This window comes from Triplophysa rosa, linkage group LG25, assembly GCF_024868665.1.
Source record: "Triplophysa rosa linkage group LG25, Trosa_1v2, whole genome shotgun sequence".
Taxonomy (NCBI): domain Eukaryota; kingdom Metazoa; phylum Chordata; class Actinopteri; order Cypriniformes; family Nemacheilidae; genus Triplophysa; species Triplophysa rosa.
This window is the reverse complement of record NC_079914.1, coordinates 7648996-7721084: the sequence shown is the minus strand read 5'-3', so window position 1 is coordinate 7721084 and position 72089 is coordinate 7648996. Positions and strand designations below refer to the sequence as shown.

The 72089-nt window shown below is 40.1% G+C and overlaps 2 protein-coding genes across 5 annotated transcripts in view; both read left to right on the top strand.

Annotated features, from left to right (window-relative positions):
- lhx9 (LIM homeobox 9) overlaps window positions 1-7317 on the top strand; it is an 11518-nt gene extending 4201 nt beyond the window's left edge. For 2 of the 4 annotated variants that reach the window (XM_057326455.1, XM_057326454.1), the window contains 3 exons: window positions 235-590; window positions 2767-2969; window positions 3490-5913. In XM_057326455.1, coding sequence (XP_057182438.1) covers window positions 235-590; window positions 2767-2969; window positions 3490-3744 — 814 coding nt within the window. In that variant the 3' untranslated portion in view covers window positions 3745-5913. The other 2 variants (XM_057326457.1, XM_057326456.1) reach the window with 2 other exon arrangements.
- A 6436-nt stretch (window positions 7318-13753) lies between these two features.
- Window positions 13754-68787, top strand: nek7 (NIMA-related kinase 7). Its single transcript, XM_057326025.1, has 10 exons — window positions 13754-13868; window positions 28612-28693; window positions 33472-33609; window positions 35320-35382; window positions 38916-39026; window positions 47150-47258; window positions 48853-48960; window positions 54669-54763; window positions 63947-64060; window positions 66569-68787. Exons 2-10 carry the CDS (start codon window positions 28640-28642, stop codon window positions 66677-66679), a joined length of 903 nt encoding a protein of 300 aa, XP_057182008.1. The 5' UTR covers window positions 13754-13868; window positions 28612-28639; the 3' UTR covers window positions 66680-68787.
- The last annotated feature ends 3302 nt before the right edge of the window (window positions 68788-72089 follow it).

Here is a 72089-nt window from a genome sequence, read left to right as displayed (position 1 = left end):
CAATTTTCATTTATCCTCTAGCATTAATTCCAAAATAATAATTTCGTTTGTCTGTCTATGTTGAAATGTTTGGAAATGTCCTGACACTTTGGTTTCATTTAGGCTATTTTATAAATTCATATTTAAATGTATACGCATTGCATAGGCCTATGTTTTTTCATTATTAGATCGTTTTTGAAGTGTTACCAATGCATATTTTGTTATTTTGATTTTAAATGTCATTTCATGTTTCAGAAGGTTCTCCGTGCAGAGATGTGCCCGCTGCCACCTTGGAATCTCCGCCTCAGAAATGGTGATGCGCGCCAAGGACTCCGTGTATCATCTGAGCTGCTTCACCTGCACCACATGCAACAAAACACTGACCACGGGTGACCATTTCGGCATGAAAGAAAACTTGGTTTACTGCCGGGTTCACTTCGAGACCCTTATTCAGGGAGAGTATCACCCTCAATTAAACTACGCTGAATTAGCGGCCAAAGGCGGGGGCGTCGCGTTGCCTTACTTCAACGGCACCAGCACGGTGCAAAAAGGAAGGCCGCGGAAGAGGAAGAGTCAGGCGATGGGAATAGATATCGGCAGTTACAACTCAGGTGAGATGTTTATTAATAGCCGTTCAGTTGCCTAATCGAAAATAGGCCTATTATTGATGGTCGACAATTATAAAAAAAAGACCTCTAATTTATTCTGGTCACATTTATATTGTACAGTGTTTTGTTTAATTACACGCAGGATTTCTGACTAATTCTAATACTTATACAATTTGTGGAGCAAGTTTCAATGTTTTTATTAGTAGCCTACTATACAATTATATTAATTGTACATTGTTCTATAATTACATTGAGATATTATAATACTATTCCAGGTAACATTGTAATGACACTAGGTGAAAAGTGTTTATTTATATATGCGTGTATTTTTGTAAATCTAATTTTATTTAGGCTATTTCAACAGCAGTAGGCCTACAGCAGTGAAAATATATCCCGCTTTTATCTCGCCCCTGATTGGATATGATTAATTATAGGTCTGGCTCATTAGTGCGTCATCATCAAACATCTAATTTGAAATTCTCAAAGGAGTGAACCCGTGACCCAACCCCACGTGCAGGAATCATAGCAATTGAAGATCATTCGCCTACAGGCCTTCTATACCCGTATATTGTAAATCGGGTCGGCATGATTAACATTATATTCGAATTTTCTGAATTCAGAAACAAAATGTCATAATAATACATCCCCGCTGCGCCTGTTTTGTTGTGGCTGTTACAATTACTGTCTGCGTGGAGAAAAAAATTGGCTTTGTGTGCCAAGTATCTGCCGTTCTTCATGAATGGAGAGAAATAAGGCCTGTTAATTGTTCTCAGTTAATTGAATGTGACGTCGGAATCTCTGTCTCTCCACCAGCTCTGATTCAGCCACAGGAAGGTCAATGCTGTTCTCAGGACACTGAGTAAACACTTTTTCAAAGCAGTTATTTATAACAACGTTTTAATAAGTATTAAAGAAACGCAAATCAATCCGACTTGAAACTCGTTAATACGTGTTGTGAACATTAGCCTGAACATTATCTGTTTGTCTCAAAAAAATCTTTATAGTTTTCAAGTTAATACGACTTCTCTTTAAATTACTTTTAGGGACATGGTAATTATTTAAAATTGATTGGATTATTTTAGAATATCTTATTTTGTAAATTGATTGGATTATTTAGGAATTATTATTTTTATTATTATTAGGCTATTATTATTAACTATTATGACAACTGATAATATATTTTATGTCTCTATTTCTAAGGGTTCTTTGTTTGTTTTATAATTTGTGCCCTTATTTTCTTTTAATTAATTCACATTTATTAAATTATTACTTTAATAAGATTATTTAAGATTTAAACTATTTTAAAGCTTATTTTTTATAAATATTTTTTGCGTTCAAAACATTATATCTTATCTGGCGCACAAAATTCAGTATAAAACCCACGTCAGTCACAATGCAGCAGTATACTTGTTGCATATTTGCAGATAGAGACCTCTGGTGGCAAAAAGTAATTTGGGTCGTTAACTCAACATGCACGAGGACGTTATTCAAAGCTCTCAGCTATGAAATGTAAAATTATTATTATTATTTGGGATTTATATTATTACTACTGCATGTAAATACAAATTAAAAATGTTTGAAGAGATGAGCATCAGTGTAATTAACACTTTTAAATTATGTAACATTTTTCAGCTGTTCTTTGCACACATTAATATTTAATTTCCAGGTATTAATGGTTGTATTTTCAAACTCCATAAATTATCGAGCGCAGTAAATTACGCTGATACGAAATTAGAAACGCGACAATAATACGACGGTTTTCATCGTGCGTGCCAGCATTTCTAAATTCGGATAAATGTTGTAGGCGTTCAAGTTGTAAATTATTTGGCAAACGTTGAAAAGGATGTTTAATTTGGACGAATTCATAAATACCATTATCCAGGAATTAGATTACAGCCGAAGTGTTTTAAATATACGTTGTGGTAAATTTTAATGTAAATACACGTTGCGCATGTTTAAGACAGGCTAAGAACTACAGCTCGCTTGCATCAAGCACCTTTGAAATTTAGAAAACGCAATTTTGTTGTGTATTTTTATAATCTAATACTTTGCAATTAAACATAATTGACTTCACAAAACTCGACACGGCCTCTATTTGAGCAAACATCAGACACATTTGTTCGGTTTTTTCGTTAATATTTTCCCTCATCTTTGTTTCTGCTCTCTTCCCTATACTCAGGTTGTAACGAGAACGATGCAGATCATTTGGATCGTGATCAGCAGTCCTACCCTCCATCCCAGAAAACGAAGCGCATGCGCACGTCCTTCAAACACCACCAGCTCCGCACCATGAAGTCCTACTTTGCCATAAACCACAACCCCGACGCAAAGGACTTAAAACAACTCGCCCAAAAGACGGGTCTGACCAAGAGAGTTCTTCAGGTAAGAGTCACCCAATCTCTGAGCCAATTAGATTCCATCCCACATTCACACCCATCATCTCATCCTTGAGTTGTTGTTTTTCTGTTGTCATCCATCCTTATTTCAGGGACATTTTTAGTTGTGTCATGTCATGTAGTTTCACATGTTGTCAAGCAATAGCTAGGAAATCTAGAAAACGTGTTTGATTCTAAGTAACTGAGTAGTTTCTATTCCAAATGGAGGATTAATTCAAGGGGCAGTACTGATACACTGAGAGGTCCATTGAGGAACCTTTAAAGAGCCAATTTCTGACCTAAATTGGATTCTGTCCATTTGTTTTTTGGTAGACTCCGTATATGCAAAAGATCGTCTTAGCGAAAGTTGAGGCCTACTGTAGTTCCCTCCTTTCACTGTGGCATTGTTCAGTAGAGATACGTTTTGTGATGTCAAATTTTATTCACTTGTGTAAGTACAGGGAAAAATATGAGATTAATTCGAAGCAGAACACAAAAAGAGTAAAGACCCTGGGATTGGTTTGCAGGTTTGGTTCCAAAATGCACGGGCCAAATTCAGAAGGAACGTTTTGCGGCAGGAGAATGGGGGTGTTGATAAGGCTGATGGCACATCACTTCCACCGCCCTCTTCCGACAGCGGTGCTCTGACCCCACCGAGCACGGCCACCACACTAACTGACCTGACCAATCCCTCTATCACCGTAGTAACATCAGTGACCTCTAGTTTGGACAGCCACGAATCCGGGAGTCCCCCACAAACTACCTTGACAAACCTTTTCTAACACGGATTTGTTTTTGTTTCCTTTGTCCCCTTTTATTTTGAGATTTTTTTCTTGTCCACTTTTTGGAGACCATACAAAGACCTTTGGAAAGTAAACGAAAATGAGAGACCTACTAAATGTGTAGCATTTGCAACCGCGTGGCAGCTGAGTTTGTTAGTACTTGTTAATTACTTGTTTTTGTGTTAAATCTGCACAGTCATGTCATTTGACACGGTGAGCGCTTATACGGTTGACATTCAGAGATTTTAGGAAATTAGTTCTTTTTATTTTATTTGAAAAAACGATTACATTATAATGTGAGTTTAAGTTTTGCATAAGACATTAAAAACCCACATTTACTTAAAAAAAGGTTTACACTTTACAATAAGGTTGTGTAAGATTAATGCATTAGCTAACATGAACGAACAATGAGCAATATAGTTTTTCAGCATTTATTAATTTCTTTAGTTTGTGCCACCACAGCTCTTTTGTGCATCAACTAATATTAACAGATACAACATTTGATTCTAAAAAGTATCAGTAAATGCTGAAATGAACTAGATTAATTAATGCGGCAGAAGTTTGTTCATTGTTAATTCAACTAATATTAACAAATACAACCTTATTATAAAATGTTACCAAAAATGTATCTGCACACAATGTGTCAGCATACGTGGTATGTTTACTGCATTTCCGCATATTTGGTATGGAAATAAAAAATATATTTCTAAGAATTTGCTGACATAATATAAATAAAAAGTATTTATTTGTATTTCAAAAGATATTTTGAATTGGACTCATTCTGTAGCTCTTTTCTGTCACTGATGCTGGACTGCAATGAAAAATCAAACTGTACATCTGTACTTCATCTGTACAGTGATAATGCCAGCGCCCCATTTTGGCACGACGTGGTGCAATATCAGTCCTCCAGGTCATATTTTCGAGGTGGCCTAATGAATTGTTTCTGAAGTAGCAAATTTTAACCCCGTCAGTCTGTTTGGCCTCAACTAGTGGGCCAACTGTTTTGAATTAAGAGATCCAGTAAATAAATACTCAGTGACAATATGGTGCCCAGTAGGAAACATTATGAGCGAGTCCCTCATGCTGAATGTAGGTTCCAGCGTGACTTGTGAATGCTAAACAGGAAGCTCCTACTGCTTTTATGAATTCAGAAAATTCAGGATTGATAAAAGCCCGGTGCAAGTTAATCAGAGGAGAAACACTCCATAAGTCACCTTTTCTTTTCCTCCCCTTTAATATCAAAGCACATGATTTTATTTGAGTTTTTTTAAACAGACCCTTGCCACTGAACAGACCAAAAAATATTTATTGTGGGTTGTTGGAGGCGCGGGGCAGTTTAAGAACATTTCCTTGTGTGATGAGAAGATTTGTTCTGTTGTAGAACAAAGCGGTACACTAGATCTACTTCATCAAGTAGATGCTTAACTCAGTTCTACTATGTGCCTTATGCGATAACTTGGAAGAGAGTTTGTGATATTCAGGAGATACATGTTTGTTTGTTAAATGATTTACATCCTTGGAACGCCTCACTAGTTTTGTACTGTTCTGTTTTCCATCTGATTTTGGAAGATCTTTTTAATAGTGTGTTCTGTTACGAGGGGGCAGCGATGTCATAGAAAGCAGTTGTGCACTCTTTCTGATATAGTTGGTAAATCCGAGAATCATATATACTGATCTTCGTGTTAATAGTACAGTACGTGTTCTACCAAGATTGTCCATGTTTCCTTGTTTCTTGAAAAATTATGGTGTATAGAAACTATTTCCCCTTAAATATTTATGGACCAAACAGTTGTTATATCTTATTAAATTTGTGTGAATAAAAATACTTTGCTTTACAAGAGTTTTATTTGTCATTACACAAATCATTTTCATGTTGTTATTCAAAGCTAAAAAAATTCTGCTCGCACCCAAAACACCCAAGATCGCCCTAAATCAAAACCCTTGCACGTTTTGCTTTCATTTTGACATCGATCTGAAACTAATGTTTGTTGTTACAAAGTAATGCCCCATGGATTTGAACCAAAGCCCTGTAGACAATTAGTGAATAATGAGGATTGCTTTTTAATGCATGAACATTCATAAAGTAATACAAATCAAAGGAATGATAGAAAGCATAAAATAAACCTTTCAAAGCAAGGTTACTCTGTAGTTTAATATATTGTTACTTTATGATTTTTTTTCAGGGAGAACAAATCTTGGGGCATTACAGCCATACTTCACGACGTTTGAAAATTCCCTAAAGTATTTAAAGAAGGGGGAAAACATTGATCGGAATTCTTCACCATTGAAGACAAAGACAATATTAGGATAAGATATTAGAGTGATAAAAATCTACCAAAAAAATTTTAATCCAAATTTTTTTCTTTTTTTAATGCTGTCCTGAATGTTCAACACCATCTTTGTGAGAGAATCCACAACAAATGGGATATTTTTTTCCATGTGGCCGGTCAAAACAGGTCGACAATGGCAAGAAAAAAAGCAGAAAACACTAAGAGAAATAAAGTAGTACAGTATTGTTGATGTACATATAAGAGCAATCTTGCTCCAGGAGGCGACTGGAGGAGATGGGAGTCTGAAAACCCTGCACCCACCCACAAACGCATGCATGTCTACACACATACACACTGAAAACTACCTTGTAATTCTGCTTGCTGTAAAACATTCCTGTGCCACAAATGTTACTCACCATAAACACACAGCCTTCCTTAAACTTGGCAGCAAAATGTCCAGCTAAGAGAAACTGAAAAGGAAGACCATTAAACACCACATGGCTGTGCTATAAAATGAAAATAAGTAAAAAAAAGAAAAAAAAGAGGAGTCACCTTTTTTGCATGCATTTCACATTGCCTATTTCAAATGGGTATTATTTTATATTGATGTTTTATTTGTTGTCTATTGTATACTAAAACGTACAAAGGAATTTTCCTTTTAAAGCCAAAATCCTAAGATTAAAAACAAAAGAAATAGTGGTGAAAGCATGCTTCATTTGACAATAAAAGCTGATTGTCTTAAAAACAATACTGGGTTTAGGATGTGTTGCTTATTGTGGTGTACAATAAACTGTAAGCTCGATCAAATATTTTTCAAACAGTATTGTTTAATTTGACTGTTTAACTTATTCTGACAATATTTGGAAAACTCTAAGAGTGTCCAATAAGAGTACACTTTTTAAACGATCGCTGTATTATATGCTCATGTCTGTGTTAAGGGTGCTAAACAGAGGTTGGACAAGCATGGGGGCCCAGTAAACAGAAGAGTGTTGAATTCCAGCTGTGCTTGAGATGTCAGTGTAGCTCTGAGCTGCATCACTGATCTTCTGCTTGTAGGATCTAGATGTGGTGCAAGACCACAAAACATTCTTTCAGTCCACAGACCATCCCCACACACACTGGGAATGGTCTTGATAATGCCTAAGCTAAGCTTCATATGATAATGTCTAAGGGTTCTGGTTTTATATGACTGATTAGATAAACCTAATGTTTTAACAGTCAGATCAAAGTAAGAGTAAGCCAGCAGCACATACTGTTCGGGTGACAGAGACCAAATATGTATGTTTTATAGCGCTGTCATCACATCCAGAATAAAACTTTGTGTTTACATAATATATCTGTGTCTGTGTACTGTGCATATTCATTTTGTATTTATAAACACTTACACATACATGCATATATTTAATAAAAAATAGAAAACATAAATCAATATTTTTGTATAATTTAAATTATTGGTAAATATAAATTAATACATATAAATATTTCCTATATATATATATATATATATATATATACAGGTATGTGTATGTTTGTGTTTATAAATTCAAAGGTAATATGCACAGTACAAAGACATTTATTATGTAAACACAAACTTTTATTTTGAATGCGATTAATCGTGATTAGTCATTCGACAGCTCTAAGTTTTGTATGGCTACTTCCTTTATTAAACCGATAAACATGTTCTTTGAAAACAAACCTTAGCAAGGCAATTTAAAATTGACATGTGATCAGCATCAGGCTACTTAGTGCTACATTTTCTGTATTTTAATTGTAGCTCCAGCAACGCCAAGGTCCCAGGTTTGATCCCCAGGAAAACACACAATCTTATAAAATGTGTACATAACATAGCATGTTTGCTTGAAAAAAAGCACAATGGCATAGAAGAACCATTGTTGATTCCAATAACACTCAAATGTTCTCATACCATTATTTCTTATGATGATATATTCTGGATACTTTTTCCACTACAAAGAACATTTAGTAAAGTTCTTTGGTTGTTTTTGGAAATGTTGTTCTTGGAACCACTTAGCCTAAAATGGCTATGTTATGGCATCATTTTTCGAGTGTTACTATGAATAAAAGTATCTGCTACTTTTCAAATAAACGAAAAATAAAATACAATATATGAGGAGGTATATGCAGTAATCAGTCATTTTTTGGGAGAACTCAGCAGACAAGCTCGAGAGCCTCTTTACACCCACGACTAAAGGGAGTCCTTCAAAAAATGAGGACCTGGTGAGATATCAAAAGGAGGCAATGATTAGTCACACTGGAGGATTTATTCATCAGCACATGAAGGAGTGGACGGTCACCGTAACCAGAAGCAAACAGAACGCTATCCTCCCCTGCAGACTGCGATTATACGGAAATCACGCATACATGAGGAGCCACACAGCTCCACACAGGAAGGAGGTTTGTGATTGTTAAAGCATCATGTGATACAGTATCATAACTGGGCATGCTGTGTTCCTGACACACTGTCAGCTGACTGGTGATTCACGCATTACAATGAGTGTTATGAATTACAAAAAGTACAAAAAAATAAAAAGTCTACCTGACATGAATTATGATGGTAATACAATCTGCATTCTTGTCCAAAACGTTATGTGATTCGACACTAACACCTATACATACCGAGTATGTATATACATTACTCAGAAAAGATCTCAATACTGTCGCAAACGTCCAATATGCACATTTTAAGTCAGCCAATATGAACATCTCATCAAATTCTCCAGACCATAATATCTGATATATTGTTTTCTTGCATGTATTTTAAATACTTCTATAATCTCACTCAGGGGCGCATGGGATTTTTTAACTGGGGGGACCAATCTGTAATCAAATGATTTCAATTCAGTTAGTTATTTTGCGTAATTTGGGCTTTAACTAGTGCTCAAGTAGTTACTTTGCGTAATTTGGGCTAATGGTTTGCACTAAAAAGCCATTGGAGGATTTTTATTTGAAATCATGGATAAACAACAATGAACAAAGGCCTACCTATCAACACTAGCAATGCATGATCAAACTGTTATTTGTCTAGTATGCCAATCACCCACCAAAACTTCATGCCTACTGCAAAATAGGTTTTATTTAAACATAAATCAGTAAATTTACCTCAGTCAATTTATACAGTACATTGGGTTCGATGATAATGATAAATCATAATTGTTTGATTTATCCAACCATTCTTTTTGTGTTAATTCGCTATTTGCCTCTGTCCACTCACCTAATTGCATGTTCTCCATGTTTTGCTGTGTTTGCTAAGTGCAAAAGACTAGCTATACATATAAATAACAAAACGAATCTGCCACATCTGGGAAAAGTCAACAGGCATACGACACTTACATTGTTTGGTTTTTGAAAAAACGAGGTGATTGTTTTTTGTCTCTTCATTGCCTTTATGTGGCTGTTATGCAGTCCATTTTTTATCACTATGGTTACTGCTACTACAGGCACAATTGAGGCAGCTAACAGCTCCTCATAGGACCCGGGGGCGGCGTCAGGAGTCGTAGCAGGCTAGCAGCAGCAAACAGAGAGCTCAGACAGCCTGTCCACCACTACTTAGGCTAATGTACATAGCGGAAACCCTGATTAATCCTCAGTTTTAACGCCTTTCGTAGGACAGTTAGGGGGATGGATCTGGTCACTATGAATCTGAAGGGGTCATGGCTCCCCCGTCCCTAGTGGCATCTGCGCGCCTGATCTCACTATGACAACAACTGACACATCTATGTCTATTTTGTTTGTCATAAACAAACTTAAGAGAATCTTGACAATTTTCTAAAACTAAAACCTCCTTTAAGACTCCTGAGTTCTAAAGGAGAAACCTCTGAGCAATAAAACGCTCCTCTGGGGAATTCTCAAACGTGTCTCTTGTGGACGTGTGTGCCTCAGAACACACAGTGTTGTGTAAACAGCAGAAGTGTGTGTCATGTGGACTCATGTGCTTTTGTGACTGACACACAAGAATGAGCCTGAGAGGGAGACGCACACATACACACACACACACACACACGCACACACACACACACACACGCACACACACCGACAGGTACATTGCATATACACTGCTGAGGCAAGAAAGCAGAAGCCCAGTGTCATATGATGTGTACAGTCAACCTGACATACTTGTGTATGTATGTGTGTGTGTGTGTGTGTTCTCAGACAGTAGCAGTTCCACACCAGCACCCTTTCCCCTGGGAAAGTATGCATATCACTCCCCACTTCTATGTCAGAAATACATGTTCATGTACCGTCTGCACCCAACACACGCACACGCGCACACGCGCACACACGCACACGCGCACGCGCACACACGCACACGCGCACACACACACACACGCACACACACACACACACACACACGCACACACACACACACACACACACACACACTCTGACCCTGAGGGCCTTGCAGCAGCAGCTGCAGATTAAACGTCAGAGGTTTTGTGAAAGTAAAGGTCAGAGGTCAATGACTTACATGCAGGTCGAGTGCGTGGGTGGATACACAGGCCTATTGCTCGCCAGTGAAAGCACACATACAAATTCACACATTCATACAGGTGTACAGGCTCTCTCTCTCTATATATACAGGTATACCGTATATATACTTTTAATAGTGCATAAAAGTAACAGCAAGCAAACTTTGACTTTTTTTTCCTAAACTAATAATTTAAACTAATAAGCACTCGAGGAATGCTTCGCTACACTTGGCATTGTGCTTCTTTGTACAACGGTTTGTTTTTTATCACTTTTTTTATTTAACACTACACAATATGAAGCTCAAATTACCCATAATGCAGATTTTCTAAGTACTGCTAGTGACACAGGTGGGATAACTTGAATCTTTAACCACAATCTTTCAACATCAATCATTCATCATCAACAATCTTTCTTCAGCAGAACACAAAAGAAGATATTTTGAAGAATGTTGGTAACCAAATAATATTAGATCCTATTGACTTCCATTGTATGGGCACAAAACCACTGATGACATTTCTTAAAATATCTTCTTTTGAGGTCCACAGAAGAAAAATCATGCTTTAATCGATATGAGGGTGAATAAATGATTTATCAGTTTTGGTTAAACTATTCCTTTAATGATAGTCTCAGTATTATTGTTTTTGCTTTTAAATATTCACATAAATAATAATGAATATTAAGATAAATAATTTGTTCTGAGACTATAAGCAATGCATAATAAACAATAAATGTGCATTCTTAAAAATGTCAAAGATGCGAGAACAGCCTGAATTCCACGACTGCAGACACACAAGCAAACAAAACAGACCCAGACAAAAGCACACGTCTGTGTTTCCATACAGGTGAGTTGATTCTTTTTATATTGACAGCTGCAATGATAAATGAAATCAAGATTTTTTTCAATACAATACGAATAAAAAAAAACTTTGTTTCAAGGCAAAGAAAAACACGACCCCAAAAAAGCCAAGCTAATCTACATTCCAAAAACATACAAAATCAAACGAGGCAAAACAATTTTCTAAAAAAAGTTCAAATTACAGAACCGCCATCATTCTACTTTTGGAACAATCGACTCATTGGATTATTACGCAGATTCCGAGACAACAGATTCGAGTGTCGAAGCTTCAACGCATGCAGTCATAACAGCTGCTTCTTATCCATCTATCTAATTATTCCCTTAGAAACCAGAAATTGGAAGATACTAAAGACAGTGCATATCTGTCACGGAGCACCATTGATCTTATCGAGAGCAAAATGTGGGTGTTGAGGGAGCCCAATATAACCCATGCCATTAAATTCCAGCTTGCCGTTATTCACCAACAGAATTGACAGATTTTCCGCAGACGTTTCTTTTAATCTTCAACGCTTGTTCAAGAAAAGGGGAAAACACACAGTGTGTGCTTTACCTTTCTTATATGGTATTTGTGAGGTGGTTAGCAGAGCTGCTATTGATGTGTCAAGACAAAAAAGGTAAAACAGCACGCAACACTTGTTGATTATCAACTGTCAAAACGCAGAAGGGAACATTTTTACTTATACGGAACAAAAATACTCCCCTCAAACGTCCTGATTGAATGTATTACTACTGTATGGGGTTTCAGCTGAACTCAACCTGAAGTACACAATGTAAAAGACAATTCTTTACATGGATAAATTCACTCAAGATTGGTTCCTGCAAAGGTGATAGATTTTTAGCCGGGGAACATGCACCGCAGGTGGTAACAAGGTAGGTGCCACAGAACACTTGGAAGGATTTTCATTTTGTTTTGTAGAACCACAAAACTATAAAAAAATGTACCAGATTATAATAATAACTATTTGTGATTAATCTCATGGCGTTTTTGTTACTTAAAGAATAAAACACATTCATTTATAATTATTATTTTGTTTCTGTCTAAATCGTGTTTAGTTAAAAATCTTTAAACTGGACTCAGATAATAGAGGCCTATGGACTGTAGCATTTAGACAAGGGACCAGAAAATGGGGAAATTCGAACCCATACCTTGTGGTATGCTCTTAAATATGAGCATATAAACAATATAATTTAAACAAAAAATATACAAATGGAAATATCTTTAAATATTTGTGTGGTTCTTGTGTGGGGTATTGTTTTTTTCAATGGGGAGAACGAAAAAGGGCAGTCTGTTGTACAGGTAATCTTTTGCAGCTATTTATTATTTTTTTAAATTGACATTAAAGTACATGTTCCTAAATTCCAGAAGTTACATTACATTCCAGGGGAACAGAAATCAGGTGAGGTTAAGAACAGCAGAATGGATCATCTCTGGTTACAAGACAGAAGTGAAGTGTCTCTTGCTTAAGGCTAAAATACAATACAAGACTTTTGCTCAGATTTTGCCCGCAGATGTTCAGTCTGGACTTGTTGCAGAAAGTCTGTGCCAGAGGTTGCAGATTTGATCAGTTAGTGTGTTTCTATCTGAAACTTTCAAAAAGTCTGCAAGTGTATGTTGTCTATATAAAAAAAATCTGTTCAGATTTTAAAAGTCTTGTAGTGTATTCCAGCCATTAACAGAAACTTACAAAACAGAACAGAACAGAACAAACAGAATAGATGCCCACAGAATAGAACAGAACAGAACAGGAAATCAGAAATAGATGTTGAAATTGCAGAACAGAAGAGTAAAATTTACTGAATAGAATAGAACTACAGCATATAAATGCACATTCAGAATAAAATAGAAATTTACAGCATAAACACAGTCAAATTGACAGAATAAACAGAAATTTACAGAATAGATTAAAGGTAGCCTAATATTAAATTGAACATAACATAAAACAGAATAAAATTCACATCAAATCTGTAGAGCAGAATAAAAACGTACAGAATATAACAGAAACTTAAAGAATAACATAGAAAATAAACTTTCAAAATTGAAACTCAACACTTCATAAAACAGTAAACAGTTCAATATTAAACAATTCAATAGAAACGTACAGAACGGAAAAGAAATGAGTGTGCGTTTAACAGAAGGAAGTACAATGTACAGAATAGAACAGATTAGTCTTTCTTTCAGTATTTACTCTTTTCCCTTTGAACGCTTGTCCCGTGTTAAGTATCCCACCCCTTGAGCTCCCTGGGGTGTGTGTGTGTGTGTGTGTGTGTGCGTGCGTGTAACTTACACAGGTCAGGAATGGCGTTTTAAGGAGCGCGCTCACGCACACACTCAAAGGAACACAAACACACTCCGTATCCGCGCGCAGACAACTCGTGTGTGTTGCAACGTCGGACAGGAGCTCAAGCTCGACCTTGAAGTGACAGATTGAGACGCCTTCATCCTCATCATCGTTCTCATCCTCATCTGCGCGAGCTCCAGTTCAGCGCGCGTGAAGCTCGGCTGGCACTTCCTGGTAAGAGTTCATACTCATTCCCATCCAGTCAACTTCAAAACAGCGTACTATCTCACTTTACTGTTTTATTGACATTAAACAAGTGCATTTTTAGTCAGTGGGACACTTTGTGTGCGATAAAAGTATGTATAAAGAGCATTATAACAGAGTAAATATCTCAGGCGACTGAGGAAAGTTGACAGAAGTTTTGGGCTAGTTAATGGAGTTAGCGCGCTAAGCTAACGCAGCTTTTGCGTCAATTCATCGAATTTAAACCCCACAATTATCAGAATTGTGAATAAACATGATTTATGCCATCAGAAATAAACCTACCCAGTCGTGAAAACGGCGTTTCTCAGTCGTTTTCAAGAATGTCGGTTGTGTTTTTAGCAGTCACGCCACGTTTAAAGCACAAGTTGAGCTAAAGCTAAAGACTGTCAGTCTGATTGACACATGCCGCAGAAATGTGAGGACGATTTCACACCGAATTACACCGACAGTGGCCAAATAGCTTTTTCCATCTGCAATATTGGTTTTCTACAGAAATGCCGCAAATACACTGTTTATCGCACAATAGAGCATGTCTTTATAAGTTTGGCAAAACTTTCCTTCTAAGCATTGGCATATGACAGTTACACGTTTATACACGTTTAATAATGTATAATATGTTTTATACACGCCTGTTCGTAATTTTTTTTTAATTGACAACAGTAAAGTTTACTTTACAACACGCATACACAGACCTTTTTATGTTCTATCGTGTCTTGATTGATTTATTTGGTGTTGTAATTTCAAGCAATGCATAACTCTGATTTGTGAATACCAGTGACACGTACTGTGACGTGGTGCACTGTAGTTAATACAGGGTTTGTCTGGTTCACACTGGACAATGAATCAGCACGAACATGAAAATACTGTTTGTAAAATTATCTTGCATAGTTACCTTATAAATTAAGTGTAACCTTGTAATAAATCTATAATAAGGAAAAATATGGAGTAAACATTAGACTTTTATGACATTATGATTGAACCACTTTTCTGTAATTAACTTGAATTATATGTATATGTTGGCATTAAATTGGTCATTTTGCACTCTAGATATACCATTAAAACCCATACTAGATGACTACTTTTTTATTGCAAAGTGCACATTTAGGCCTATTCTAGTCTATTGGATCAGGAGCAATCCGATGTTTTCAAGTGAGCTTGATCAATATTAAAATGGCTGATTTGAAAAAATCAAACCAGTTTTCCTAAGAAACGTTTTAAAGGGTTAAAATTGAGATTACTTTAGTACTGTATGTATATTCTATGAAACGGCTTTCAACATATAATTTCAGTTATGCGTACAGTCATACAAATGCATATTTGGTCTTATGATATAGAACGGTTTTGTTGGCATGCTATTGCTAGCATGTGCTTAAGGCAGAGCTGGCGAGTTCAAGTTCTGCCCTCAGCACGTCCGAAAGCAAATGTGCTTCCTGCAATTTGTCATTACTCTCTTTTCACTCTCTCCTTGTTTAGATATTTTAGATTTCCCCGGGAAGCGAACCCGGTTTCATGGCATAATTACGCGATGCATATGCCACTGCAAACATGGTAATAGAGACGCTGACAGCTTGCATTTGTCATAAAAAATGAGAAAATCTCAGTCAATATGTGCTTTGATCCAACAGCAAAAAAAATCTGTCGTGCTGGATGCTTTCGGCATTTGCTGCGTCCTCTCGCAAATGACTCTTTATATTTCTCACACAGGATGACATGGAGAGCAGGGAAGAGGCTCTGTGTTTTGAAAGCCTGTCTCTCTTAATACGCAATACTCCATGTGTTGCAAATAGCTGGCCACGCCAGCATGGCATACTAACACTCATCAGCTTCAGCCGAGTTTCTCCGGCCCAAGGGCTGTCGAGGTCTGTGGCTGGAGTGAGCCGTAACACCCCCTCATTTCTGGATCTTCCACGACAGGACCTCAGTCAGGGAAACAAACAGCCGGAGAGAGCTGTAGCAGGAAGCTGTTGTGTGTTTTTTTCAGAAGTCATGCCAAGTAGGAACTTTAAGACCTTTGCCAGTTGCCTTTGAGGAGCAGTGAATAAAAAAAACCCTTAACACATGTCTTAAGCTAGGCCTGGAAGCTAGTGGGGTGTTTGAATTCCTCTGGAGGGTCTAGAGAAGTGGGCCGGATCCAGGGCTTCATCGCGAGCAGGCATTGGTGGGAGGCCAAGGAGGTGGCGACCGAGGGCTAGTGCCACCATACTGTGAAAGCCGGGCGAGTGGCTAGCTTCGTTGACAGTTTAACAGTGAATATTTTACAGCGCAGCATACTGCATGCTGTAAACAGGGGTGAGCTACATAAAGGCTGTTTATCGTGCTTGGGAAGCCTTGGGAAAAAAAACGACTCTTTTAAGCCGCGCATTAGAGTAAAGCAGATGGCTTGGGCCAGTGTGGCTAGGAAAAAAGCTGGAGATGAAAGCAGGCCAGTTTCTTTGAACAAGGAGTCTGTCACGTTAGTATCTCTGGGTCTCCGGGTCAAAGCGTGTGCTGAGCTGCTAAAAGTCATGGGTTTTTTGCAGACGTTGGCCAAATATATCCCAGGGAATCTCATTAATATTGATGTTTTGATGTCGCAAGCATTTGTAGTGGTTGATAACAGGCCAAATGTGTTTTTTGCATGTACTTGGTTTTACAAGATCATCAGACTGTTTTTAACAGCGTCATTTGTCGTGGCCATCGGTTGTCTTTAACCGCAGGTGCAACAGAAGTAGGCCTGTGGGAACATGGGTAAAAATACAAAAACATATCCGCTGCCTTAGTGAAATTGGAAAGACACGAATGTGAGTAACTACAGTTTTTATTTTATACTCAAAGAGAGTCAGTTGAGATGACTTTGAGGACGTCTGGCATTTTGGCAGGAACAGCACCCTATTTAAGCAGCCAGTTTTCATCTGGATCTTGATTTAACATTTGCAGTTATTTAAAGTTCTTTGCCAACCTGATAAGTAAACAGCATGTGATGTTGATGCTGGCTAAAAGTAACTTTAAAATGCTAGTATTCACTCATAACTGTCAATATATTTTTCCGTTTAGAAAAGTTGAGGTCCTTTTCGATTGATCTGCAGATGTTCCTCCGATAAGCTTTTTATTATTGTTTGCCTTTTGCTAAAGTTTTGTATAATGCTTTCCATTGGAGGCAAGGAGTCGTGTGCAGATTTATGATACTAAGTTAAACCTGGTATCCTGGGAGCCTTTTTATATTTGAAAAAGAGAAATGCAAAAGGCAGTTGCTATCAGGAAGAGACAAAAATCTACATTTTTGTATGACAACTCGAGGGCACATATTTAAAATTTAAAGGACTTGCATACTCATAAAAACACAACATAGGCAATCAAGGCCAGAAATGTAATCACAAATTCTTGGTTAGCGTGTTGCCGGCTTGCGGTCCTGTTATACATATTTAACGTATGTTCTTGTGTTACTGTGGTGGAAACAAACCTCATGACTCAACTGCTGATACCGGAGTTACTTTCAAATGTCAATAAATCAAAAGTTATCGTTTAGGTAGGTATTAAGATGTCAAATGTAGCTCACTTTAATTTACTTGCTCAACAAGAATTCTCTTCACACCACAGTGTTTAACCAGTTAGATTCTATAATAAGAGAAGACATGCTTGCATTGCATCATAATTTGCGCAATTGTACCTGAAAATAAGCTTGTGTTTTTAAAAGTATTTCGCGATCACATACTTGACAAAATCGTTCACGTACAGAGCAAAGCTACATTTCTCCAGAACTTCTCGCTCATGAAAATGACAGATCCTCTGCGGCCTATTAAAGATTCACCAAAGAGCTTCTCTTTGAGTTCTGCTCTGTGTTCTGAAGAAGAGGAGGTGATGGTGTTAGAAGATGGTTTGAGCTTTACAAATTTATCTCATGAAAGAGGTGAAGGGGATTTGATGGAGCGCTGTAGCAGGGGTTTGGAGTAGGGAAATTCCTAATGACCGAGTGTAGGAGGCCGAACCTCTCGTCGCTCTTTTCACCATCATGATGGCAGTGGCTTGAGCGCTACTCGACCCGTTATCTGCAATTCTTTGACAGAACTGCTCTGCGTTTGCACCTACTTGAGAGCCAAATGATTATGAAATGTTCTACGTAAACAAATAATTAGCATTACTGCATTATTGGGTTTTGTTTACGAATTGCACTCATAGTTTCAAGTACACCTTTTATTATTAAAAGTAATTTAATTTAGGATTTCTACACCATCTTTAACTAGCTTTGCTACATTTTATCAGGTTATTTAAAGCTGCAGTCAGTAACATTTGCCTCTGTTTGAAACATAAATTTGCAGGTTACTTCTTAGTTGTAAGTCATACTTTGCTTTATGCAGTTTGAAGTCAAATTATGTCAAACTGACGTCTTCCACATATTAGTCATTATTGTAAGCTTACAGCTACAAATCTGCGTAAGGTAAAGAAACTGTTTTGTGCAATGTTTTTATGTACTTTGTTAATGCCTAATTTTGTCATTTTTAAGATTTTTTTTACATATTTTAGCTTTATAAATGCAAGAATACCAAATAAAAGTCATAACAGTCAACATCAGACGCGTCCACTGTACAGAGCTCTTATTAAAAAAAGATCTAGTTTAGAATTATCTAGCTTTGTTTTACATCAGTCTAGTCGTTGTTGTTTTGGAAACTTCATGTGATAAGGACATCGACATCAGAGCTTCCTGGTTCGACACAAGTAGTTGGCCAACGTACATGGTTTCTTGGTAATTTCGGTGCAGGACAATCCATCTTAAAGTGTACTTTAGTAGTAAATAAAACACTAGTAAAAATTATTTTGGGAGGACGTAGTAGTAAAAGAACCATTTATTTCTTTGAAATTAAACTGAGGTGTTGCAACACTTGCGTGACTAAGGGACTGAAACGGTTAACTGGTGCGTATCATCGAATCTCACAGAAAAGCACTTAATGCTTCTTAGCTAGGATTGAATTGTGATGTTGACGAACTGTCAAAGGCCGCAGAGGAAAGTGTGTTGTGATATTCCTCCGATTATTGCATCATGAATATTCCAGAGAAATGAAGCATGATCAACATCTGTTGTTTTGGTCCTGAATGATACGGAGCGTAACGGTAATAATAAATCGTGCGTTTAGTTATTGGTGGAACTTTCGGTCGCTTCAGATGCTGAAAGGAGGAGCCGGGAGGGATATTCAGGAGTGTAGGCTTCTGTTAGCGTGATTGTAGCCGGTGGGCTTGACCTCTGGCTGTGGCAAATGAAAAGAATTTAGCCCTGTGGTGGAAGTTGTCACATCCCATTGTGGTCGGAGGTTAGCTGGAGAACTGCGGTTAGTGACATGGCTTAGTCCTCATTAGACTGCATGAGATGGGGTTGGCGGTGGTCTGCAAGGGTCACGGGGAGAAAACCAGGGGTCTCCCCAGGATGCAAAACAAGTTTCATGCTAGGAAACGTTGTTTATTATCTTTGTGGTGATGTTTCTTAAATTTTGAGTGAAGACGGAGAGGTGAAATATTGTGTTTATGTGAAATTTTTTTTACCGAAGTTTCTGTTTTTTTGACACAGTTTTATATTTACAAGATACTGTCAAATGGGTGCCTGCAGGTGCGTGCGATCTAGCCGAGATCTATCAGATTAAAGTCTTTCATGCTGCGCTTTCTTTGGAAGTCAATTAGGAAGTAACATTGATTCACTTGACAACTCATTGACTCTAAGAAAACTATGCGTCTCTCAGTTTGTATCATTTAATTACAGGCAGACCTATTATATGACAGGTTTTTGTAATCGTAATATAATTTTTGGGGGTGAGGTTTGTCTGTGGGCTCTTTAACAACCTGCTCGACCAGAAATAAGGACGTCTCCCAAAAAACAATATGATCACTGAGTCATAATTATTGTTTAAGGATCATAAACGAGGATCATTGTCAATTATAAAGTATATCATATTTCTGCATTTAGAAGTGCTATAAATGTTCCTCTTGCACAAGTATGTATTCACAATGTGTTTGTGTCACTGAATGGTAATCTGGTGTATTCATTCATAATCCACTCTCATTTTAGGATTATGGCGTTACAGTCACTCAATATAGAATAGAACCCATAGAACTTGCCATGACAACCTGCGGTTGCACAATCTCATGCACATTAACCTACGGCTTTTGACGACAGCTTTTGACAGTTCATCAGCTCACAAAATATCGCTAAGAGACACAAGACATTTAGTCACTTTAGCAAATTCTAGATTAAACATGGCGAATTCCATGTAAGGGGACCTGCGGTGTATGTAGATAAAAATAGTTCATTCTAAGATAATGAAAACATAACGCTTCATTATGTAAGGTCTTTATACACCTCTGATCACATAGTTAGGTATATTATATTGCATTTCTGCCAACAAAGCCTTTAAATTTACAGTGCGTTTTAAAACCACAATTTTGCCCAATTTCCTGAGGAAAAACCAGTCCTGTTTAAATCTGGCTTTACCCCTATCTATACAGATAAAACCAAACAAAATTACCTCTCGCTAACTAGGCATAAATGTTTTCAATGCTTTGGCTAAAATGTTTATTCCGCATCCCGTGTTATTCAAATCGCTCATTTCGGCGCAGACAAACAGGCTAGTCAAGTTACCTCTAATGGATTATTTGCATCACTTTAGGACTCCCTTTACCTCGCTCAAGCTCTGCACATCAAACGGCATGGGGGAGATGCGCACCCCTGTAGGGTAATTAACTGTACCATCTCAGACCCTCGTCTATAAAGCACCTGCAGGCTTGACGGCACGCTCACAAAAGCCAGAGCCCAGAACTGATTCATCAAACCGGCCCTCGAGATGAGACAGACAATGGGCAACTGGGTGAGGTGGTCCGGGTCTATTGCTGCCCTGCCAGTTTCCCCGAGCCACGTCCTTTTGACTCAAGGGTACGTAAAGTGGACCATTACACCTGCACGCACTCGAACCTCCTACGCCATGCTAAATGTTTGTGAGAGATGCGCACACACGGATAGCATAGAGGGGTCATGGGATGCAAGAGCATCGCAAAAGCACAGGTTCAAGCTCCTCTGAGACTTGCCGTGTAAGAGTCAGGAATTAAGGGGAAAGGCCTGTGCACTACTTTGTGTGTGGGTATAAATCACAGCCGGCCCTCACATGCAGAGGATGTTTGTGCTGTGCTATTTACTTCCGCTGAGAAATAATCATTACCCTATAAAATGTGAAAGTGAAAAATGTAAAGGAGGCCTATAAATAGGCACCGAACAGGATTATGGATGGCCGGTGCAAACTCCCTCAAGACCGTGCGACTTTGTTCCCCTCTGGTTCTCTATGAAAATGCAGTCGTTCCACACAGAAGAACAGCTTTTAGATGAAGCAGCGGTTGCAGTGTTTTTGTGCAATTGCAGAATATTATACTGCATTAATTTCTTTACATTCCAGTTAAGTTTATTGAGATTAATGGAATTCTTTGTAATATTTGATCAGAAAACCATGTATTTGCTATAATTTGTGGATGTTAAGTATCATTTTACATTTCTTTAAAGGACTTTTCTTGGTTAAAGGAATAATAAAATACATTTGATTAATTTATAATTTATTCACCCTCATGTCATTCAAAACCTGTATATGACTCTTTCTTCTGTGTAACACAAAATAAGATATTTTGAGAAATGTCTCTGTAGTTTTGTGTCCATACAATGTAAGTCAATGAGGTCCAGTGTGGTTTGGTTACCAACATTCTTCAAAATATCATCTTTTGTGTTCTGCAGAAGAAATAAAGTCATACAGATTTGTAATGACATGAGAATGAGTAAATGATTAAAGTAACTTTTTGGGTGAACTATTCCTTTATGATCTGCTTTGTCACGATAGAGAGTTGTTCTAATAATTCATGTTTGTACAATTAACATCAAACAAATTCATACAAATTTTGTAAAATACCTTGTAAAGTTCCTTTGAGATCAGGCTTATATATTAGCTTTGCCATGTTGTTACATACCTAACAGTTAGTCAAACAGTGGATTAAACAGATATATCTGATGAATCACAAAACATAACAGCAGCATCATTAAATAGCTACACAATATATTTAACCGTGCCCTGAATCATTGAACATTTTTGAAGATTCAGTTTTTGATGGTGACTTAGGTGTTTCTTTTCCACAGTGATTAAAATAAACGTGCAAATGTCTGTCCTTTTTAATTCCTCACTGTTCCATCATTAAAGCTGTCCCTCACAATGATCAGATGGCTCAAGCTTTTCTGTCGCAATAAAAAAAAAGGCAAGGTTTCTTCATTTCTTATAATCATGGCCACTTCTTTTACAGTATTCAGAAGCTCAAAGCAGCCTTTGATGTGCGATTCACACCACGCTCCGCTGTTGGCCTTCTTCCTCACCCTTCATCCGTGCTCGGATTCGCCTGCATCTGATTCCGGTCCGTGTGAACACCTGTGAGCAAAGGCTAATTTAAGTCCAGAGCCAGTTACCATCTTCACGCCTTGATCCACTTTAAAGAAGCTCCCTTTCTTGTTATAGCTTTACTTTTTCCCATAAATAAATAAAGAAGTCAGGAAACGGGGACTTAAAGCAGCCTGCCACCACGCACCCACATTCTGTAAAAAAAACCTGTTGTGCTAGCTAGGCCAGGGGTCTTCAACAAGGGGTCCGAGATGGAACTGCAAGGCTAATTACGGTTTACTCACAGGCAACTTTTTGTTAAAAATGTAAAGCATGGGTACATAAATATTACAACCAATGTTCTCTTTAAGCTGTGCACGTGCGCGGCAGCGCGGACTCATTGAAGCGCCCGCGCATTGCAATTTTAACCTGCGTGCGTGCAGACAAAAACATCCATTCAGGCAACGGAAGCAAGCAATGAAGAAACGTTACATCTGCATCATAAAAACCGGTAGGGCTAGAACCAGTGCATTCTCTGTCTCCCTTCCGATAAAAGTACACATGAAAGGAGTTGCGTGCAAATAAAGTGCATTCTCATATGTTTCTGAACTTCTGTTCAAAATTTGTTAAAGCCGTAAAGCGCTAATTTGACAGCCAAACGACACCACACCGCTTCTGGATTGTAAACACTGACAGAACTATTGTACGTGTTTAAAATGAATGAAACGCGCACCGTGTGGTGCACGTCAAATAAGTTACCCCGAAAATAACGCGGACTCATGTTGCTCTCATTAGTCTGATATGATGCTCAGCAGAAAAATAACTAGTGTTAATTTTCATGTAACAGCCGCAACAATGCTAATCAACGAGAAAGACAACGGAGCTCAGAATTATAAAATAGCGGTGTGTTCTGCAACACACAGAGAAGCGAAAGGAAAAAAGAATGACACTTAATAAAACGGCCTGATTTTACAACAGAATGCATAAAATCTGCACTACTTTCTTTCGCATCCAGAGACAACCCCTACCTCCACTAGAATAGTCTTTGTGCCATTAACCAGGGTCAGTCATCTCATTGAAGCCTTAATAAAAACTAAGGTTCAAATAAATGTTTAATTGTCCATCTCACAGTAAAATGAAAATGTTTGATGCTGCAAATCCCTTAAAATAACCAAGCAATCTATATTAAAAACAAAAATAATACACAGGAAAGTATTTAGCCTATGTGCAACAATAACAAAATAGTGCTAATGTGATGTCTTAACATATATTGCTGTGACAATAGGGTTGTTTCTATTTAAATAGCTCCGTTTACACATTTAGTATAAGGGGGTCCCTGCTCCATGCATCTCTCATCTAAGGGGTAATTGCACCGAAAAACGTTGAAGACCCCTGAGCTAGGCCACTGGTGGTGCTGGCCGATATTTTCCGGGTTATAAAATCATTGTGGTAATATTATTGTGTTTATTGTGACGATTTTAAAGCATTTTTTTGTTCGGCTTTTAGGTTAACTTAAGACCAAGATTAGATTGGTGTATCGTTCACAATCTTGATTTTTTACTAGATGTTTGCTGTTTGTTTTTGGAATTAAATATTGTAAATTTCGCTGCAGTCCTTCTGAAACCGCGTATCTCCATATTTTGTGATTTCTATTTTTTGTGAAATAAAACAAATTAAAAAACAGAATTAAAAACACATTTTTGCCATTGTCATCTAAAGAATTGAAAAGAACAGGAAATGACGAAACGATAAAGATCAGGAAATGTTGCAAGCCAGATCTTAACCTAAATTGGCCAATTGCTACATTTTTTAGAGCAGTCACTCTTAGCGGCGTTTATACTACTGCGTTTTAAATTAAAAACGCATACCTTTTGCTATAGTTACGTCTGACGTTAACAATGATCCGGCGTTTTCAACCCCCTAAAACGGATACTTTTGGAAACAGACCCCGTTTTAGTTTGAAAACTCTGGGGTCGCGTGTCTGTGTAAATGGACGAAAACGCAGACTTTAGTATACGTAGGCGTGATTGCCCACATTCGCTTACTGATTGGGTCATCAGTATCATTGCGTTTGCTTCACTGATTCGATAAGCCTCTGTTGTCTGAGCCATTACGCAACCTGAAGGCGACAATGACCAGCCTCGCAAGGACCGCGTAAACAACAGGCATGTTTAACTTCAAGTTGCACTGCATACACGGATCGACACGGTGACATTACAGCAACGCGAGAGAGAATCGAGAGCAGTATGCTTTTAGATGGCTCACTCAGTACTGCGATGTCATCCGTCGATCGGTCTGCGTGGCGCCGGATGAAATCAAACAAGCCTAATAACATGGATTAACTCATCTAACGTTATCCACGCGAAGACGTCCTTGCTTTTCTTTGCCATCATGTTAATTTTGAACATGTCGGTCTGGGACTATAACCAACTGTCATCTGACTATAACCAACTTATGTATACCCATACAACGGTTTACATTTATGTGCGCATGCCCAGCGTGTCTGAATGGTCATGTGACATGCGTTTTCGGTAGTGTAGTGTAAACGCAGATTTGTTTAAAAACGCACAGGGAAACGGCAGTATAAACGAGGATCGTTTTTGTTTTAAAACAGAGTTTAAGAAACATTAGAGCAAGTTAAGAAAAAGCACAAACTTTACGTAGATAAAACGTAGACTAACAACTGTGGCTGTTTATTAGTCAGCTCCCAGGCCTCTATTTCAAGTAGGTTGCCGACTGTCATCATCGCACGTAATGGCCCTTTTGTCATGCAAAGCTATGTATAGCCGCTTTAGTTGTTGTCGCGGCCCCTTTTCAGTTTGTTAATTTTATAAGGCACGCAGCTGGAGAGCCACGTGTTACTCGCGGCCGCTGTAAATAGCCGGTGGAAAAAGCGCAGATGAATGTTTCTCTAGACAGTTGGGTGTTGATGATGGAGAAGGAGTGTGTTTTGCGTGCGTGTTTGTGTGTGTGTATATACACATCTCTGTGTTTAGTCTGGAAAGGGTGCGGCTCTACCCCTCTTGTTTAGGTGCCTGTGTACTGATGTCAAGTGGCATCTTTAATCGATTCTGTTAATGAGGGTGTTGGTAAAGGGCTGGATGCAAAAGCTGTGGAACGTGCCGGTGCCCTCTGGTCATTTTGACACTATATAGGTCAATCAAAAGAGCCACACTGCCAGAATTAATCTGAAGTTTTTTTCAAAGTGAAAGTGGAAATGAGACCAATGAGGGCAACCTGTGCTATACTGCTACTGGTAAATGCCAGCTAGACTACCAGAGACTGTACTGCCAAGCTCTGTTTAGTGTAGATTATACCCATACGACAAAGTCCATAGTTTGCATGAAATCTAAATTCTTTTATATGTGCTTATGCGTGTAACTTGAATTATTCTGTAATATAAGTAAAGTAATACCTTGCTCCGACTTTAAAATGACTTTTCATGTCGACTGATGTCATCATGCTCCCATTTTTAACACCTTTTCTACACCAGACGCAAGCGACGTGATGTGATGCGACACTACACAATGCGATGCAAAGCGACAAACCTATTAGGAACAATGCCTTTGTCGCGTCCATAGACTGTATAAAACATGGACGTAGTGTTTGAGACGTCACCCGTAGGTTTCTGAGGAGCCTTTTTAAAGCCTAAAGTGGGCGGGTCCAGCCATCGCCATCTCAGCAGAGCGTCACCATAATCAAAAAGGGCAAAGAGGCGGGACGAGTGACCACGCCCTTAATTATGCAGAATTTTAAGGCTTATTATAATCTAAATGGATGAGTTGTAAAACAATTCACCCCCCTCACAGTTGTCATGAAGGGAAAAATTAGCTATATAGACCAAAATCCTTTTTTGTACCAGGCTGTAAACATATTTTTTCTGCTGTAAAGTTCGGCATTTTAACATGTGGCTCAATGAGATTCTGCTCTCATTTGGAGCCAGTCAATAGCGCCCAGTCAATGAATTGCAGTTTACGTCACTTCCGTGTTGGTTTCCGCTGAAGTTTGCCGCTTGTGTCCCATCACGCTGAATCCAGTGTGGGCAACATTTCTAATTTCTATTGTCTTTTGTCACATATATGTCAAATCTTGCATGTACATGTAGATCAGTTGGTAGACAAATGTCATAGGTTTGAATACCAGGCAACACACGTACTGAATTTCTTAGTTTTGTGTTGAATTTGCTGTTTCACTCTGCAATGTCTCATTGTGGATGTAAAATATGACAAATAACTATAAAGCTTGACAGTGGCCTTCAAAATGGATGCATTTGTTTGTGCAAATAACCACACAGGTCCACGTCTCTAAAGTTTGATATATCACTCGAATTCACGAATCGGTGTAAACAGTCCACTTTCCAAACGTAATGGGGAGAAGACAGCTCTGTTAGTAAAGTGTCAGCAAAAGTATTAGCAAATCTGCTGCGCATTGACTGCTGTCTCAAACTGTTAATTAGCACACAGAATTATTTACCTCTGCCTCAGTCATCATTTACGAAGCTTTGGAGATAAAGAACACGACGTAGAACACTACGCTTGTGTTTTTATGGAGGCTGGGTAAGGGCAGGGTCTGTTTCATTTATATGAAATCTCATAATTGCATTCTCTACATTCGTAGAGAAACCGTGTTAATAGTTTACTCCCAAGAGAATCCCTTTCGTCCCTTTTTGCAATCCATAATGCAGAGACATTCAACTAAACAGCAAAAATGGGAAACAAAAACAAATCTCCGCCAGCAACAAACCATGTCCCGCATGCGCTGCCACTCAAATCTCCAACTCAAGGTTGGTGTTTAATTAGTATTATTAACCTTCCCCAAACCGAGCTGATTTTATTTTGCCATGGTGACAGCCCCGGCACCATTTCTCCGTTCACCGGCATGAGGTATTTTAATTGGCTCGAGGCTCCGCGATCCACTCAGCCCTGACAACGGGTGGAGACGGACGTGCGGCACGGTGAGCGACATGTAAATGGCCTTTCTATGAAAGGAGTGTTTTTTTAACCCTCGCTCATATTCTTTCAGTTCATCGAGGACACTGCGAGCTTCCCCGAGCTGTACGCCGCAGTGATGTGACAACCGAGCTATCATTAAAAATTTTGATGGCTGCCGCACGCACAGGCCCATCTTCAGGCTTGATGTAAAGAAAAGCAAGCAGCCGTCTTTTGTTGTTGCTCTCTGTCACCGACGAGAGCTCGGGCCTAATTTATTCCTTCTTATCATTGTTTTTGCAAAGACAACACACGTCTTCTGTATCTCACGCGTATGTACGCTTCACTGTGTCCACGTAAATGTCTCTGTAGGTTGTAGTAGTAGAATCCACAAATAGAGACTAGGTACTATGGGCAGTCTTTATTGATAAAATGGTATTTGTGTTTTTGTGTTTGAAGATCGAAGATAGATTATTTTGGGTTGCAATTAGTTGCAATTTTTTTATGGGGAATGCTGAAATCTGGAAAGCATGGTGTCTTTTATGTACAGTATATATAAGCTTATATATTGTTCTAGCTAATATTTTATGTATCAATGTTTTGCCAATAGTCACTTTCAAAGAATATAAAACTGATTATATCATGTCATGTAGCTTTTACTGGTTTTGCTGTCGATCTTGCATGTAAAATCTTGTAATCCTGAATATTCCGACAGCGTCATATTTGGTTACAAGAATATCGTAGCCGTCCTTCCAACTCCTCGTATATCCAAATTTGCTGTTTTTCAGGAAATGAAAAAAAATGCTGTACTCTTAAAATGATTAAATACTGTTTGTCAAAGTTGACAAGCACTTTTAAATACTTTAAATTGGTTAAATATTTGCAAAATCCAGTGACAAACAAAGGGTGACTAATGATAATGATTTATGGCAAAAAAAACACAAAATATGGAGATACAAGGTTTCAGAAGGACAGGAGCGATATAAAGAAAATTCCTTGTATTATTACTACATCAATAACATCCTCAGATTTGTTCCGTCACTGCTTTCCCATTGTCTAACAATGGGCCAAAAATAACCATCAGAAGCCCTTTCATCTTGCAAACAGGTTTTAACAATTGAGCTTTACCATTCAATTTAAAGCGTGTCCAGTGCCGTGCCTCTTTGACAGGTCTCATTAACACAATGGGTGTCGTGTTCTCAGGTATCGCGTTCCTCGGACGAGGTGACGCTGGTCGGTCGTATCCGCGGCAGCAGCGTGTGATCGTCTGGAGCGCTGCTCTGGACCCTAATTCTATTACAAGATTCACACATTCGCCTTCAGAGGAGCCGAGATTATTAAACGCAGGGGAGGCGGGGAGGATGTTTCTGTGTGGTACAGGGATTGTTTGATTGATCCTGTTTTGTTGTGTTTGTTTGGCAGGGGTGTACAGAACTGAGCTGCCGTCACGATGGACGCACAATCACAAGGTCAACAGCCTCCAGTGCCAGTATTTCAGCCACAGGTACGGACATTGCTTAACTCTTTACATAAAGAAAGAGCACACATACGCACACCTAACTTTCTTTGAAATCTTGTTATATATTCATTCTACAAAGCCATTTTAGCTCTTTTTAGTCTACCGACCCGACTCACCACCTGCTTGCCTAGCAGCATGTAGCGCGAGCCTCTTCCACATCCACATCTGCCCCTGTCAAATCTCCCCGTGTCTGTCAATCCACCCGCAGAGAGACAGGCGGCGGTCTGCTCTGGCTGTCTCTCCACTGTGCCGGGTGAGAGGTGATAATGAGATTCTGCTCTCTGCACAAGCAGCGTTTCCTGCACACAGGAATCATCATGTGTTTCTCCACCATAGTGCCAGAGACAGAGGTGTTGAAAATCTGCTGCTTTTAGCAGTCTTTTGCTCGTTCTCTCTCTCTCTTTCTTTTTCTCCTCTCTCTCACAATCCGTCTTTTGTCATGTGTCCTTTTCACACCTGGACTAATTCGCTTCCGTCATCTGACTTGAGTATAGTTAAATAACTTTATTATTATTACTACGTAGTTTTGTTGTATGTTTTGATTAAAATCGTTTGTTTATATTAGAAATGTGAATAATTTAGAAAATGCCAAGATCCCTGTTCGAATTTAAAATTTTGGTTTGAATTTCATTTTGTTGTTCAGTCCGAACAGCAAAACGTATTTATTTATTTGATATTGAAAGTCTCCATGAAATGAAAATGGACGTTTTTTTGGCTTTTAGTATGAATTTGTTAGCTTTAAGGATGTCTATTAACAAGTTTGCTCTAAAAAATTTCGGAAACGTTGGACATGCGTTTTAAAAACGTATAGTTTCTCATTTTTGTCAAAACGAATCAACGATTTTTATGACATCATTCCAGGCAGTGAGGTGAACTAAACGCTATTGGCTGTTTTAAAAGTGGAGGAGGGGGCACTCAGTATGTCCGTAACATCCTGATTAAGTGGAAATTATGTTAACAAAGCTGAGCATTTCAAGGCACTTTGTTGGGAAAATTCCCAGCCTTACAATATATAGTAAGTTTAACATAGATCGGTTGCATTTTTTTAAGTTTTAGATTTGATGAATTCAGCTGTGGGCCCACTGTCATCAATAAAATATACAAAACATTAGTTAGAAAGCAACAGTCAAGGTATTCCTAGCAGTAGAATACACCACGAGAGCTTAAGAGAATGACTTTTACAAGGCTGAAGGATTATTCTCAACAAGTATCCAAGTTATACACTCTTATTCCCTTCGGTGGAAAAAAAAGAACTACAAAAATGCTTAAAACCCGACTTGTGTATGCAATCACGCTTACAAGTTTTCACGGGCGATACCATGTCTCTGAGGTTTGATGAGTATGCATAGGAAATACGGGAAAAGTTGGTAAGACGTGCATATTTGATGCCGCATTTGCTCTCTAAGTGAATGGGAGGGCGAGATCTTCAGATCCGATTTTAATCGTCACGGCGGATTTTTCCATGGAGCAAAACCCCAGTGTAAAGCGAGCAGAGCTTTAAATACTGGAGCAGATGGAATAGGAGCACGAGTACTAGCAGGGTGAAGGAGGTATAAATATTGCATGGGCTGGGCCTGGAGAGAGAGTTTGATAAAAAGGATTTGAAACAGGATCTCCTGCCTTGTTTCCCCCTGCCACGTAGATCCCCCTCCAGCACCCACCAACCAACACCACCAAACCCGTCTTGCTACTCCACCACCTCTTCAGAGCTTCGGTTGTCCTTTCCCTGGCAGCCGCTGGCAGTGTTGTGCTGTCAGCTCACACCTAGTCTCCACACTGCTGCCACCCCGTCCTCCGTCATCCTCTTCCTGCTTCTATCTCGCGTTCCTTGTCATCTAGCTGCATTTCTCTTTTACACTTGTGTCACCAGCGGCCAATCCTCCATCCTTTGCTGTTGCTCCTGTGATGTGTTGTCCCTTTGAGTCATTACCCAGCATGCACCGCTGCATCTTCCGTCCCCTCTGACCTGTGCTTCTATCGCCACGCGTCGCTTGCCAAAACCTTACAAATTCCCTTTCAGTGCTAAAAGTTGAGATGTTTGGTGATATCCCCTTGCTCCACCTGCGCTCCCCCTCCGTACCTTATTTTAGTTTCCTCTGCCTCCCGCCGAGCCCAAACAAGCCCTTATGAGCACTCGCCCCCGCCGCAAGCTGCAATCTGTACAAACCGCGTCACGCCACTGTCAAGTGACCCCGGCGGTAGTTGAGATCCTCGGCTGCTGCGGTTCATCTTGTGTCAGCTCAGCGCTCTAAATCGTGTGACAGCGCACAGCCACGGATGAGACAAGCTGTCAGTCAGGGCGCCCCTGATGCCCTTTGAAGGCGAGGCCAGGGGGCAAAAAGGTGCCGCAAATGGCCTGTGAAGTTTACATACACTGCCCACTGCTAAACAGATTACCTCTAATGAAGTGTCTGGAGCTCAGGCCGCGTCAGGCCTAATCCTGGCTGGCAGTGCGTCCCTTCGGCTGCCAAAAAAGCCGCCATCCTCTGGCCTCATCCCACCGCTATGCCGGCCGCCCCAGCGCTGGGAGGTGCCCGCCGTTAATCAGGCCGGACAGTGTGCGAGCTGACATGCAAATGTAGGTCATTGCATATGTAAATGTGTGATTAGCGAGCCGCATGCCAGAACACATTAGCTCGACTTTGCTCTCAGCATGCGCTTGTCATGCCGCTTTAGAGGCTCATGCTAACATTTGTCAAGCGACCATGCAGGGAGTGAAAGCAATGCCTTGCCCCTGTGCACATCGTCCGCCGCTGACCAAACCCCCATCAACACAACACATTGTATTTATATATCAGACTGTTATCATGACCAAAATAATTAATGATATTATCACAGTACTTATTGAAATTGTGAAAAAATCTAATCAGTCAAATTCATCTTTGACTTGGTTCATTTTGTGTATTCTGTTTTGGCCAACAAATGTCACAAAATACAATTGCAGGGAGGCAGAAAGGCAGTTTGTAACCATTGTGGCCCTTAAAGGGATAGTTAATCTAAAAATAAAAATCCTGTTAATCACTTATTAATCCCTATTTCATTCAAAACCTGTACATGAATTTTTCTTTTGTGACACACAACATTTTTGTGTCCATACAATGCAAGTCAATGGGGCCTGATGTTTGGTTACCGACATTTTTCAAAATATCTTCTTTTGTGTACCGCAGAATAAATTCATAGAGGTTTACAATGACATGAGGGTGAGCAAATGAAGGATTTTTTCTTTTTGTAATCCCACCACCTATTATGTTGTCACTGAATTTATTTACAGTATTATCATGTTGTAGTATTAACACAATATCAATAATAAATTGTATTAATATCATGATTATTATCTTAATGTGTATATAGTGTATATATATATTTAAAATATGTCACTGTTTTTTTTCATGTTTTTTAATTGTAAGCCAAAATAAATTGTAAAAAATTCACCCATCTTCTTTCCACCCAGAGTTCTTGCTGTTGCGATCTATTTTCAGTTTAGTTCTTTGGGTTTGACACAAAATAGCGTTGCTGGGAAACGTGGTGTCTTAGATATTAGGTTGATATGGTTAAATGTAGTCTGATCCAGCATTCTCTCTTCACTGCGGTGGCGTGGATTCTTCGGCTGCACCAGATGTGTCCCTGAAAGAAGAGGCTTAGAGCGTGTTGTCACATGGAAAAACAAGCTACTTCAGTGTGTTAATTGGATGGGGCAATTCTTTGGCTCACACCTTTTTTTCCCTCAAAGCTGTCAAGTTAGAAAACAATGAAATTCTTAAATTGGTCGCCCTTTGATCCACATCCGCCCCTCCAGCTTCTAGTCAAGTAGCTTTTCTACCTCCAACTGAATTCAACTTCTTCTATATATGTACATCTCAGACTGTTATAATGTTGATGGGTTTGACAGCTTGTCCATATATGCTGCTATCGCAAGAAAGACGCTGATGCACTCTGCGATGACTGAGTATTCAGACTGAGTATCTGAAAAATGAACATTTCAGGATGTTTTGCAAAGCTCAAGCTTAACTTTAAACCAGAATATGAAAATGCTTGTCTATGAATAAGAAGATGGCAGCAAGTAAAGAATCATTTTTTTAAACTTGAGGCATAAAAGTTAACACACATATTTATCAAAGTAACGATAAATATGTCTTCTCGCTGAAATTTGCCTTTAAGGATGACTTATGGCCATTTCTGGGTGGTTTGCTGTGACATGATGTTGCGTTCCACTATCTGTCACCATGGCTTGCCAGAGTGTTCGTGAGATTGAATTTACACAAGAAAAGCCTCTAAAGGTCAACCTGTTTATTTATTTGCTCACACCATCTCCGTGGGGCTAATCGCGGGTTTTGTTTAGATTTTTAATTTTAGAGCGCAAGTGTCAAGGCGCCGCACGAATTCTTAAAGAAAAAGACTCGGGGCGGTTTGTCACTAACTGGTCCAACATAAGTCACTTCAAAAACAGGAACGTTACACTGGCCTGATTCGTTTCGACAGTATACGGCAAAGATTCATATTGTGCTTTGGATCTAACACGAATGTTTAATCTTGATTCGTTCCCACACTCTCTTGCTCTGACATATCGCCCTAATGACACCTATCGCAGATGCCCCCGAGAGCTTGCGCCTTCTGTTGGCACATCAACAAAAACAAACACAGAGGTTGGCCAGCAATGGGCTATCCGCGGCGACATGTTTGTTTGATCACTTTAAATTTAAGACGAATAAAAAGCTAGACGCGAAAGCTGTCTGATGTGCCTTTATTTTGTTGTTCTTTTTCAGAAAATCCAACAAGATATGGGCTATAATAATTTAGCCAATTTCGCCATTGAAAAGAAGATTGGAAGAGGACAGTTCAGCGAGGTTTATCGTGCCACATACGTACTAGATCATACCCCAGTAGCTCTGAAAAAAATACAGGTGAGCATTGCTTGTCTTTGACACTCATTTGAACTTTTTTGGGTTAAAAATAAATAATCAGCTTATAATAAAATGTTTACATTGATGATTTATAATTTGAGCTGTTGGGTGTGATTTTGCAATTATGTTATTTGACTTTAACCCAAGTAAAGTAACCTGCAATTTCATATTTCAAACAGAGATGGCAGTGAAGAGGCAAAAATGACAGATTGCAGCTTTAACAAACAAGTTAACACATTCACAGCAATGAATCAGATTTCAAACAGGCATGTCTTTTAAAAACAGTATTGGTGGTAAATAAATTCACAGAAATGAACATACTTCAATATACATTATTTAGTACATATAAATATATTAAAACATGTTAATATGCGTTATTCAAGTCAGAAGTCATGACTTTATAACAATATTATAGGATATTAACAGCCTAGGAAGTCTTTGAAACACAAATTTATCAATACTGCCATCAGTTTGTTAGCACATATTTAACTGAAGCAAGCTGCTGATTGGCTCTGCAAGTGTGGTAATCAAGATTGAATCTGTTTCTTGTCTCGCCACACACACATTCATAGACACAGCCAGCAGAAAAAAGCTCCAGCGCCTCCTCCGGATGTGCAAAGCAGACGCGCTGAAAGAAATAATTGGCAAGCTGTAGATTAAAAGAATGGTGCCCGGTTACCATAGCTGCTGCTTTTCTAAGATGCATCACACACACACCATCTTCAGCACAGTGGTCTGCTCCCTCACTACCACTAGCTTTATCCACACTAATGAGGAGCCAAGGAAGAGTTGGTATTTTTGTATGTGCCATTAAAAAACGACAGGTTGTAACACTTTTAACTCGCTGAATATATCCCATAATTCAGTTTGTTTTAAATGCCAGTCACATCCGTTCATGCCGTGTGTTGAATTTTAACTTAGTGTTGTGGTCTGTAGTATCGCCTGTATAATTCACAATTCCTGTAATGCACAGAGCCGCAGAATAGACAAAACTTTTCATGCACATTCCAGTGCAATGCGCAATCTTAAATTCTATTGTATTTAGCATTGTTATGTGTTGAGCCTATATGCAATGTTTTCTGACGCAAATGTTGTGCAATCCTGATTGAAGAATTGATACAAAGAGCGTTTGTTTTAAGACTTTAAGATGTTTTATCAATCCTAACAGATGCAATCTCGATCTATTGAATGGTCTGAATATTCTTTCTGTGAAGTGTAGTCGGCTGCTTTTACATAACTAGATTTATGTCAATTTATATCAATTATATATTTATTATTTATTTAATATTAACATATACCACAGAGAGATACAAAAGACAGGAAACGATCACATCTGTGTAGGAAATCGATCGCAATGGTCAATTATGCAGTCTGAATGCAGAATGCTAGATTAACCAATCAGAATCAAGCATTCCTCAGAGCCATGTAATAATGATTGGATAAAGCACACTAGTAAATAATGCAACAAAAAATCAACCCGGGTCTTGCCAGTAGTTCTTCTCACCTAAACACAGGTGAATGTGAAAAAACAGGGACGTTTGAAGCAGCGGGGGGTGGCTGCGGTGAGGCAGGAATCTGGGGGTCCGGGTTTTTTTTTAACAGCACCTCCCCCTCCTTCTTGCCCCACCAGCCTCTACCACTACTGTTTTTTACTTGTTTTTTACTCCCCTTTTCTCTCCTTTTTCCTTCTCCCTTTTGATCTTTTGATAGATATTCGACTTGATGGATGCCAAAGCTCGGCAAGATTGCATCAAAGAAATAGATCTCCTGAAGGTAAGAAACCAGAGGAACGAAAGACCGACACCATGTGCTGCTATTAGGCTCTCTAAAGGTGCCTCTGCCGAGACCTGATACCAGAAAAGCAGAGAGAGAGAGAAAGAGAGATTCAGAGAGAGAAAACAATTGATCTGAATCAGACCTACAGCTCTCTTTTTCTCTCTCTCTTCTTCAGTTTCCTCTTCCTCTGTTTCTGTGAGGCAAGCACAGATCACGGTCCTCTTTGTGTCATTCCTTTAGGCCAAGATTGACTCCCTTTTTTCAATGCCACAAAATATAGTTTTCATCTTGCTAGTAGTATTTAGCAGTAGGGGGGATTTAGTCTCCCATGAATCTTTTGATGTACCCAAACATCTCCCTCATCGTTTTGTTGTTTTGTTAAATAAACCATTTGCGTTCATCAAACCACCTTAAACGGGCCACGGCTCACTGTAGCATGTACGCTAATGAACAAGTTAATGACAGCTCCAATAAGAGTTGACGTCTAGCTGATCAGAGGTGTCTGGTTTCTCTATTCTCAGTTTTGTCGTAGTATCGTTTGTCGGATTAGCCTCACCTTGACACGCACACACGCTTCTCGCTTTCTTGTAATGTTAATTGCTTCAACCCCGATCGCCGTCTTATTGCCGAGCCAGTTCGCTTTCCATGTGTAGATGCTGGCTTTAAAACAGGCTAATTGCTGCTTTTTGGTTAATGCGTTGTATATAATAATCGAACTAAAGTTGCATTCATACATACGACGATCTCCAGAAATAACAGTCACACTTTGTTGTCATGTCAGTGGGAACGTAGGTCACATGATGTGTTTCCGAGATTAACGTTTATGCTACTGTGATCTCTTTCACTGTTGTGTATGATTAGTTTTGTTAATTTTATTTTCCTTATATTATAATTATGATAAAAGCTTGATAAAAATTTGACATAAGGTGAATGCACTTTGCAAGTAGTGGCAGGCCGTGGAATAAAAAAGTAACATTTTTATCATATGTATGTAAATTTGTTCTTATTTTAACTATTTAAACTGTTCATACTAAAAAAATTCTGCCATAAAAAATAAATAGAGATTTGTCATTTATTGTTATAACTGTTAATATTTACTAATATGGAACATTTAATCAATTGTGTCAAATTTCTCAACCCTAGTTTATTTTTAGAAGGGGGAATTAAAATAAAATGACATCTTTACTGGCAGTATGGACGATTTGTAATCATACTTTAAAAAGCTGTGACCTGTTGTGACCATTAGGTCATTCAGCTGTACAAACGCCTATTTGCAAGCAACGTCGCAGCAACCCCGTGACCTCCAGCGTTACAAATGCTGCATGTGCGATCGGGGCGAGCTCTCTGAAAGTTTCAGGCCCCCTGAGACAGCGTCAGTCCCAAGGGAGGAAGGGAGGAGGATGCGGAGGCGGCAAGTGAAGAGGTCACGTTGCGGGCGGGGTGGGGGTCGCCGTCACGCTCCTTAACGACACTTTGCCAGGCGAACGCTTCTCTGCGCTGAGGTCAGAAGGTGCTGAAACATTGACACACCGTCCCGGTCTTTCTACCATGTTCTGCGTTTCGTTTCCCTTACAGAATACATTCTACTTAGCGCTGCTAATGAAATCAGTGGTTCTAACCAGCTCACCTTGAGCTGCTAATAAGCCATTTGCGTGGAACAGAGAATCATGACTTCTACCTCAGTGGACAAAGCCGGAGAAAAATACAAAAGAGTCGCAAATCAAAATAATGAGGGAGACTGGCAGTAGCCCCCCTCTTTCCATGTATCTGCCTATTTGTTTCTCTGTCAGTTTAAGACACCCCCCATTTCCCCACAGTAAACAAAATGATGCTGTTATGCGGAAATGTTTCGCTCTCTATTTTTTAACAGCAGAAATCGCTGAAGAAGCTGACAGTTTCTTATAGTAATTGTTATGTATGCCATAAACCCCCTTCATGACCTCATTAGTTGATTTCTTGTAACAGATCTTATGGAATCAATATGAAAGTGTGTTTGCAAAACATTCTTCAAAAGTATATTATGCCTTCCATTATATAGACACAAAACCTTGGAGACATTTCTCAAAATATCTTATTTTGTGTTACACAGACAAACGAGTCATATACATGATTTGAACGACATGAAGGCGAATAAACGATTATTTATGCTTTATTTTTAGCTGAACTATTCCTTTAACCGCTCCAGACACAAGAGGAATAAACCGGATTACGAAATAGCTCCGAGTTAACATAATATAATTGTCACTATAATCTGTCTCGGCATAAACAGAAGGTTCCCAACGGAAAAGAAGGCTGAAATTACAGCATTTTACATGATTAAAGTAAACGTCGCGATCGGGTCTGTGCTAGTTGCTTTTCATGTCCGCCGTGTTGGATGTGGCAGCTGAGAGGTTTGGGAAGGGGAAAGAGTGGGGCTGACACCGCCGGCTGCACTCGCTGCAGCTGTGTGATCCAAAAATACTTCTAACGAAAGTCACGGGACGGCAACAGAGATGCTCACGTCCTCCCTGTATCAGCGCGGGCCGTGAACATTTCTTTAATAACCCCCTCTGCTGTGTCACAGCGCATCGCGGGGCCGACACCCTCCCGCTCGCGAGGACCCTCGCCTGTCTTGCTTCTCATTGATATACTTGTTTTCTTTTATTTTACATCCCCCATCCTCCCGTCTTTGCAGTTATGAAGTCTTCTACACATTGACCAACCAACAGGAAACAATGAAAAGCTGAAGGCTTGGGCTTGTGGTGTGGGGCAGGGAGCTGGGGGTGTCTTGCACTACTGCTGCATGGCCTTGAATGTAAACGTCAGCAAAAAACAACAACATTTAGTATGTTTGTTTTGCTTACTATTGGTGCATGCTAAGGCAAGAATCACTATTACTATTGATCAAGTTCACCCTAAAATAAACATTTTGTCATAATTTATTCACCCTCATGTTGTTCAAAACCTGTACAGTATGTGACTCTTTCTTATGTGGAACACAAAAAGAAGATATTTAGAGAAATGTCCATATAATGGAAGTCTTCTTTTGTGTTCTGCAGAAGGAAGAAAGTCATACAGGTTTGAAATGATGTGAGGATGAGTAAATGGTGGAAGAATTTTCATTTGGGGTGACCTGTCCTTTTAAGTACAAGATATTTAGACAATAACTCACTTAAAATGATGTATCTAAGATCTCTGGTCAGAATGCCCTGGCATCCACCTAAAAACCTTTGGAATCCCTTAAGGCACCCTAGTAATCACATAGCAACACCCTAGTAACCAACAAGTAGTCTCTTTCTCAAATAGTACCATACTCAAGCAACTGTTTACATTGTGATCCATTTTTATTGTCATTTCCAAAGGTTCCCTTTCAGTCAGCTGGGGACCTCGGACAGTAGTTGATTATGTCATGTTTACCTTCATACAAGCATCTGCTTTGGTTTCTGCCACATCCCTGTTTGCAAGCTCTCCCGACCCACAGAGTCTTGTTAATATTTAAACAGTCACTGATACTCTGCCTCTATCTCTTGCTCTTTTCCTCTCATCCACAGCAATTGAACCACCCCAATGTAATTAAATACCATGCGTCATTCATCGAAGAGAATGAGCTAAATATAGTACTGGAACTCGCAGACGCCGGGGACCTCTCGCAAATGATAAAGGTAGGGGACATGTGCCGATTTGTCAGCACTTTTCTTTCCTTTATTCTTCAGTCTCCATCCCTCCCTCAAATCCAGTGAAACTGGATTATCTGTGCAAAGAAATTGGTGGTACTTGATTTTACATTATGCAATAAATATGTACATCTGTTTGATGTAATTAGAGGGGAGGTGTCTAAATTAAGAGTGCAGGGTGACATCATCTGAAGAACAGTGTCGTTTCAGAGGCGGAGCAAGTAGTTCAATTTTTATGAAATGCAACACAAAGTAAGCCAAAAGAAACCAGCGCTGTACCGATTAGAGAAGTGATGGAGTGAGTCGGACTGTACATTAAAAGATTTAATGACATGCTAAAGATCGAACCAAGTATGTAATTTGCATGATTGAAGAAATGTAATGCAGTTTATGTAATATGTCTTTTTAAAGATTTTTCTCATTCATTACTGTCTCAAGCAAAGACAGTGCAGCTTCAAAGAGACACGAGCCAATAGCGCTTGAGTGTGAGCTCTGTCAGAGCGTTTCATTGGTTGAATGTACTGAATGAACACGCCCTTCACTGAACGAACGAGTCAATTGAGTCAAAATGAGACTGAATGAACTGGTACATTTCATTTATGGACTAATATGGGGGCAGTCGTGGCCTAATGGTTAGAGAGTCGGACTCGTGACCAGAAGGTTGCCGGTTCGATTGACAGTGCCTTGAGCAAGGCACCTTACCCCCAACTTGCTCCCCGGGCGCTGCAGTGATAGCTGCCCACTGCTCCGGGTGTACGTGTGTTCACCACTTCCTGTGCGTGTGTTCACTACTCTCTAGATGGGTTAAATGCAGAGGTCACATTTCGGGTATGGGTCACCATATCTGACTAATAGGTCACTTTCACTTTAATATCCTATGTGTTGCAACAATGCATATCCAGTAGTTACTGAACTTTTCTGAAATATAAAGGTAATGACCCGGTTTAATTTAATTCTAAGGTTTCATTTTTTTATTTTGTTTAAAATATTGTGATGTGTATCGTATCGTGAGGCCAGCATCGAGATATGTACCGAATCGTGAGCTGAGTGTATCGTCACACCCCTAGTTAAATACAATCTTTTGTTTCTATTTACTGCCATTTATTTTAGTTTATTTAGTTTAGTTTATTTTGCTTTTCATGATCAATATTATATACTGTATCTTGCGCTCAGATTCCGCCTCTGTTTTTACATACCATCGTCTTTCTTTGATTATAAGACTGTTATTCAGTAGATGTTATATCATGTAGCTTGATTCTCCTTCTTTGATTCCTTCCCATTTCCTACACTACTGACATCCGTACAGCTCACGTTTACAACCTGATGCTTCAAATTTAATGACCTGCATGTTAAAATCCTCACTGCCAAATCTCCACCCGCATAAATAATTCTCAGCGCAAACAAAACCTCTCCATCGAAGCTTTTCAACAAATTTGTGTCGGATAAATGAGGAATAGTGAGGATTAGTATGACAACGCCATTGACACGACAGGCTTTAACGGACATCATAATGCAGCGAAAACCCGTACCGTCAGCTATTTCTGTTTGCTCTACCGCTCCGCCAGATTGCGCATCTCACCCTTCCTTTAATTAGTTGTATTTTTTATTTAACAATGTCACTCCAAAGGTATATTTTAGCACTAATCCCCCCAGCATTGTTAAGCGGATACAAGCGAACATTGAGCCATATGTTAAACAGAAGCTCCGAATGCATAAATTTGAGCATTTTTTATTCTTTTTGATTTTTTCCTGATCTTTTCAGCCCCCTTCCCGATTCTCCGCGTCCATCTCGGAATTCAAATGAAATCAAATGGCCACTTCATTTGCATGCACTTACAGAATATTGCATGTGCCGTGTTTGCTTTTTAAAGGCACGGAGGGGCTGCCTCTCTCCCTCATTGACATCAAACGGCCCTCTGATATGCAAATAGAAAGGCAGGGGAAGAATAGATCCACCGACTTTGTTTGGATGTGGGCCAAGGTTTCTGGTGCTCAAGACCGCACGCTTGCCACCAATCTGATCATTTGTGTGAAGAGATACGGGTGGAGCCAAGACTCGAAGTGGGCAAAGTGAACAATCGTGCGACACAATAATACGTCGCCCTAAAATAACCTGCGGATCTCTTTTTTCGTTTTGTTAATACATCCCTTATTTAACTCTCTTGACAAGCAGGTTTACCACATTGCTGGTGGTTCAGTTATTGAGACAGCATGTTAAAAGGTCATATAATTACTGAGTCATTCTGGCTAGGCAAGCTTTATTCTGTCTTAATTAATAATGTAACGTCATATTAATTTGCGCTTTGAAGCGAGGTCACGCACCCGCAGACCTCATCCAGAGCAAACAGACTGCTTTGGACGACACGGTGCAAAAAGCTCTCAAACTTTGGGAAATTTTGAGAAAAAGATCATCGAATGGCTTTGCCATTATAATAAAGTGTAAAGTACAACATGTGTTATAAAAAGTACACCCCAGAATTTTCTGTAAGTTTTTGCAACAGTAACATTAAAGCAGACATTGCATTTTAATGTTAAATGCAAAAAATTAAAGTCTATGTTTTTTGTCTTGTTTTGTTAGTACAAATATGGAAGAACTTTTAAATTGAAATATATTTAATTGAGAAGCAAAGCAACTTTGCTTCCAAAAATGTATCAAAATTAAGTTGCCAATGGAGTAGGAACAACACACTTGAGATTACGTTGAAGTTATTACCTAATTTGCAGCCAATTTTATTGTTTTAAGCATTTATTCATTTCAGAAAATGAGACTTAATATTGTAGGTAATCTCGCTTCTTATACAAATATATCTTGATTTAAGTTTTTTTCTGGAAGTTCTGGAAAACAAGACAAAAATATTAGGTATATATTTTTTGCTTTAATGTAGGTCAAAAATGCAATGATGATTGGTCAAATAACATTCAAATATGTTTTGTATATTACAAATCTGTTTGCTTTAGAAATTGACAAATATACCATAGGTATAGAAACACGTAAACAGGAGCGCAAATGGAAACAAACCCAATTAGAGGTCTTTAAAATTGCATGGAAAGAGAGTGTAAACTGTTATAAAAAGGCACTAAAAGCAGCAAAGGCTGAGCACCTCCGAAACCTCATAGAAACTAACTAAAACAATCCAAGGTTTTTATTTACTACAGTTGCTAAATTAACAAATAAACAGACATCGCCTGACCTGGTTATTCCGCCGCACCTTGGTAGCAATGAATTCATGAAATTTATTACAGAGAAAATCGAAAACATGCGAGACAAAATAGTAAAAACTCAACCTCCAAGTCTGTCCTATGAATTAGTACCAACCATCGCCTCAAAAGAAAAGCTACAGTGTTTCTCAACTATAAAACAGGAAGATTTAATTAAACTTATTGCAACATCTAAACCTACAACATGCTTATTAGACCCCACACCAACTAAATTATTAAAAGAGTTACTACCTGTTGCAATTGAGCCCATTTATAACATTATCAACTCGTCAATTAATCTAGGCCATGTCCCTGGACCCTTTAAACTGGCCGTCATTAAGCCTCTTATCAAGAAACCAAACTTAGACCCCAATGAACTAGGAAACTATAGACCGATTTCAAATCTTCCTTACCTGTCTAAAATACTAGAAAAAGTAATGTCCACTCAGTTGTGCTCTTTCTTACAAAATAATGACATACACGAAAAATTTTAGTCAGGCTTTAGACTGCACCATAGTACTGAAACTGCCTGCTTATAGCATCAGATAAAGGTAACATCTCACTCCTAGTCCTGCTTGACCTTAGTGCTGCGTTCGATACTGTAGACCATAAAATACTTCTAGATCGCTTACACAGTTATACCGATATTCAGGGACAGGCACTACAATGGTTCAGATCTTACTTATCAGACAGACATCAATTTGTCCATTTAAATGGGGAATCATCAAATCTAATGCAAGTAAATTATGGATTACCTCAGGGATCGGTTTTAGGACCCTTGCTGTTCTCCATATACATGCTGGCCCTTGGCAACATTATTAGAAAATGTCTCGGTTACGGTTGTAACCTCGGTTCCCTGATGGAGGGATCGAGACGTTGTGTCGAACCGACAGATGGGGTTCGTCCCTGAGAACCAATCGCTTCCGACTTCGTAGAAAAGGCCAATGAAAATTGGCGAATGAAATTTGTATGTCGGACTCTGCCCCCGGATATCCGGGTATAAAAGAGAGATGGCGTGCCTCATTCATTCACCTTAGTTCTGAGGAGCCTGAGACCTCTCACGACTGCTGCAGTGGACAGCACGTGTTGTGGCAAGGAGGACACAACGTCTCGTTCCCTCCATCAGGGAACCGAGGTTACAACCGTAACCGAGACATTCCCTTTCTGTCGGTCTCTCGACGTTGTGTCGAACCGACAGATGGGGTTCCTATGGAAAATGCCATAACACTGTGCCCTGTCACAATCTCTAGCGAAGCGACGGTGACTGGCCTGGACGTGTCAGCCGTGAGCGCTACCGTGAAATTGTAACCTACCAGTGGGTAGGTAGGGGGTCCCTGAGCTTTCTTGAAAGGTGGGAAGGCCCCTGCCTTCGGCCTCACAGGCGGCAGCCTTGTTTCTCTAACAGCGAGAACATTGGGTCTCGCCGTGATGCAACGTTGAGTTGCCGAACACCGTCGTGTAGAGGGTGAGAGCGGCTGTGATAAACGCCCAGAGAGGGAGAAAACTTTTAGAAATGGGCTGTTGGGACGGGGCAGGAACCGTCCCGGATCGACCACCAGCAAAGGAATGGCTGTGGTCGGGCTCGAAGGTATTCTCGATCCCCTTGGGGTCTTCCCATGAGGGCCGCTTTGGCTTTAGCCGCGGCTGCTGACGGGGTGGTGGTCTCCTCTTCGATGTCTCGAAGAGGACCAGGGCTGCTGGGAAACAGACGGTGCACGGGATCTCGGCGGCCAGAGCGCGGTCGAGTCGCGGCTGGGGAGGACATACTTGATATCCTCTGTCTGCTCCCTAACTGTCGAACTCGACAGTATCACCAAACAGCCCCCCCCTTGCGAGATGGGTGCATCGAGAAAGCGGACTTTCTCAGTGTTACTCACCTGTGCAAGGTTCAGCCAGAGGTGTCTCTCCTGGACCACAAGTGTGGACATCGCCCGACCCAGGGCCCATGCGATCACCTTGGTCACCCGAGAGCGAGGTCGGTGAAGCTGCGGAGTTCCTGCATAAGCGCTGGGTCGGTCTTACCCTCGTGGAGCTCTCTCCGCGCATTGGCCTGCAGGAAGGCCATAGCGTGGCGAGAGGGGACAGCTTGGTCCGCAGCAGAGTAAGCTCTCGACACCTCAGATGCCGAAAAGCCTACGTGCTTTGGACAGGAGTCTAGGTCGAGCCCCTGGGGGACATCGACGTATCCTCTAGCTGCCCCACCATCAAGGGAAGGAAGGGTGATGGAACTAGTTGACGTGTACGCGCCGAAGGGGGAATTCCAGGTCGTACTAGGTTCCTCATGCACTTCCGGGGGAACACGGCACCCGTGTATCCAGCCGCGAATGTTGGGAGAGGCAGTGCGGTGCACCGCAACCTAATGCCGGCGGCCCGGGAAAGCATGGCTGACATTTCGACGTCCGCTTCTTCCTGATCTCGACCCCCCGAGGGAGGGAGCTTCAAGGAATCGTTGGAGTCTGATGCCAGTAAGTCACCCTCCGATGCTGCAACAGACATCTCATCATCACGTACCATGTCCGATACGTGATTGAGGAATAAGACGGCGGACCGTCTCATGGGGAACGGTCAGACGAGCAAGACGAGGTGCAAACAGTCCGCGTGCCAGTGGCTGACGGATTAGCGCTCACAGTAATCCTCATATCACCCTCGCTGCTCGCCGTAGCGGGAGGCAGGGCCGTAGTCCTGCCGTCACGGAACGGGAAGCAGACGAGGTGGTGGCGGAGTCCCGTGGGAACACAGCCACCCGTGACGCAACGTCTGAATCGTCAACTGCCCGCAGTGCGGGCAGGATGTATCCACAACATCTGCCCCAGCGTACTGGGAGCAGACATCGTGTCCGTCCCCCTCCTCGATGAGTGTGTTGCACCCACGAGAACAGCGGGACATGCCACGCTGGAGAAATTTGCCATTTTAGAGAAAAAACTCAAACACTTCTGGAACCGCCGAGACGCCCAGGGGAAGTCGCTGCAGGAAGGGACAGTCCGCTGCACCACGTCGTAGAGCCGGCAGTCTTGTAGTGAAGTCTGTTGATCATGAGCGAAGGCTCCGAAGAACAAAAGGTGAATGAATGAGGCACGCCGTCTCCCTTTTATACCCGGATATCCGGGGGCGGAGTCCAGCATGCAAATTTCATTCGCCAATTTTCATTGGCCTTTTCTAAGAAGTCGGAAGCGATTGGTTCTCAGGGACGAACCCCATCTGTCGGTTCGACACAACGTCGAGAGACCGATAGAAAGGGAACATGGAATTAGCTTCCACTGTTATGCAGATGATACTCAGCTATATTTGTTACTCCAACAAATACAGTTAAAGACCTAGGCGCTATATTAGACAGCAACCTGTCATTTGGAAATCACATCTCAAATGTCACAAAAACAGCCTTCTTCCACCTTAGAAATGTTGCCAAATTACAAAACATTCTATGTGTTGCTGACGCAGAGAAGCTTATTCATGCATTTGTGACCTCAAGACTTGACTACTGTAATGCACTGCTTAGTGATTGTCCTGCAGCATCAATAAACAAACTACAGTTAGTTCAGAATGCAGCTGCCAGAGTTCTAACCAGGTCCAGAAAATACGATCACATAACCCCAATGTTATCATCCCTTCACTGGTTACCTATTAAGTATCGTATTGACTTTAAAGTTCTTTTAATTACTTATAAAGCCCTAAACGGTTTAGCCCCTACGTGCACAACAGAGCTTCTACCACACTACAACCCATCACGCTCTCTAAGATCTCAAAACTCCAGACTTTTGATAACACCTAGAATAACTAAATCCACCAAAGGGGGTAGAGCTTTCTCATAAGTAGCACCTAAACTCTGGAATAGCCTTCCAGATAATATTCGAGGGCCAGACACACTCCCAATTTAAATCCACATTAAAGACACATCTTTTCAGCCAAGCATTCACTCAATGCAAAATATGCTAAATAAATCACCGGGAGACTGCATTTATTAGATATTATTTACTAGAATGATCTTGCTTGTTCTACAAACACCATGCACTGTGCTGTGTTCGACCTTTTTTGTGTTTTTCAGTTTTTCTTATTTTCTCCTGTAAAGCGGCTTTGGAACAATGCACATTGTGAAAAGCGCTACATAAATAAAATTGAATTGACATAGAAAAATGTAGAAATCAATCAGTTAATAATATATTATTTTATATTAATAATATTTATAATATAGCATAATTGAGATTTATTTTCATTGTTAGTTTTTTTTAATATTGATGCTGTCACACCATAGGACACACAACTACTCATAATGAGTCATAAAAATAATTGAACTTAGGTTAAACTTTCTAATTTAGGTTTCTAAACTAGAAGCAGTTAAACTAATAAACTAGTTCCAGTTTTTGACTCATGAAAAACCTAAAATGATTACGCAATTTTAAAAACTTTTTCTATATTTATACGGTCTTGGTGTTATTTAGCTACATTCTGTTACTCTCATCGAGATGACTTTTTCTCAGCCCATGTATACACTTAACCATCCAAAACATGTTTGCATTTACAAAAAAATAAATGTTTGTTTCCCCATGAGGCTCCTGCTGCATTCACAAACGTCAGATGGTTTCCATTGCAGTGGCTTCAAACGCAAAGGAAATAAAAAGTTTATGGAAGATGCTTTTCAATGTAGAGCCTGCATCAGATTATAGCAGCAGAGCAGAACTTTAAGGTGGTCACTGCTGGTTTTGTTATGCTCTGATCGGACAGGTTTGATTTACCGCTAAATACAGTCCACACTGAACGTACGGGACAACAGATCGAGCAGTTTCGCTGCCAAAGTTCTAAATTAAAACGTTGACGTTTCGAGTTAGCGGGGATAGCGTGCATCTACGAAAATGAAAGGCTGTGCGTCTCGTCCCGATCACAGTGTATTTATTTATTTATTTGTTTACCGCCCGCAGCATTTCAAGAAACAAAGACGACTGATTCCAGAGAAGACGGTGTGGAAGTACTTTGTTCAGCTTTGCAGCGCACTGGAGCACATGCACTCCCGCCGCGTCATGCACAGAGGTATGTGCACGCACACTCACGTGCACGCTGATACAACACGCAAACATAAAAACACTCGCACACTCTTCAACTGACTAACTCAGTGACACTCCACCCTCAACATAGATGAACCCCCATACCCAAATAAACTGCTATAAATCACTGTAAATATTGCTTATACTCTATACATTCATATATCTGTACATATAGTCTGTATAGTCTTACAATCATGATATTCCTCAGAAATGCAGTGTATCACTGTACTCGCTGTCGGTATATCATATTAATACATCTTGTATATTTGTATGCATCTTGTACAGTCATAAACATACCCTGTATATTCATTTGCACTATGCATAGTCTACATATATTCACGACACACTTATGTACACTTTAAATTCATATATGCACATCCTGTATATTCACAAATATTCTGTATATTCTCATATATGCTATATAGTTGATTTATTTTTGTACGTCTGCACATACATCTTTATTGCACTACTACTTTGCACTTCTGGTTAGATGCTAACTGCATTTCGTTGCCTTGTTTTTTCATGTGCAAGGACAATAAAGTTGAATCCAAGGTGTTAATATGAACGCGTAGGGGTTATATGATCATTCATTTGAGGATGTGACATTAACCCTTCGCTGCAACGGTCACATATTAAGATGCATGCACCGTTGTTTAAAACCACGCAGAACTCCTTTCTTTAAAATACATCTGCCTCTTATCAACTTTGAAACAAGAATCTTAAGGTCTGTGCTATGCACAAGCTTGACCAGACACTCTGCAGCATGCATTGCATCATCCTATTGCCATTCGAAAACAAGCAAGATGACGCAACTGTCCACAGCGACCTGAGACTCTTCCCCAGTTCTCATGTTTTTATGCAACACTTGGCGAACTATTGTAACATACCAGACGTGCGCTTGTGAAGGGAGAGAATATGAATTAGCAGTAAAGGTTTCAACTGGCCTTGTACCAAAAGTTAAGATCATGTTCCCTTGCTGTCAACATGCGGCCGGTCTCTTGAAAGGGATTAGGACCGGCTGAAAAGTAAATACTGTATCTTGCTAATGGTAACCTTTTTGGTAACCTTTCTTGAACATTCAGATTGCTAATGTTTGTGTAGTGCACTTTTGTTTGTGGCTCAGGATCAAATGTTTTGTCTGTGCGTTGTTTTTGTGAAGCTAAGGTCATGGGTTTAAACTTGGGTAACAAATCGGTTTGGATAAAAGCATCTGCAAATTGCAAAACATCATTTTTTTATGTGAGACTCAAAAAATGTGTCCTAGAATTGATTTAAATATGCAGTTTGTACAATACTTTAATTCACTTTTTCTAAAAGTATAGTTTTTAGTACTTTTATATGATGGGTAATAAATTCAGATCTTTGTCAAATAATGTACAAATTGTAATAAACGTTTTTCTAAATTGAATAAAACACAAAGATTACACTTGTAAAGAAATTTTAAACTAGAATGATAAATACTTGATTTTATTTTTGTTTCATTTGTTGTCCTATATGATGTCCTTGTTGGCCATAAATGTGTAGACGTCCCTAGTAATGTATCTGATCTATTACTTAAGCTTACATTTATTCTGTTACAGACATTAAACCGGCAAACGTCTTCATCACAGCCACTGGAGTGGTAAAACTGGGCGACCTGGGTTTGGGACGCTTCTTCAGTTCCAAAACCACTGCGGCTCATTCTCTAGGTAATCACTTTTTCCCTTTTTCCTGTCTGTTTGTTTGTCTTTTTTATTCTTTTTTCGAGGACTGAATGCTTCAGGAAGATTCTTTATTTGCTCAGTAAGGCCTGGATGCTTATGTCTGGCCACGAGCAGAACGATGTGGCTGTTTTAAAAATCTCCTTCCTATTGGCCCATGGGGCCTGATGAGAGTCAAGTGCGCCAGTTCCTGTTACCATTTCATGAGCTTTCTGTTGCCTTGACCTTTGCCATGACCTTTCTCATCACACACTGTATAATGTCAAGGTGGGAAATCTGTGACTTCAATGATCTTGAAGTCATTGACTCACTAGAGTAACATCTTGTGGTGTCCACATATTCTGCTTCTTCAATTTTTTTTACAGAAGTCGCCACTTTTTAGCAAAGCTCTCCATTAGAGGAATCACATCACATGCCAGACACTTAGCTAGAAACGCAGCCCACTCGCTGTTTTAATACAGCTTACATGCAAAATGACCCGTTGTTTTAAAATCTCACTTCAACAGTTTATAAATTCTTAACAGCCTGTCTTCTTCTTTATAGTCATTTGTATTGGTTTCTCACAGTCGGATTCAGACGTGCACATTTGGTAAAGCCGTGTGACTCCACCTATGTGTCTTGACTTTCATCCAATTTTTCTTTTAGTTTAGCATTTTACCTTTGGCTCATTTTTGCGCTATGGACATAAATGATGCTCAATAATGTGGTGTGCATATCTTTTTCTAAGCGATATTCACAGTTTTGCCCAGACGTTTACTAAAACAGGTGAAAACTATTATATATGTTTAATGAAGGACCTGCAGAGACAGAAACAAGATCTAAAGACTGAAATCATAGAGTTTGGAGTGAGAGTTGGTGTGACGGGGGTCAGCAAGCGCCGCCCCCCCCCAAAAAAACCTTAGCATCGTGCTTGCATCAAGATTTTTCCAGAAAATGGTTACAATTAAAATGGTAATAATTCCTGTCAAAATCAGTGTTTTGAATATAAAGATTATGATGTTGCAGTAAACACGCAGTGCACAACTAACATGAAAAAGAAATAGTATAAAGCGTAGTTTGATTTCATTCTCACACTTACATAATTGCATAATAAAAACAAAACTTAGGAATGCATATGTATGTATAGGTGACACATGCGTCTGTGTGGTCTGTACAGTATGTCAAAATACAGAATTATCTTTAATGTCAGCGTGGTGATAAGTACAATGTCACTGCAAATAGAAAACTGCTGTAAAGATGTTGCTAAAGCATCTAGAAATAACCTCCCAGTTCACAGTGTGTGTTTTGCCTCGCATCGCAAGCCTGTAGCATTCACCTAAACACAAAACAACACCGTGAGTCAGGAAATGCATGTGACTGCATCATAAAAACCTGAGCCCACAGCGCCCTCTACAGGATACCTCCCTCCATTCAGAACCGCAGTTCATCCAAAAGCTCAGGATGAGCTACAGTCCCCGCAAGGGCTTAATCGGGGCTCTCCTTAATCATGTCTTAATGGTGTCTGCTTCACCAGGGGACCGTCTTCGATGGAGCCGGTGGTCCGCACAACCACATCATCCATTCGCACCTGCTCCCGGGGCCGGTGCCACACGGTATCATTTACACACTGCCACGTTAGGGATCCCTAACAAGGCTTTTTTTGGAGCCCGTCGTGATTTATAACAGTTAGTGCATCAGGATTTTATCGCACCACCACGGCTGCAATGGTCTTTTGTAGAGATATCCACCATCTACCTACCCACGTCCCTACGTATTTATTTTTCCGTGCACCCAGAATTCCTCTCTCGGGATATTTTAGTATTGACAGTTGGAATGTACAAACGAGCACAAAAAGGCGTTGGGCAGGTACAGCGTGAGAGAGAGTCTTCTACACAAGCCCGTGTCACATGTCCCACAGGCTCGGGCTCTCCATACGCAGGCTGAAGGTTAGCCGCAGCAGGGTATGAAATTCATGAGTCTCTACATGGCAGGTTAAATTCACCCATGGGCAAAGAGACCTTCGATCTGTGCCTCCCTCAGGGCGGGTAGACCAAAGCTTCCCGCTCGCGCCATCTCTCTCGCTTCTCGGAACCCCTCCACCTTTTCTCTCTCTCTCCTCCTTTCACCGTCTCGCACGGGGGCGGTTTAGTGCGGAGGGTGCGGGGTTGCTTCGGTGCGGTTTGGGGGTTGACAGTTCAGACTGTAATGAGACAAACCACCACGGTAGAACTCCGGTACGCGTCGGATGGAGGTCCGGGAAGCGCCGTTCCACGGCTGTCAATTCTTTTCCTCAGAAGCCGAGCCCTTGCCTTTTAACTTTATCTCCGAGCGGCTCCGCAGCCCACAGATACAAACAAAGCAAAAGATTGAAAGAAAGGGGAGATAGCTCTTCTTTACGTTCGTTGCCAGAGGCTTGCTAGACTTTAAATTAAGCCGAGCGGAAGCTGAAAGCAAGGGGAAATTGGAACAAAGGAATTTGGTGAGGGAAACGATAACACAAAAGATGATTAAAATAAAAAGAAAAGCAAGCTAATCCCGAAACTCCTGTATTTTGCAGTTAATGTTGCGTATGGCGCTAATTACTTGCTAGCGTCTTATCTAAAGGGGTAGAGGTAACGAATTAAGTCATTCTTATTCGTAGGTTGGGAGAGTTAACGGGACAGAACAGGGCTTTCTTTAAATCCCTCTCACCTACAAAGACATCCTGGAGCCCTCTTTTTTTTGTAATTAAACATGTTCGTGAATTTTCGCGTAATTAGCGTGCCGTTGAGAGTCTGCCGAAATCGTACTATTTTTTGCTAAGAAAAAGCTCAGCCCATTTCTCAAAAACGCATCATAATGTCATAACAACTCAAAACAATGGAAACGAATCCCAACACGACTTTCAATTTATTTGCATGAATAAGTAATGCGCTCTTAATTTGACGTGCCGACGGAATAGTCACTCTGTAGCGCTAAGCTTTTATGAAACCATTAGCATAAGAGACTATTCCTTTCAAGTGTCTAATGATAGATGTCGAAACTCTTGAACCGAGCGCGTGACAATGACACGAGTGTGATGACCACTTAATAGATGTCACTACTTGGACAGTCGATAAAGGGGTTCATTACTATGTTCTTTGTTTTAGAGTCACGCTTAGCTTTGCAGAATTTAGTCCTAAATTTATGGTCATTAAAATCAATAAAACTAGACTCTTTTTTTCCTATTTGGCATTTATCAAATCTGTATGCTGTAAGAAATCACGGTATCACTGATGGGTTTGACATGCATGTTGCATCATGGGACGAGACAGTAGGAGGTATGCTTGTGTTTTACTCAGTAAGAGTTTCAACCTCAGCTGCTCTACCTGCCCAGCCATTCTGACACCGTTTGGTGTCGAGATGTTTCGCGTTGGCTCTTGTTCTCGCCACCTGAGACTTCTTAATGCTTTGTCAGATCTGAGGTGTTTGTGCCAAGGCTAAACTTTTGTAAACTGCAAGCATTTGTCAGAATGTTTTTTACTGTTCTTTTTTTTACCCTTCTTTCCATCATCAATCTCTTGACGGCAGTTGGCTGGTTGGCTACAGTCAGTGAGCAGTAAGAAGCTCGTCATGGCTTTAGGGAGTTTGACTGGCCTCTTGGGTCCGGCTCTTCTGCCTGATGGCTATTAGTCACTGCCAATTACCCACATTTCTCTGCAGGGCCACAGACTAAGTGACCCCACGCTCTGTTCAGTCTCGCTTGTGTCTCGTTATGAGTTTCAAAGCCTTTCAACGTTTGCAACATCATGAGGCGTAAACATACTATTTACCTTTTGCTTGAAAACAACCTTGTACATGCATGTAGATTCATTTACTTGTGAAATAAGCTGTTTATACGATGGATAGCATTACAAAACAGAATTGGACAAATTTAACCAATTATTCGCCCTCATGTCATTCCAAACCTGCATGACTTTCGTCTGCTAAACACAAGAGAAGATATTTTGAAGAATTTTGGTAACCAAACAACACTGACTCCCATTGACTTCCATTGTATGGACACAAAACTGCCCTGTCCTGTATATCTGTATGTTTTGATAATATTAAACAGTAAGGCAATACATGGTTTTGTGGACCGTGGATCTCATTGGACCGTGTTTCTCTGGTAAAGATGGTTAGCAGTGGTTTACACCTTCTTGTGGAGGATGTGGTAAACCCATCAGAGATTTTTCTTGGCACAGTGGCTTCTATGGTTTTGTCAATTTTCTGAGACAATCCCATGTACAACAGCAGAAGGGAAAAGACAAGCTTTATTTGGCTGCCTTGAATGGCTCCTGCTGTAAATCATCCAGCTTCTTGCGTAATGAGAAGTGAATGAGAGATTCTTGAATCTGCTCTTATGTAAGCTGAGATTTTGATTCTCCTTACTCATTCTTACAGTTTGAAACCAGCCCTACGACTTTCTAAACCATCCACCTACATGCGTTCATGAACATTTCACAGCGTTAAGATCCATCTGGAAAAGTTGTACTCACAATGTTTTCTGTCCAATAATGAACGCTGTTTTATTTCAGTGATGTTGTTCTAGTAAATCTGTATTGTGCTTTTTCAGTTTTTCCTGATTCCTGTAGCTCTTGTTTATTTAGTGAAGAACTAGAGAAAATATGATGTTGTTTTTAACTGTATTTTTTTAAACTGTATTTTCTTCTTTAAATGCTCTTAAAACAATAACAATATTATCGCAATATCTATTTACTTTTTTCAACGAAAAAATAATGCTGCCAGTCAAATAATTCTTTTTTGGCCAATAAATCACACGCAAAATATGAGGGGGGGGGCAGAGTTGTAACCATTTTGGCTCCTAAAATTTTAAAGGGGTGCTGAATAAATGACAATATTATCATATTTGTAGCATTAAAACTATCTGTAATCGTGATGTTTTAATATCACCGATATGTAAATTTGGCCCAATAACGATACCTAATCATTTTTTTTACAATGGATGCCGATAACAGATATATTGGCCGATATACATTATCTAGGTATTATTATCAAAAAAAATTCTGAGCCTAAAAGTGAAGGCGAAGGCAAAAAGTAGACAACTGCTTTTATTTTTAAAACATTAAAAAGGGTTTTCAATAGCCAAAAGTCTAACAGGTCTCAAAAAAGCGTTCAGAAAGCATTCAGACAGCAATCTGCTTCAAACAGTATGCGTTTTTTCCTCAAATTTACATTTATTGGCCTAATTTTATTGTTTTATACCGATACCGAAAACATAAAAAATGACCATTTATCGGCCGATGCCGAAATGAGCGATAATATAGCGATAATATACCTAGTATATTGTGAAAGCTCTAATTTGCATCAGTTAGCTGTTTTGGACTTCAGAGCAAATGCATAAATAGAGATATCATCAGAAAGTCATAATTGTTAAGTAGAAACAGAATTGTTGTATTATTTGTTAAAGAACACTTCAAATTGTCTGTCGTTGGTCCACAGCCATTGGTTTGGTGTAGGATTGCACACTTTACTGTCAACATATAAACTGTTAATATGTATTTTGACCCTCACTACAGGCACGCATCATTGAGTTCATGTGTCTCTCTGTGTTGTTCGTAACCTCTCTCTTGTCATCGAAAACTCTTCAGTCTGAAAAGTTGGTCAATGAAGCATCCATGGATGAACTCCTCGCATTGCAAATCAGACACAGCCTAACCGTCTCTCACGCTCTGACTGTCTCTCTTTTTGTGTTCCAGTGGGCACCCCATACTACATGTCTCCCGAGCGGATACACGAAAATGGATATAACTTCAAATCTGACATCTGGTCGCTAGGCTGCCTGCTCTATGAGGTAAAGTATAGAAATCCATCCCGTCACCCCCCTCCACCAGCACTGTTCCTCTTCTTTTGTGAGACGCAATCAGACACCACGACTCCGTCGTGAAAATTACAATATGGTTTTGTACTCTGAGGTAAACGTTCCCCCGCATAGGAAACCTGGAGTGTGTTCCGAAGCCGAAAGGGAAATTCGGATGACATTTACATGTGTTTTAGATAACATGCGCCGCACTCGATCCAAAATGATACTGACTGCTTTTATTAGCCTTTAATAGCACACACTTCCCGACGACACTACTCTGGGCGGAGTGTTTGTCTTTAGACGTCAGTCTGAATTGAAGATGAATGTGCAAAGTGTTTTTATATCTATCATACACTTTTTAACCTTTAGAAAGTGTGGGTTCTTACGTAACAAGTCTTATTCTTACGAAAAAAAAATGTGGGCATTTTTTTGGGTGGGTACACTTTTTGGTCCTCCTTCTGGGGCCACCTGGAATCGGTAGCCGCAATCTGTAAATGACACAATGCTCGATCCCACGGGACGTGCTAGCTACCAAAAACTGGTGTATAAACACACTCGCACGCAGGCACAGATTCACACTCACACTGTGCGGAAATAGACACATTGTTAGTCCAGCACTCGTTCTATCCCATGAATCCCCCTGAGTGTTTTTTTTTGGGGGGGGAGCTTACCAGTAGCTACACCTCCCACAGTGCCTGGGGCTGAAAAACAACCATCTGAGTTCACCGCTGCTTGGAGACAGTATTTCTTGGCACTAATTAGTCTCCCATAATGCACCAGGCCCATCAGTGTGATCAGGCTGCCCTGCTTAGCGGTGGCCATGGGTCAGCCAAGTGCAGGGAGAAGGCAAACGGGGAACAGTTGTGATCTCTTAAGCTTCTGTTGAAGCCAGGCCTGGCCTCGGCCCCGAACAGATCTCTGCTGTCGCCCGGCGGTACATGAAGACTTTCATCTCGTCTCGCTGCCAGTGGGTCACGTGACCTGTGGGGGGTGGCTGGGAGGTGATGAATTGACATCTGTTTGAGTGACGCATCTGATAATCGGCAAACCCGCTGGCGGTTGGTGTGATGTTGCAGCCCGGAGGAGGGATTTGTTGCTCAGAAGTTGCTCTTTATTAACATGGGATACTTAATTACGTTTTTTTTTTCTCCGCTTTTGTATTGACTTTGTGTCTATTGTAAAATAAAAATAGACATATATGAGACAAACATAATTTCAGAGAATTTATTACTAAACTATTTGAGTATTTTTGACCTTGGAATGGAAATTTGGAATGGAAAGTCTGGAAATTTGTATTTTTTATGTTGATTTTTTTCCTTTGTGAATAAAGATGGGACGTAAAGCTGTGAAAGTAAAACATCAACTTTTTTTGTTATAAGTTTGTTTTATGTTATTTTTTAAATATACAAAATTATGTTATTCAGTCAAATCAGAAATAGCCAATGGTTCGAGATATACTGTAGGTTTGTGTGTACAGTATGTGTATAAAACTTGTATAAAACTACGTGTGCATGTTTCATCATTTATTTCACTCTGTGTGTGTGTGTAAACATTGTGTTACCCAATCGAAAGCTAGCTGCGCTCCTCCACTGCAGACTTGTGCCATCTCGCATTGATCTCCATTGATCTATTTTGTGTGAAAGGTCTATAGGTGTCCATGTAATTCCTTTATTCAGAGAGCATGAATCTTTTAGTCGATCTGTTGTGGAGGTCACAAGGCCTCGATTGAAAATCATCAATACCTGTGCATTCTATTTCTCCATCTGCATCCGCCATTCCGTTTGATGCTGCTGGAGCTCATTTGGTCAGCTGATGCGGCCACCCGCCTCCTGATGAAGAGAAGGGGTGTGGGACAAGGCCGGAGTCGGGATTGGATCCCAAACGGCCCTGGCGGCAGACGAGACACGCGCTGTCCGTGGTGAATCTGTCAATAGTACCGCACCGTAATCCAGGGTTCATCTGCATTATTGACAGATTGCTTCACCAAAGAGGAAACGTGTGGTTGTGTGATAGATAGATAGATGGATAGATGGATAGATAGATAGATAGATAGATAGATAGATAGATAGATAGATAGATAGATAGATAGATAGATAGATAGATAGATAGAAGAACAGAGTCTTGGTTGCGTGTGAAGATGTTGGTTATTCAGCAGAGTAGTATCCAGTAAATAAAATTCAGAAACTTTTATTGGAAACTGTGTTTGGTATTTCGCAGGTGATTCTGAGTACTGGGTTGTGGAAGATGCAGTAGACTTTGGTCAACTTTAACTTCTGTTGACTTCCGTCTTTTTTATACAGGGAAAGTTAAAACATTTTAATTACATTTTGATTTTTCAACCGTCCGACCCAGGCCGGGAAAGGCGCTTCTTCCCCGGACGCAGAGTCGTCGACGTCCCGCTTGGGACTTTCGATCGTTAATAACTCCGGCCCCGAAGTCGCAGCAGCACCTCGAGCCCAGGCTCGTTGGAAAGGTCTCGACTGGGCCTTTCGAATGGTGCCAGGCTCTCCTCACTGCGACCCCGGGAGCCGGAGATAGGGACGGCGGAAGGCGTTTTGCCGTGTCTCGAGCCGCTGGGTCATCGGGCCCCGGAGATACGGGCGCGGAAGGCGACGGGTCTTCCACCTCGCCTTCCAGGCATCCCGGATCGACTCGCCGGGGTCGCAGCGCCTTGAGGCTGGCGTCGTTCGAAAGGTCAAACGAGCCGTGTCTCGAGCCGCTGGGTCATCGGGCCCCGGAGATACGGGCGGCGGAACGTCCCGACTACCGGGAGCTCCAGGAGGATTCCTTTCCGACGAGCTGAGTCTCGTCGCTCTAAGTCTTTCTGGACTGGAGATCTGTCCCCGGGAAGTCGTCTGACCCAGGCCGGGAAAGGCGCTTTTTTCCCACTCGGGACTTTCGATCGTTAATAACTAATATAAAATAACATTTTTTATATCTTAAAATCCTAATTTTGCTAGCTGTATTAGCACATTTTGTGAGGCGATTATTGTATAGTGAGTTGGTCTGCACTTATTTGAATGCAAAACGTTCAGATTGAACCTCCCTTCAAGCGACGAAAAAATCCCAAAAAGTTTTTAGGGAATGACATCAAGCTAACTATCAAGTTTTCGAAGTTCTGAATATCATTAACGGGCTATTAGCTGAATAACTAAAATCTTACCCAACTAAACAAACCAACTAAACTGTATTAGCCTAACGATCTCCTAATTCATTCTCGAAACCCTCATACAGTTAGTTTTGGTGTTGAGTTTTATGATGCTCAAAAAAGGAGGTCTTCACGGGCAACCCTGATGGCCCTCGAGGGGTCCTCGCGTTTCCTCCCCACACCATGTCCATTCTCTATTAAAGACAGACAGGCTTCATATTGGTGGATCTCTGAGCTCACGGTCTGGCCCGGCCTTTTGAAGTCCTCCTAAAACGCTCCTTAATAGCCGTTCTCGAAGGTGTTTCGGATTTATGTTGGCATAAATAAGAGGCAGGGACGGTTGCATCTGCCATCATCACAAAAACACAAGGCCTGGCTTCCCGCTCGAGGTTTTACAATGAAAACCGTGAAGTCACAATCTCTGTTTACGACCATGTGTTTTGAGTATAACAGACAAAATGGAGATGATGAAAACAGAATCGGCTATGTGATGGATTAACAAGAGCGTTGAAAGTAAACAGATTACCATGCGCTACATGTAAGGGCGCGTTGCAATTTTGATACGTGCAGCAAATGATATTCCGTCATTAAAAAAAGAATGCTTAGTCTACAGTGTAGGGAAGTTGTTTATTTATTGAATTTTTAAAGATTTTTTTTCATCCCACACCTGAACGGCAAACCTTCCAGACGTTTGAGCTGATTAAACTCCCCCTGCATCCTATTCAAATATAGATTACCTAGTATACCTCTGTGTTTTCTCAACTCGGATCTCAGATTTTAATTTGATAGCTTAGTGAATTAATTCGGCCCAGACGTGTACAGCTGCTGAATACTCATGTTCTTTAAATACGTTTCGGGAGAGCTGCGTACGAGAACGCCGGCGTCTCCAAAGGACTCTTAACATTCTGATGAGCTACCTTGCCCGTGTTTTGCTAATGATGCATAAAACCGTGAAGCGTCTGCACACTCATTCAGCAAATTTACAAACATTACACGTGTCTGAAACTTTTCTTTGCGGAATGCGAGATGTTATCGCTACCAAGAGGCGGGGCGATTTTCTACATTTTTTTGTTGAAGAGGAAAATTCAGCTTTATCGTCACAGTTTCTGTATGTGTGTGTGTTAGACGTTTGTACGAGTCTGTGCCAGTTCGTGGCGTCAGACGGGGACTTTTCAAGTCGTAGAATATGGATTCATATTTAATTGTGTTCCCTCCTTTTGGCTGCGCCTCCATTTGATTAATATATCATTAAAGAATGGATGCGAGAAAGATGAGCGAGATGAAATAATGATGGTTTTCTGAGCTTGAACACGACTCTTTTTCAGACGGCTCGTGAGAATGGAGTTATGGACAACTTTCGGCATGAATTTAATTGCCATGCAAAGAGTTTGATGAAGAAGAAAGCTCACTAATAATTACGATTATGGATATTTTTCACTACGGATTTAATACACTAGTGTGTATTCTTTTATCATTTACTCACCCTTGTGTCATTTCAAACCTGTATGACTTTCTTTCGTCTGGAGAACACAAAAGAAGATATTTTAAAGAATGTTGGTACCCAAACAGCATTGCCTCCCATTGACTTCCATTGTATGGCCACAAAACCACTGATTCATAAATCAAAATATCTATCTTCTTCTTTTGTGTTCTACAGAAGAAAGAGTCATATACAGGCTTTGAACAACATGACATACAGCAAATAGCCTGCCTGTCTGGGCGACCATACGTGTTTACGACTTCTTTGTCGTTTTCTGCGTCTGCATGCGTAAGCGATCTCTACGAGTATGGGTGTCTGTTGAAGTATGTTCCTCTCAGCTCCATTGTCTGGGTGTATATGAATGTGTGCGCGTCTTTTGTGTGCGCACGCGAGTGTGTAAACGCGTGTGTCTGTGGCCACCGTTGCACTGGTAGCCGGAGCCCCGCAGACAGACAGCAGGCCAGCGTGGTGCTGGGTGGACTCCTCCGGAATACCAATGAGGAGAGCTGCTGGGCTCCGGGGGTCAGGGAGCAAGTCAATCATCTTGCCCATCGCCTGGGCGCCCCGAATCAAATTAGCCTGAAAAATTCAGGGGCCGGGAGCACGGGGCGAGCAGCTGTCAGGGCCAAGAGCGCCCAGGCACTAATGAACCAGATGAATAGTGCAAAAACTCCAAAATAAAAACAGGACAGTTGACATTTTTCATATGTCAGAAGCAGAAGATGCATGAAAATATGGTGGTCCTTGTTTAACCCTTTGCTGGCTACAGCTGCTTCCCACCCCGATCCCCCTCTGCGGACCCCCCCACACACACATGAATCAGACAGCCCCTCCCTCTTCCTTCCACAGGTACACAACACATAAACAATCAAAGCCAGCATCGGATTTGCATTTCTCTAAGTGGCGTTCTACGGTACCGCGCGTCGCAATTATCCCGGGAAGTTTCCGCAAGAGCGGCGGCACGCTGAAGAGACAGATGTTTCCATGAAACGACACTATAGGCGTATCATTCTGTGTCTGGACATGAAAAAATAAACAACTACCCCTCGTTGTGAAGCTTTGTGCTTTTGAAGAATTTTTATCCAGTGTGTGTGCGTGTGTGTGTCTGTGTGAAATACAAACACATAAAAACAGTCTGGCCAAAAAATACTCGTTCACAGAGCCCATTACTGTCACACACACATGCATCCCATTGCTATAACTGATGGAGGAATAAGTACAAGTCAAGAAGGTCAATATTGTTTTTTTTAAAGAAGTTTAATATCTAACAGAAAACATATTTAAATTGAACAACAACTAAATCATTAGTAGTGTTTGTTTCATTGTTACAATCGCTTATTAAAACCCCCACCTTAAGTATTAAAGGGACAGTTCACCGAAAAATGAAAATTCTGACATCATTTACTCACCCTCTTGTCATTTCAAACCTGAATGACTTTCCTTCTTCTGCAGAATACAAAAGAACATATTTTGAAAATTGTTGGTACTAAGGCTGTCAATAGATTACCATTTTTAATCGCGATTAATCGCACCCTTTTCGCGTGATTAATCGCACACGTATAGTGAAATTAAACATACTATTTCTTTTGTTTAAAATGTTTATTTTAGTGCTGTCAATCGATTAAAAAATAACTGCATTATGTTTTTAAATATACTTTTACATTTTAATAATTTAACATTTTATCTCCAAATTAATGTAGAAATTTCTTTAACAGCATCATTTTATGAATGAAAGCCAACATTCTAATATTGTTGGCTTCGCAACCGATGTCTTTATTAAATATAAAAAAAATTCTACTAATCACATCCATTATTAATAAGTGTGCCCTGTCTAACAGGTAGGAAATATACAGAAAATAAAGTTCTGAAACACTTTACAGTCTTTACTGCTAAATACATGAAATACAGAAGAATCCCCATTAAAGCTACAAAATCACATTGATTTCTTCTTTTCTTTTGTTCTTTGATTGACATACGCCCTTTTCACAATGACGTCACTTAACCTCCGCCTTTTTGCAAAGCAGTGTATCATAACATCCGTCTTGCAACAAACAAGAAGAAGAAGAAGAAGAAGAAGAACTTCCGTTTTGCCGTTGCGCTGGAATTTAACAACAGTGAGAAAAAAAACTGACAGAACACGTAGTCAAGTACTTCTCCTAGCACCTTCGCTAACACAAAAAGAAAACAAAACACTTACCTTCATAATCAAACAGGTACTGTTCAACAAAGAATTTGTATCCTTTCTCTAGCTTTGATCTTGTCTTAGCGAAAATTTGTCTGCAAGACGTTGTACATCATCTAGACGTATTTGTGGCAGATGTGCAAGCCACTTGGTAAACTCCATTCTGAGGCGCTAGCGGAAGTAACTTCTTCTTCTTGAGTTTTACTGGCGGTTGGCAAATCAGCTTATACTTGCATTACCGCCACCTTATGAACTGGAGTGCTAGCGGAAGTAATGATACACTGCTTCGCGGCAGAACGGAAGATGCGTGACGTCATGTGAAAAGTGACAGGAGTCACAGCAGCACGTTTAAGAACGCGGCCCCTTTAAGAGCTGCCGCTCTAAGCAGGTCTAATATTTTCACTACTCTTTGCATTCATTTAAGACTTTATTTAACTCGTTGAAGACTGTGCTTGCGAAAATACAAGACAAAATGTGCTTTCTAGCATAATCTTGTGTGTTTTTGTTCATTCAAGCACGAAGGGGAAGTTAATACTGGTGCGCTGTCTGACAGATTCTGACTCAGCCTTTAGCCCATGTGTACACCAGACGGGACCGCTGTCGTGTTGCGCCGTGTTCCACAGCCAGAAGTTGTCAATCTATACTGGACGTGTCAATACAACTATTTCAAATCGCGCCTAAATAGTTTAAAGGCCATTTATATGAACAAGAGCGTGATTATATAATGTACCGCTAGACAATGATGACAGAGAAAACGGATGTTGTGTTAATCTGAAAAAATGTATCGCATGCGTTAACGCGTTAACGTTGACAGCCCTAGTTGGTATCATTGACTTGCATTGGTTTTGTGTCCATACAATAGAAGTGAATGGGGGACCGCTGCTGTTCGGTTTTCAACCTTTTTCAAAATATCTTCTTTTGTGTATAACTAAAGTAAATTCTCTTTAACTAACCGTGCCTGTGTAACGGAGGCCAGCTAGTGAAGAGCTGTGCAGCGTGTAAACCTCACTCCCTGACCAACAGAGACGCTCTAGCGACAGACGCTAGAGACTGCGGTCTTTAGCTTCCTCGTTAGAGCGCCCGTCTCCCATCCGGACCGACTCCTGTTCGAGGCCCGCGCAGAGCGGGGCGAGTAGGACCGGTTACATTGGTGCCGTGACCCGGATGGGAGTGAGGTTTAGGGGGGTGAGTGTAACGGAGGCCAGCTAGTGAAGAGCTGTGCAGTGTGTAAACCTCACTCCCCGACCAACAGAGACGCTCTAGCGACAGACGCTAGAGACTGCGGTCTTTAGCCTCCTCGTTAGAGCGCCCGTCTCCCATCCGGACCGTCGCCGGTTCGAGGCTCGTGCAGAGCGGTGCAAGTGGGACCGGTTACACCGGTTTGTAAGGGTTTTATTTGTACTCCCACATGAAAAAAATGTAACACCCCCCCGATTTTCAGCCGTGCTTCACGAGTTCTGCCACAATGCGCTCCACTCCTTCACTACTATGCTGACAGCCCAGACCGGCGTTTCGCCTCGCTCAACCGCCTTCCCTGTTCACTCCTTCAACGCTCCTCTCCTTCCCTCTGTGTCAATTTAATAGAGTTCTCGTTCTGCGTGTCTGTGGTGTAGTGGTTTCGTGTTATATTGTTTGGCCTTATGTGAGCAGTTGGCATCCGGAAAGGGCTTTTCACCCAAACTGGATTTCCTTCAGGCTGTTTTTTCAGTTTCCTCTTTCAGTATCAAAATCTCATGACATCATCAAAGCATCACCTTTCGGACTGAATGGGAATGCGCTGGATACAGCTCCAGGCACCCATGATGCTCTGCGTCCAGTTGTTTCTAGGCATCCGTCATGATTCATGTGACGTTGGCTATATGTTGTTTATCTCTTTCTGTTTTATATATGGCTAAAACATTGTCTGAAATGCTGATGCACACTGTCATTTCTAAAACATGGTTGTTTTGCTTTTATTTTTGTTGGATCATGTCGTTTTGGTTCTTGAAGCAGGACCATCATTTTTCTCCCTCTTGCTGTCGCGGGCAGTTTTTTTTTTTCCGTCGTAATGCTGGCTAGATTCAGGAATGTAATTGAGCATCAGACTTTTAAAATGCCAATTTCCATGTAAAGCTGCAAGTTTTGTAACCTTTGACTCTCTGTCGCCGTCTCAGTTTCAAACATAACATTGCAGGTTACTTCACATACTTGTCTTTACTGGTTGAAGTTAAAAGATGTCAAACTGTAAAATATATTATCGTCAAATAACCTTGCCAGATCACCTCACAGGACCTGAAACCCATTTTTTCAGATAACAAGATCCATTTCCAGGGCCCCAAAAAACTTTCTAAAAGTGCCTTTCACATTTCTTTTCTTCACACGTAGATGGCTGCCTTGCAGAGTCCGTTCTACGGGGACAAAATGAACCTGTACTCGCTGTGTAAAAAGATCGAGCAGTGCGACTACCCTCCGCTACCATCTGACCATTACTCTGAAGAGGTACGTTTCAAGCTCAGAAGATTTCCAGAAGCTTTCTCGCTCTCCGCCATCTTTAATGTTTCATTTGTTCCACGTACAAAGTTTCTCTATAACAAGTACTTTTGTGGAGTAGTTCACTCAGAAGTTCACTCTATTCTGTCATTTGTCCCCATGTCATTCCAAATCCATATGATTTTTTTTCTCTTTAATACAACACAAAAATATACATACTGTGTTTTTGCAAGTTGCCCATACTCAGAATTAAATCGCATGTCCAAAGCTGTATGGCCATTCAGTAAACTAGATCTAAATATGTTTTTGGCATTAATTTGTTTCATTCATTCATGGACATGTTCAAACAATCACTATCACAAAATGCATAAAAATTTATTATGTGGTTAGGAATGACATGAGAAGAAAGAGAAGACAATGAGAACAGAATATACTTTTTGAGCAAATTATTTTCTAAGCTTTAGCATAACCAGCACTACTAACACAAACTTTTGCTTTTAAAAATATGACATACATCACATCCCACACATAAGCACATTGTCTATTCATAACATGCCTAACTTGACAGATTTAACCGATTCATCAGCATGTTTGTGTTCCTGATGGCGGACCCACATAATGTTGTGACACAACAGTTATGATTAAATCAATGCATGCTATACATATTAATACTTATAACACAAACACACACACCAGTCAACGTTGAGTTGATATTCTGTCCACAGGCTAGTTATCATGTCCTTACCAGACTTCTTAGCTAGGTTAACCAGCAAACCTTTTTTGGGGGGGCATTTTGGTTGGGAAGTTTTGGGGATGCTACAAAGTTACAATTAAATTACAGTAAAACTACTTAAAAAATAGCCACAAGGGCTTCTTAATATATTGAAATAGCAAAGTATCATAAATCACAATGGTTTGATTCCACTCAGATTTGTTTTTATGTTTTCTGTTCACTTTAAGAAGTTGTAATGATGGTTATTATTATTGTTATTGCATTTTCTTTATATCGTGTAGTAGACCTGTTCTAGTAGAAGCTGTTCAAAGAGGCAATGCTTTTAAATATGTAAATATATATTTTTTGTGATCATCAGAACTGACTTTACATACACTAAAAATATTGTAGCATTTACAGTAGCATATCTGCTGTTATTTACTCCTCAACACAGGCAGCATGGCTATATCTATAATGTATATATCAGGCAGACCACCATTAACCAGCAAGTGATGGCCATCCTTCCCCGTATGGTCCCGTCACTCCGACGGCATCTATCGGAGGACGCTTTGAAATCCTCTGATAGATCCGGCACGTCCAACCAAAGCTGCCATTATTATTATTTACAAGCCCGGCACAACTCATCCTCCGTTCACCAGTTCCTTGAGCTTCCCACTGCCGCGGGTAGACCTGCCTCCCTCCCTGTCTGCGTGTAAACAATGCACCTGAAGGCGAAAGGCAAAAAAGTGTCAGCCGTTCATCTTTGGTCTGTCATTTACCGTCTCCTTGCATCTCACCTGACAGGCAGCCCCCCTTAAAAAAAAAAAAAAAACAGCGACACATTTCTCTCTCGCGAAAGCATGAATATTTCACATATCTGCATCATTTCTAACCCCGCCCCACGCTCCCCAGCACCACCACCGCCGCCCCCCATTTCTTTTCCACTAATTCTCAGACTGTCTGCATTTGCATTTCACATGCCGGGCTGATTAGGAGACGGCGCGCCATGCAACAGCAGCCAGGGCCCAGAGAGAGAGGCGGTTGCCATGGCGATCCGACACGGGAGCATTTTTTCTCCTTCCGCTTTTCTCTTCCCCCCCACTTTTAATGATGCTGCTGGTTGTCTGGGCTGAGTTTGAGTTTGTTTCTTTACCTCTCTCATTCCTGCTTCTGCACTGCTCTGTTCGGGTGCGACTTACAGGGACCACGTGTTTGTGTGAATGTTTTTCTTCCTCTTTGTCGAATGTTTGTTTCTGAGAATTAACAAACATTCGCAGGGCCAGAGGGCATCTTGCTGGAAGTTACATTGCTTCTAGCCTTTCCCTCGGCTGTTGGAAGAAGCTCTCCGTACAGCGAGTTCTGAAACGCTTGCCATTTTACTTTGTCAGTCAACTTGTTTGTCTTTTTTAACCTAGCTGTTGTAGCGCTGCACGAAGAAATGTATGCACAGTATGCATGTTTTTTGCCAAATGGCAGGCACGATTTGAACTTGGTGTTGCTGATTACAGATGAAGCAAATAAAGAACAAAAAATGTATCATGAAAATGTTATCAGAACCAAACGTGTTTATGTTTACATGTTTTGTTCCTACTATGATGTCAGAACATTTTCAGTAAGTGCCTAGTTCACTTAAGAGTCTAGTTCACTTTGTACTTACATTTAATTTATAGGAATGGACTTTTAGGTATTAATCAAAAGAAGTTGGAGCATGAACCGTATGCATCCCCATCCAATGAAATCACGATGCTGTAAATGAATTCATAAACTTGAAATCAACTTAACTGTTCTATCTTTCTCTTCCCAAGCTGAGAAAACTGGTAGATATGTGCATCAACCCCGACCCCGAGAAAAGGCCCGACATCACCTACGTATACGGCATCGCCAAGCACATGCAAGCCCTCACCATAGCAAACTGAGTCTGCCATCTTGTCCTCCTTGCTCTTGCTTTCGAAGGCCTGTGCCTGGCCCACGTTTTCACATAATTTCAACATAATACAACTTGACTTGAGCAAGACGTCAAAAAAAAACAATTTACAATACTGTAAATACAGTGTGAGGCCCTCCATTTATTAATGTCGACAGTAGATCTGCAGTAAATGAAATGCATGAGACGACCAAGGTGAAAATTCGCTGACTTTTAAATATATAATGCTTCTAAGAAGAATAGGGAAAATCAGCAGTGTTGTAAACTGGTTTGACTTGATTTTACTCTTTTTGATGTTGGTACAATACAATGATCGCGGTATGCATGTATACCTCGTGTTTTGGGCTCCTGTCGCCACGTTAGGAGCGAGTGTAAATCAGTTGTTTTTTTACAATCCCAACACCACTTCAAAGCAACACTTTATAAGAAAACCAGAAAAACATCTCTATAAAGAGAACAAAAATTCCCCTCAAAAAGCAAGTTAGTGCATTTGAAATTGTGGAGGTTTGTCGTTCTATTTAAAGCGAGTGAAATCATAGTGGAGTTTGTTGTAGTTTCCATGGGCTAAATAAGTCGTCCATCTCTAAACCTCAACAGACTCGCCTTTAGATGTCAATGCATCATGCTGTGTCGGAAATATGCATTTACTCCCAAGTATTGAAACTTGTTGGGAATAACATAAATTGTGGATCTAAAAACCTAAAGTAGGATTTGAGTTTTTCTTCACTGTCTCTCACACCTCAGCATATTTATTGCAATGCATCCTGGGATTGTTTCCTCAAAGACCTTATTAAAGGCCTTATTTTTATTTGATTCTTTTTTGACCCACCTGGTGCCTTTGTAGTTTTACAAAATATGCAAATGAAATAAAAGCGCTATAAAGAAATACACTCCAGTTGATCATAACTACAATACATTGCACATTCAATGCGTCTGCATTTTGCTGGATATTATAATAATGCATTCTGGATCAAGTCTGTTTTAAAAGGTGAATTCCTCCCATGTCAGCACATAGTATCTGCACCTCTGTGGCTGCTACTTGAACTTCAATAAATGATTAATGCAAAGGTCTCGCATACAATGCTGTAACTTATAAATATTCACACATCCACTGTGCCTTCAGATTTTTTGAAAGTGCCTTGTTTTTCTGCATTAAAAAAGATGGTGATGTAATTAAACAGTGGTGTGTAAAAACCTTTCTTCCTGTAAACCAAATAGTACAATTTGACGAAATGCTGTATGTCACGTCGACGCCCAGTGATGCATTATTTCTTGTATATAGACATACAGGAAACAACAACTACCATAATTCAGTTGGTTTACAAGTGACCTCACAGTAACATGTTTAGTAGTTTATTTCAATAGGAGGTACGTTTTTTAACAAGTTTGCAAAACAATTGTATTTTAGTGATTACATGGACAACATTCAATGCGTTTAATTGGCCTTGTACTATTTTTCATCAAAAACATTTTTTACCTCTTCCAGATTCTGTGTGCTCTTGTACCGCTTTCCAGAAAGTGGCTTGTGATCTTCGTCCGACTCTGTCTTGTATCGGTTACACAAGCCTATGAAGTTATACTATACAGACAGCAGCTATTATGTGGCACCCTTTGATCATACAGTATGATTTGCTGTGATAGTACCAAATATAAAATGGTATTTAACTTTAGTCGAGAGCATTTTTATTGTTTACTATTTTACCATATTTTTGCAATAATCACATAACTTTTCTTTCGTTAACACAATAACAGATTGTACTTGTTGCCCTATAGACAATAGGATGTATTTATCTTCAAATGGCCTCATCAGTGAGATCTGGATCGACATGAATTTAGATCCAGTTTCTTGCTGTTGAGGAGAGAAAAGCGCACATGAATTGGACACTGATTGTCTGCCAGACTATTTGCTTCACCTGTTTGACAGGTGAAAGATATGCAACTTTTATTTATTTTTTTGTTTTTTTGGATGGTTTATTTGAACATTTACATGTTTAACATTCAAGATGCACATTAATTCCTTATATGCTCATTAAAATAAAAAAAGAAATAAAACAAAATAAGACTAAAACCTTTACTGTGGTGTTTTGAATATGTGATGTTTGGTTTACACTTTTGCATCATACATGACAAAACGACCATTTTTGTCACTTTACCAACCTTTTTACAGTAGCAATTCACCCTAAAAATTACAATTTTACTTACCTATACTATTAAATGTAATAAAAGTGATTTGAAGCTGGAACGCTCCAAAATGATCAAAAAAGCACCATTTAAGAACCCTTGATATTCTTTTAACCATTTTTTTTGTATCTATTACTATTTATGTTTTATTGTTCCATGTAAAGTCCAGTGAAACCCCATTCAACAACCTAAGAACCAGATGTTATTTTTGAGCAAAGCATTCAGATTCTATTTTTACTGTAATTTTGTATGTTTTTTTTTATACTTTTTCGTTGATCTTATTTAGTTGGATCAGCTGATTCATCGAGGAAATAAAACTTCAAAGAAAAGTGCATTCATAACAAGCTTGTGTCGACCTCAAACTTTGGTCTGTTTAGTTTGTGTTATTGTTAAGTTACCTTATAGACGTTACTTATAACAATACATTTTTATATTAATATTGTGTGTTAATTGAATTAAATTAAAACTACTCAACAGTAATTGATTCTTCGCGGAGGTCTACTGAAAGTTAACCACTTTTATGATTCTCATATGTTTTTTTTAATCATTTTGGACTATGGGATGCCATTAGAACGTCATGCACTTTTTCACAGATTTTTTGTTTGTGGAATCTAATTCCGCTTGCCAGTCAATCTCCATAAGCCCCGCCCACTCCTATTTGTTAGTGTTTATTTGTATTCCTTTAACAACTGGCTCCACTTAGCCCCGAGCTTTATTAGCTGGCATGTTACAGTGCATTGCACTCGTGCCCCAGGGTCTCCGTCCGGCATATTCCCCCTAGGAAAGAGATCAACACGGGAACTATTTTCCTGCATTCTAATGAATTCCTAGAGGAGGAGAGTTCAATTTCATCCCTGGAAATTGCTCCCTTGAAACTGCCAGAAAACGAGAACAAACTGTAGTAAACATCACAATTGATATCGGGCTTATTCTGCCTGTTTGCTTCCACTTTCTGTAAGTTGTCGTCATTCACAGAATGCCGGCCCAGTCTTGATACTGGAAATGAAAAAAGGAGGGTCGGAGTTTCTGTTGTCTGTGCATCTTGAATATGTTTTGATATTGGAAAACAGATGCAGGTATCCATCTAGTGGTGGCACAATCGAACTACATTACAACAGATCCCTGACTGGATTTCACCTGGACCTGGTATCATCCTTATAAATTCAAAGAGATTTTAATGTTACCATGCAATATTTATTTGAACAATTTTAACGAAATCATCTCCAATTTAGTTAGCGTAAAACTAGTATTGAACAGTATCTACTAACTGTTACAAACGGATCCATGTACACTTTGTCGGCAGATTGCGCAGGCACTAAAATATGTCAGTACTGAAGATAAACCGAGTCAGATGTTTCCACAATTTGCACCAAGCCCAAATATATTTCCTCTTCTGAAGATCCAGGTGCTTGGTTCAGCTCTCCATATCGGTCTGTTGCCAGAGGGACCGGCACTTGTAACATGTCCCTTCTGCACAGCCAGCAGATTCAGCTGCCAGCTTTCTCCATTTTTTTCTGCATTTCGGCGAGAGAAACGTGCCGCTTCACTTTTGGTCCGGTGCTTGAGGTAAGTTCTGCCTTGAAGTCGCTAAGAAGCTGACGTGCGGTTATCGCTTCTTGAGCCAAACTTCGTCCAAGTTCGGAGTTAGAGGTGCAGCTGGGACAACAAAAATAGAACACAAAGGGCGAACAGAAGTTCTTTACCCCAGTGGACATGCATGGTGAAAAACAGCTTGTGCATTTCAAGGATTTTTGCATTCAAAGGATTTGTGCTTTGATACCAGAAATATCAATAGCGTGCAGGTTTGAAATAGCTTGTGGCGCATGCTTGGCAACTTTAAACCAATTAAGTTAGTGAGGGGAAAGAATAATCAAGGGATGTTCTCCAAACATCCATTCAAACTGTTCACTTGCTTGTATTTAAAGTTTCTGCATCTGGTGATATCTCAAAACTGGAAATTCAAGACAACAAGGAATTAACTTTACCTTCTGAATTGTTATTGCTCTTTAGCTCTCTATTATTTGCATCACAGCCAATTATTTGTGTTACTTCGGTGAAATGTCTTGAATTTTTAGGCATCCTATGTGTGACCCTGGACCACAAAACCAGTCATAGATAGCGCGGGTATATTTGTAGCAATAGCCAACACTCATATGGGTCAAAATGATCCACTTTTCTTTCATGCCAAAAATCATTAGTATATTAAGTGAAGATGTTCCATGAAAATATTTTGTAAATTCCCTACCGTAAATATATTAAAACTTTATTTTTGTGAGTGGATGCAGCAAATATTGCCAACAAAAATGGCTGTAAACACCCCGACAAACTTCGCTCGCTGCTGCCAGCTCTTTGGGAATCACCCAGTCAAGTTCGGTATCTCTGTAAAGCTTAGAATCTATTCGCCACAACATCATTACAGCGGTAAGCCAATAAAGCGCAATGTCCTGCTACAGCGCCTGCGGTGGTAAACTTTAAAGATGATTTTCTCAATATTTGGATTTTGCACTCAAATAGTTGCATCACGACCAAATATTGTCCCATCCTAACAAACCATACATCAATGGAAAGCTTGTTAATTCAGCAGATATTTTCTAGAGGAAGCACAGGAAAATACATGGCCTCTAGTGGTGAACCTTGTAACAGGCGACCCGTAAACATTTAAATAGAATCCCCTGGTATATTTAGCCCAAGTCGTCCAGCCGAGGAAGCATCTCTACAACCTTTCGGGGTTTTTCGTAAACCGACGATTGGAAGCAAATGCTAGGTTGAGGTTTCACAAGAAATGTGATCCAGAGAGTGTCTTTACAGGTGGTTCTTGAAGCACAGCTGCTTTGAATTTTGAATTCTTTCCAATCGAAATGTCACTTCGCATCCTGTTGCCTCTCTCCATCAGACTGTGAATGGAAAAAACGGGGACAGACCTGCTCAAGTAAGCATGAAAAGAGAGAATGTTTGCCATTATTTTCTTTAGGATTCCAATCTGGAGTGTAAAGGAAGTAATTAAAAATCATTCTGATTCTTGAAAAAAGGATTAATAAAGAATTCACAGGGTTCAGCTGGGTAACCTGTGCATCTTTAGAAGTCAATTGAAAATGTGCAGCATGGATGTATGGTAAGTTTTTACTTTATACTGTATGTATATGAAGGCTACAATGCACACAATTTTCCTTCTACAATCAATTTTTCAGAAGCTGTTGCACTTATTTAAATCATTTTATTCG

Coding starts and splice junctions, on each gene's coding strand:
- nek7 (XM_057326025.1), top strand. CDS start 28,640: ATGGACGCACAATCACAAGGTCAACAGCCTCCAGTGCCAGTATTTCAG. Junction 33,610..35,319: donor TAGCTCTGAAAAAAATACAG/GTGAGCATTGCT, acceptor ATCTTTTGATAG/ATATTCGACTTGATGGATGC. Junction 48,961..54,668: donor CACTGCGGCTCATTCTCTAG/GTAATCACTTTT, acceptor TTTGTGTTCCAG/TGGGCACCCCATACTACATG.